Source organism: Neolamprologus multifasciatus, chromosome 5 (genome assembly GCF_963576455.1).
Source record: "Neolamprologus multifasciatus chromosome 5, fNeoMul1.2, whole genome shotgun sequence".
Taxonomy (NCBI): Eukaryota; Metazoa; Chordata; class Actinopteri; order Cichliformes; family Cichlidae; genus Neolamprologus; species Neolamprologus multifasciatus.
In genome coordinates this window covers 35,437,018-35,509,106 of record NC_140443.1, presented here as the reverse complement: position 1 = coordinate 35,509,106, position 72,089 = coordinate 35,437,018, and the positions used below count along the sequence as shown (strand labels likewise).

The 72,089-nt window shown below is 41.4% G+C and overlaps 4 protein-coding genes and 1 pseudogene across 8 annotated transcripts in view; 2 read left to right on the top strand and 3 right to left on the bottom strand.

Moving 5' to 3' along the window:
* LOC146519206 (p53 and DNA damage-regulated protein 1-like) overlaps window positions 1–339 on the top strand; it is a 3,207-nt gene extending 2,868 nt beyond the window's left edge. Inside the window, exon 5 of the mRNA XM_085159914.1 lies at window positions 1–339. This exon is cut by the window's left edge and continues 593 nt beyond it. The gene's annotated coding sequence lies outside the window, so the exon portion shown is untranslated.
* A 34,492-nt stretch (window positions 340–34,831) lies between these two features.
* LOC146519205 (endothelin-3) lies at window positions 34,832–54,138 on the bottom strand. 2 transcript variants are annotated; one of them, XM_085160315.1, is made up of 4 exons: window positions 53,353–54,138; window positions 52,473–52,710; window positions 40,099–40,257; window positions 34,832–39,202 (listed from the first exon to the last, which is right to left on the bottom strand). In XM_085160315.1, the coding sequence occupies exons 1-3, from the start codon at window positions 53,423–53,425 to the stop codon at window positions 40,101–40,103; spliced, it is 468 nt and encodes a 155-aa protein (XP_085016441.1). In that variant the 5' UTR covers window positions 53,426–54,138; the 3' UTR covers window positions 34,832–39,202; window positions 40,099–40,100. The 2 variants fall into 2 exon arrangements, with proteins under 2 accessions (XP_085016441.1, XP_085016440.1); XM_085160314.1 differs by having other exon boundaries at window positions 34,835–39,202; window positions 40,105–40,257; window positions 53,353–54,135.
* A 1,510-nt stretch (window positions 54,139–55,648) lies between these two features.
* Window positions 55,649–56,716, top strand: LOC146519204 (transcription factor Adf-1-like). The gene is made up of 2 exons (XM_085159647.1): window positions 55,649–55,848; window positions 55,977–56,716. Exons 1-2 carry the CDS (start codon window positions 55,719–55,721, stop codon window positions 56,246–56,248), a joined length of 402 nt encoding a protein of 133 aa, XP_085015773.1. The 5' UTR covers window positions 55,649–55,718; the 3' UTR covers window positions 56,249–56,716.
* Window positions 56,717–57,424: 708 nt separating this feature from the next.
* On the bottom strand, window positions 57,425–63,043 carry LOC146519203 (uncharacterized; annotated as a pseudogene).
* Window positions 63,044–70,633: 7,590 nt separating this feature from the next.
* LOC146519202 (uncharacterized) overlaps window positions 70,634–72,089 on the bottom strand; it is a 20,901-nt gene continuing 19,445 nt past the window's right edge. For all 4 annotated transcript variants that reach the window (XM_085161046.1, XM_085161047.1, XM_085161049.1 and 1 more), the window contains exon 4: window positions 70,634–72,089. This exon is cut by the window's right edge and continues 2,725 nt beyond it. The gene's annotated coding sequence lies outside the window, so the exon portion shown is untranslated.

The following is a 72,089-nucleotide window of genomic DNA, read 5'->3' as shown; positions in this document are numbered from 1 at the left end:
CATTCTGTCTAATGGCTAGCAAGAGCTAACCTCACTGATTGAAAAGAGAATTTCAGTTGTATTGAAGTTTTTATCTGTGACCTAGTGATGGGTCGTTCGCGAACGAAATGGCTCTTAGAGCCGACTCTTTGACGTGAACGACGCGAGCCGGCTCCTTATCGCGAGCCGTCACGTTTTTTGTTTTTTTTTGTTTTTTTTTTCTTTCTCTCAGCCTCTCTCTCGCACTTTTTTTCTTCTTCACTCAGCACGCGAGCCTTGTGCTTTACGCTGGGCAGAGGGGGGAGGGGCGGTAGTTACACTCAGTAGCACAGGAACAGAGCCAGAGGGAGAGAAAGAAAGCCAGGGACAACAACGTCACATTAGAAAGGTATAGTAATCATCCACAACTATTTTCAGTTGCAGATGATAAAGGATTCAGAAAGTTTATTCATGCAGGTCCATATGACAGAGAATATGCATGTTCTTTTTGTTTTCATATTTTAATTTATATTTAATTGTGTTGTGGTTTGCAGGGTTTTGTGTTGTTTCACTTTAAATTTGTAAAAGGAAAAAGCTGAAAATTTAAATAGTTAAAAGTTGAAATGTGAATAGTTGATTTTTGTATTATATGATTTATTTATTACATTTTATGTGGAGTGAATAAATAAAAGTATATTTACGGTGGCCCCTAGAGACAAAGCACATACAAACTTCAAATCACGTACGAACTCTGAAGCACGTACAAACCCTGAAACACGTACAAACTCAAAAACACGTAAAAACACGTACAAATTCCAAAACACGTAAAAACTCAAACATGTAAAAACACGTACAAACTCAGAAGCACATAAAAACTCAAAACACGTACAAAAGTCAACAGAAGTGCTCCAGAATGCTAGGCGCAGTGTTGAGCTTTTGTTACCTAGTGGCTACACAAGCCAGCAAGTACCAACGACCGGATTTGGTGTGTGGTAGTAACAGGTAAATGAACATTGTTTTTAAATTATTTGAATATATATGAGTGCCTGTGTATAAATACACAAACATGCTTTCAATTGAAAAACAAATTCTCTAGAAATTTATAAGGAAGTATTTTTTGGGTAAGAACTGTTTATTAGCCTTAGCCATCTTTGCCTTCTGAAAATGTCTAAAAGCCTTACAGAGCAACACACATAAATGGAGAAATGAGCAAATACATCCATAATGTCAATAAATCTGTAGACGGTTAACAGTAAAACAGGGAGTTTAAACTGTGATGGATGTTTACAGCTTACAGTTTGGATTGTAGTGTTTATTTGGAAAAGAAACTTTGTGCTTGCGCACTGTATCCGAGATCACTCGGGTTATAATTAAAGATCGTACAGTGTGACTCATCTGAAGAGTTTAGATGTATTGAAAAAACACACATATACACAGCAGCTGTACAAACCTGCAGACCAGCCAAAACATATCCATGCAGATATACAAATACATTTATTAAACGAATAATAATCAAGAGGAGGAGATGTTAATGCTGGTGTGAAGGCTTTGGAGGCAGTGAATATGGGCTCTGTCACTGCTTCTGATTAATTTTTTCCCAATAAGTAAAACCCGAGAGTTTGACACACTTCTATAAACAGCAGCAGCATCAATCGTAGCTGCATGTCACAGTGAGAGCTGCTGTTTACTGGAGAAGAGCATCAGTGCAGTGAGAGTAAACTAATGCATGTTTGTGTATGGAGGCCGAGGCCTGCACACAATAAAAATCATAATAACATAATAATTCTGAATATGTGTGACACACAGTGATTAAATAGTAAACTTGGGTGTGTACTTTCAAACTTGTATCCTTTTTTTCTTTAAATGGTTTAAGCATAAGCTTAATTTAGTAACAGAACAGTCACTAAACATCAAAACTTAAAAGAATTATATTTATGCTGTGGGAAGAAATCAATCGAAATAAATTCTTAATAGGAATTAAAATGATCAACATAAAAAATGCTGTACAGACGTTTAGCATTTTTCACTGGGAATGGGTCAAAGCACCTGAGCATGGTCGCAGCAAAGATGTATTTCATAAGCAAAGATGCAGCATCCACCAAAATATATCCACTTTGGTCTTCAGTTGTGTTGTGAAGAGTCAAATGTCAAATACACTTAAGTAACGCCATTCCCCCCAGAAGAAGCCAGTCCATGAACGCATCGAGGGGTTGCAGTAAGGTCAGAACAAAAGCAACTGATGTAGCGATGCCAGGACTTTTTATCCAGAGTGAGCAACAAAGGAAAGACTGAAAGAGAGATTATGAGTAGTTCAAATAACATGTCATGCCTTCCCTTCATTATAGAAGTGGGACTGTGAAGATACGTTCAAATAAAATACATGTTTGCATCAGACAGTTATCTTATGTTATGTAGACTACTAAAATAAAATCAGTTCTTGTAGTTGAGGTCAGAAGGTGGCACTGCAGAGTCAGAGCCTGCACCCACTGCCTCCATCGATCGTCTTCATACAAGTAATAACATGCCCTGTAATTACTCACAACACAATACTGTTCAGAGTTTTCGTTTGGCAAGTCTGTAACATTTATAATCGTGGGTGGAAACTACAACGAGGATATCGTGTTCAAATGTTATGTGTATGTAATGTAAGTTAAATCATCAAATCATTCACATTCAAGAGCTTTTCTTTGCTTTTTGATACACTGATTGTGTTTTCTTATTTTCCATGAGCATACCCTGACTGGCTGTTGGACTTCATCGTGAAAGCCCTTTAACTTCAACACACCTGCCACTCCAAAAGGACAGGTGACTCAGACAAAAATAAATAAATAAATGTCATCACTTCACTGATGGAATACGAATAAAAGAAGCCAAAACAGGAAAGGCTATGAAATATAGTCTCTACTGCCTGCTTTTGGAAAATGGGAGGTGCAGATTAAGCCGAAACACACCAAAGTGCTCAGTGATGTTACCTTTAGTAACATGGCTCTGCCGGCAGCCAGCTGTGCCAGAGAGGACCGAGCTTCAGGCCCAGAGGCCTGAGGGCATCCCACCCCCCGGAAGGGGCCCAGCCAGGCCACAGGCGCCAGGCCCCGCCAATCGGCCACCAGGAGTGAGCCGGTACATACATGAGCGCCCAGCCCCAGTTGACAAGGACCACCAACACACCAACGTCTGAGGGCACCAGCCACCGGCAGGGAGTGTGGTGAGGGGAGATAGGCCTCTGTACTTTGGAGGGCCTGAGATGTACCCAGAGAGGTCGAGTCTAAGACCCGACCTGACATATAGACACAGGCTGTATCCCAATTCAGGGTCTGCAGCCTTAAAGGCCGCATTTTAAGGCCGATTACGTCACCGCGACGCGACGAAGGCTGTCCCAATTCGAAGGCTGCTCGAAATGCGGCCCTCAAATGCGTCCTTCATTTCCCTGAATTTTAAGGACGTGGCGGTGTAGACTTCGTGGCCCAACATATCCCAGAATGCATAGCGCGGCGGTGGGTGTGGATAATTTTGCCGAAAAAAACGGCGGATGAGGGGCACCTGAAGAGTAAACTTTAAGTAAGTACTGAATATGATGTCACTTATTTATGTGCAAATGTTTACTAACGAAGAACATTAAAACATTACTGTTGGCCACATGTCGGCAAAGTCATGTGACATTAGTGACGTTTGTACTAACTTGGTTTTAAAGCCTTTACTTTAAAATATACGCCGTTCAATAGCTGAGCTTAATCAGAGAATGATCAAAGCTCATGTAGAAACAAACAAACAAATGAACAAAAGATTTTCTCCTTCATTTCTGTCAAACAAAGCTGTATGAAATGTTTCCAGCTGTTAGTATTATGGTTGCTAGGCAACCTGGGCAGCGCAACGGAGGCTAGACCGTCCCATTTCACAAGCCTCGCACTTCCGGCCTTAGCGGTCTTTAAGTACGCGGCCCTTGAGGATCGTTGAGGCTGCAGACCCTGAATTGGGATACAGCCACAGACGAACAGGCGCACGCGGACACAAACGTGCATTCCCACCCCCATATACACAACCAAATACTCGGCACTCACCCAACGTGTAGACAGACACTGCACAGACAGTCACACTCCCCAAACATACTCTATATCCCAGGTCCAGGTACCCCCGACCCCAGAGGGGCAAGCCACACCTAGACCCAGGAGATGTAACCCTTCTCTCTGGGGTTAATCTTAAATCTTTCTTAGTATCCCGTCTTAGAATAAATGTATGCGCACACAGGTATGAAGTTTTTCTACAGCTGCTGGGTTTTCATGTGTTTTCTATTATCTTAGTTTTCTTCAGGTGAGACATACTTTACATCCTTAGATGGAATCTGCATGATAAACACCCACCGTGCTGACCTGAGGCAGAAGGAACAAAATGAATAACAGCATTGTGGTTTAATTCCGTTGTCTGACATGCTGCTGAGTACGGGGAGGACACGAATAACTCGAGGGAAGAAGAGGGAGGGACAACAGCGGTCACGGAGTGTGTGTGAGGAGGCAGAGGTGGTGGTTTCGGTTCACTCTCTTCTCTGACTTTGGTTGCGTGCCACCGCACTCAGGCCTGAATCCAGCTCTGAGTGATGAGTTTATGAGTCAAAGGATGGGAACCTGCTGATCGTCTCAAATGTGAGACAATCATACCAAACGAGACACGCGATGGAACCGAGAAATGAAAGTGACACACTGGCATTCTGAGCCGATGATTGATTATTCAACCACGCTGTTTGCCTCCACCAGACTACAAGAAGAAAATTAATCACACCCGAGAGGAATGAAAATAAATCCATAAACTATGTGTAAATTATAGTGGCTTTGACAGTTCGGTGTGGAGCTGTATCAAAGGCCAACCCTATGGCTCTAATTGTGCCTTAGCTACACTGACATATTAATCACAGTTCGCAGGTTAGCTCCCCTCATGTGCTCCAGAAAGCGGCAATGTTGCCGCAACGTTTGGATTAACACATTCAGCAGCTGTCACTCTCTGGGAGAGGACTGTAATTTATCGGCTATTGAATTCAAAATGTGAAACTCTGAACTACCCACGTGGAAACGCTACGAGTTTTCCTCGGCATGTTAATTGTGCATGTGTGAGGCTACGGTTCCTTCCTGCTGCGAGCCTGAATTGGTTAATAGCTTTCTGGAGAAAGATCTCATTTTGCTGTCATTCCCACATCATCCTAACCTCCAGCGCTGCAGCGATGATTTACTGAAGGCTGTCCGTAAGTATAGAATATGTCCCGTCAGAGAGGTGAGCGTGCAGGCAAATCTGGAGGATATGAGTCAAATGTTATGTGTGCGGTAGAGATGCTTATTTTGACAGACTTGGCTCAGAGAGGTGTTGTTGACTTGGCAGAAGAGCCTTCGTTGCTCAGCTGTCGCTCACAGAAGCGTCTATGCTGTGTATTACAGCATAACATTTTTCACAACGGCGATGAAAGCTCATCTTACAAAAGCACCGGCGAATAGAACAAAGGAAGTCAAAGCTTCACACACCTCATGCAGCATTTAGACAAAATGCTTAAAAGTGAGGGGAAAACCCCGCAGCTTTAGCCCTGAACATAACCTCAGACTCATTCGTATGTTGCATCAGTGCTTTGAGTCCTCCGCTAAAGCAGAAAAGTGCTATTTAAGAAACCAGTCCGCGTACCATTTACCACAGCGGTCTCCAACCTTTTTTGCGCCACGGACCGGTTTATGCCCGACAATATTTTCATGGACCGGCCTTTAAGGTGTCGCAGATAAATACAACAAAATAAAACTAGTACCGGTACCGAAAAAAAGAAGATTTATTCATAACACACGTGAAAAGACCAAGGACAACCGAGTAAACGATAAAAACAATAACAAAATAACGCTGAAAACCGATAAAAACCCTGAAAACTATACATTTCACACCTGAGCCTCAACTCTCGCAGCCCGGTACCAAACGACTCACCGACCGGTACCGTTCCGAGGCCCGGGGGTTGGGGACCGCTGATTTACCACACACCACAATTCCTACCTGTCAGAGCAACAGTGAGAAATTATTATATTGTTGTGGTAGTTCAAGTTTAGTTATATGCTATATATTATTACTAGCACACAGGGTTGGGATTTAAAGCTAATAATAAGCGCCACTCTTATCAGTGTGCAGCAGTGTTGGCTTCCTTCACATTCTCTTGTAACACCTGCTGTTTATTAGCTCCCCTCTTTATTCCTTTAGCATTTTTCTCTTCCAGGCAACCTTATGACCCTCTGAGCTGTTTCCAGTAACACGTCTCATGCCAAGAGAAATTAAAGTGATGAAAGATCTGCAAAACACTTCCTGCCGAAACAAGTTGGAAAGCTGGTGATGATTGCCCTGTCTGTGGATTATTCTAACGTTATCTACATTACAGTCACAACACAGTATTTTGCAACATGTAAATTATTTGTGACATACTGACATCATTCAGATCCTGTTTCACTAATAAAAATCATTTGTATAAGTTACAAATCTATTTTCAGTCGATTCCCTTTGTTTATTTGTTGCCACATATTTGTCTCATTATTGTGCGTCATCGTTGTCTTTTGTGTGTGGCTGTTATCTCAAGGTTTATATTGTACTTAACTCCTTTGTTCCATGTTTTGCCTCACTGTTAGTTGCTTCAACAACAAAACTTTAACCTGACAAAATATTCAAACTAACCATAATAACCATGATATCATATTTTTCTTTTGCATTCCCTCCCAGCAGTGTTAACATCTGAGTCTATGACATCATTGTGGCCTGTGTGATATAACTGTGGTTAATGCTGGCAGACAGTAACATTTTAAATCTCTCCTCCTGAGACACAGTAAGACTTGTCGTATCCTGAATTGGGATAACAAAGAACCTGTTTCCTTTTCCTGTTGTCTGCCTATGGAAGCTGTTTTGAAATGTTTTCACTTTTATGGTAAACTCCGCCCACCTCTGCTCTTACACCTATGCACTCCACAAACATCTCTCCGATCAACTGACCAGTCCCTCCTTGCTGTCCCCATGTCGAGACTGAAACACCTGGGGGACTGAGCTTTCGCTGTTGTGGCCCCCAAATTATGGGATAAGTTGTCCCTCCATATTAGGCTGGCCCCAACACTTGAAATCTTCAAATCACTTTTAAAAACGCATCCTTTTCCCAAGGCGTTTTAGGAGTAGTACCCGAGTCAGCTTGTAGTCAGTTTTAGTCAGTTTTTGGTTGCTCTTAATCTTCTGTGCTTTTATTTATTGTCTATTTTATTCATGTTTTAATATTTACTGATTCATTTTTATCTTTTTTTTAATTTATTTTATTGTTATTTGACTTTGTTTAATGTATGGTTTTTAACTTTTGCCACTGATTTTTACTAGAAAGTACTTTTGGTCAACCATGTTGTTTTTAAAGTGCTCTATAAATAAAGTTGGATTGGAATAGATAACAACCTAAATTAGTGAAATTAAACTTGGACACCTCTTTGTACTTGTATTTTCTCCTGCATTGCAAGGACCGTATTTGCACTGAACATTGGTACTGGACCTCAAGATGCAGAACTGCAGTGGCACAGAAACAGGAACATACTGTATCTGTCCAAGCATTACGTCCTCAGTGCTGCAAAGCAACACAATTGATGATGAAAAGATAATGCCCTGGAGATGCAATGTAATGTAGGGTAATAAGGTCTGTGAATGGATTGAGTTAAAGCCCTTAGTGACAGTATTTTTAAACAAATGTGGTTTCAGTTTTGGGGCAGGCATCAAGCCCTAGGCAATTTGGAACTAGGTATCGCTGTTTTTTCTAGATTGCGCTGCAGTGTTGTGCCTTATGCTTATGCTAATATGATATTCATGTGGTAAGGAAAGAAAAGATGAAATAGGTAATCTCTTGTGTAATGTATAACAGGGGACAAAAGAAAACTCTCCAAGACACCTCACAAATTCCAGACATAAAGACTAGTATATCTAAAAGGCAAACACAACAGACCATTAGCATCTTAACTTTCAACAGGTCACTAGCAACCAATCTAGGGTTTGAATTGAGCTAAATAAACAAATATTCTAAAACTAGAAGATCTTCCATTTCAAAATAAGTGTGATACAGTTTTTCTATTAAAATGAAAACAAAAGCAATGACCCCCAACCAAAGCTCCAAACCTCTGCCCCATATTTAAACCTGCTCTGTAAATCTCTGCAAAGCTGTTAAATAAACTCCAGCTGCAAAAATTTCACTCAGGCTCTAATCAAAGCTGTCTCCTGTAGTAGTTTTAAAGGGTTTCATTAATAAATACAGCTGTCGTGGATACCTACAGTGATATTATTATTATTATTAAATAGAGAAACTAAAACGAGCTGGTGACCACGGCACTGGATGAATTAAGCTTTTAAATTTTGGACTGATGTTGCCAGGAAACTATACAAATGTTTTATTGTTCAGGATTATAAATGTTCATATAATTCTTCTCAGCCTCTAGTCTCTTGTGGGATACTCTGCTTAGAAAGTTTCCAGTTAATGTAGAGCCACATCAGTCATGGCTCTTCTGCTCAGCTTCAGCCAACATGACTGCATGTGGTTATTTTCAGTTGTAACACCAGTTCTGAGCAGTTGGCAGTATGCTAGTGCAGTTTCTCCATAGGATATAAGCTGAAAACATTTCCAGTTTTGTAGATAACATATGTCCAGCTGGTATTTTTCAATAATCTGATGTATATCTGACACAGAAACAACAGCCTATTTTGTGATTAACCCTTTAAGACCTACCATAGAACCAAGTCCGCCAGAGCTTACTTTATATTTTTACATGCTGTAGAGCCATTTTTGGGAGCATTTTAAGTTGCTATACATCAATACAACTGTTATAGCCCATATTTTAATAATATGTATGCATTAAGTCCATAGTACCTACATAAATTGCAAAAAAGTGCAATAAACTACAAAACAATTTAAAATAATTTTTGGGTTTTTTTTTACATATATTTCTACTTGGGGAAATTTAAATACAAAAAAGTTGCAAAAAATAGTTTACAACAACAGGAAATTTATTTTGAGTGTCTTCATAGTTTTATTTTTGAGATACACCAATTTTTATATACTGCAGAAAAATGAAAATAAATATTATAATGCAAATTTGCAAAGAAAACAGCATGTGCATCAAAATAAACTATTTCCAGCAGTGCAATTCGAGTTCTAAGCATCCCAGAAACAATACAGAAAAGCATAAAGTCAAACATGACTTATAAAAACACCAGTTATAGGCTTTTAAGGCCTACAAATAAAAAACTACATTTTTCGCGAAAATGACGTCACTTCCGGTTTTGGGCAGGAAATAGCGGACATGAGATCGTTTGCGCTGACCTCTGTTTCAATGTGAGAAGTGTTACGAACAGCTGATCGGATCGGCAAAGCGTGTTTCTGGAATATTATGTTTTTGTTGCTGCAAGTGCTTTTTATGCAATATTTGCAAAGCTATATGTGGAAGGAAACCGTGACCGAGGACAAGCTGATGGCATAAGATGTAAGTACAACTCCTCCGGTTTCATATGCAAAAAAAATTATTGCGGTATCTTAAATGGTTGCAGTGCTACCGGGATTTAAAAATAGTTATGCAAAACGGAGCTTGCCGCTCAGATCGGCTTTAGAGGGTTAATGCACCAGTTTTTATTGTTATTTGTTTGACTTTGTTGGTGGTTGGTGATGTGAATGTTTGGAGGACCACATCATGAATACATAAAAGCTCCAGAGGCCACATCAATCTGTAGCCTTCATATATCCATGACACAGGCATAGACCAGGGCTGAGGTCGGTTGGTGTGGAGTCCTGCTCTCACACCAGTGTTACTGGCTTGGCTCTACACAATGACTAGAATGCACCAACATGTGAAACCCCGTTTTAAGTTGAAACTTCTAGATATTAAGCATGTCAAATTTTGAAACAGAAAACATTTGCATAACAATGAAAATGCATTCATTTGTTCCAATAACTTCGCAGATGTGACGCATAAATAATGTAAAAAGAATTTGTCCCTATTCACATGAACAAACTGCAGCCTGCCAGATAGATTCAAACCATTACAGTGCAGTTTTATGCCAATGGTTTGCTCTAATTTCTGTAGTAAAAACACTGTGATGAACGATTCCAGTAAACCATTACTTTGAAACTGATCACTGAGCTGTTTTACAACTACTCTTTCAAGAATTTTGGAATTAAAAGGAAGGTCTTGGTTTAATTACTGCCAACCTTAAAAGCCTGTGGTACTGTAATAAAAAATAAAATATTCATTCATTGTAAGACTTCTTTAAACAATAAGAATGGGATCTAAGATGATACCAATGATTTAGAGGAAGAAATTACAACAGCTGACTTGAAAAGATTGATGGAGTGAGTAAATATGTGAAGTAAATATGATCAGTTATTAAATTTGCTGCACATAATGACACATCTTACAAGGCATCTGCTTTAAGAAGCACGTTCGTGAGTTATATCTGTCAAGCATCTGCGAATTGTTGCCTTCTTTTTCAGAGGAGCCAAAGTAACCAGGGACTGAGGATCTAATATTATTAATGAGGTAACCTCTGTGAGAGTAACAGTGGAGGGTAAGGAGCTTGAAAAGAAGAGCATCTGGACTTCTTTAAGTTTCTTGAAGAAGTTTCACCTCTCATCCGAGAAGCTTCTTCAGTTCTAAGAGCGATTGGTGGAGAGTCCCAGATTTAAAGCCCTATGGGAGTGTCCCCAAGGGGGTCATGGACCCCTATTGATCCTCTAACTAATCACACGAGCCAAGGTGTGAAAACGGGTGTGGGTCACTATAAGCCAAGGTTTCGGGTCAACCCATTGTGAAACCTAGCCCGACCCTATCGTGTGATTTATTGAGGTCAGATGGCCCAGGATGTGAGTGGGCGTTAAGGCGTCTGGGAAGGATCTCAAAACTGGATTATAGATGGCAGACAGTTGGTGTCGTAAGCCACAGCCTCTGCTCAAAGATCAAGAAGGGGTCCATGACCCTTTTGGGGACTCTCCCATAGGACTTTAAATCTGGGACTCTCCACCAATTGCTCTTGTTGTAAGAGAGATTTGAAGAAGCTTCTCAGATGAGAGGTGAAACTTCAAGGAAACTTCCAGATGCCTTTTTTCCAGCTCCTTAAACTACGATGACCTGGATGACTGAGAACCTTCACAGACATATAACAGTGGAGGAATAACCTCCTTCAGAAAGACATGGGGCTATCTCTTTAACAATATGGGGCATATCATATGGAGTAAATATACATTTTCATTCCTACATGGATAATACATGACTACAATAACCATCGATATTATGGATTTCATATGTAGCCGATGGACCCTAAACAAGATAGTATCTCCTTTCTGACTAAAAAGCCTCCTCTGAGACATATTTCGTCCAGCTGAGACAACTAAAAACAATTCCACTCATTTGTGATTCTGCAGGTCATGTATGTTTGTACCTCCCTAATGGGCTTGAGATTGTTGGCCCATCATTTTTCTTATAAACTGTTATCTAATGAAATGATCTAACATACACTGTCCTGCAGTCAGTTGTTAACAACTGTTGAGTGATCAAAACCAACGCAGAGGAAGTTACGTTCTTAAATTATTGGACTTATGTTAATATCAACCCCATGACTACACTGTTCCAAAGAAATAGTAATGTCAAATTATTTTACTGTGTATTTTACAGTTGTGTACTGTTTTTCTAGAATATCATTACATTTACATAAGTAGACTGTGATCTGACACGTCAAATGTAAAATAACATAACATCACTGTAAATGTCACATCACACAATTTACTTGTTTTTTTAATATATTTTTTTGTACACATGCATATTTAGATTGTTAAAGTACATTCACAAGTATCATGTATCATGATTTCACAAATATCTGTCCGTTATTTGAAAGATTGAACTGTTGAATTCAAATGTAATGCTATGGAAAAGCATATAACATGATCCCTATAATTTCTATATATAAATAATATATTTACGGTCGTATTTTGGCGCCCCAGCTGCCGGAATATTACTGTTTTTTAAGATGTTTTTTTTCCTATTTATAGATGATTTCATTGTTTAATGACATTAACATGTTCCTAATTTAATGTTTAGCGGCACTTGAAAAAGGCGAGATCCCATGTCAAATTAGCGCAACTAATTGTATTTTCATTACTGGAAATAACCGTATTTTTATGCGGGAGTTATTTTCTGTAATTATACGGTCGTATTTTGGCGCCCCAGCTGCCGGAATATCACCGTTTTTTTAAGATGCTTTTTCTAACAGTGTAGTCTGTACGATGGACTATAATGTGCATGTAGCTATTTAAAGGTAGGATGTTGGAGCCAGTGAGATGGTACTAATAGTTGTTCGAGGTCTTTATTGTTGTCCTCTGGACTCATATCATATGCTATGAGTTTCAAAAAGGGACGTGCAGTTGTGAATCACAACAAAGTGGATCTAAGCAGATCTTTGGTTTTGTGGAAAAATCTCATTTTGAGCTAGTTTCCAAGTTCGTTTTAAATATTAATGATAAATAAAAACATTTCTGTCACAATCAAGTTAAAACAGCTCAAATAGAGTTTCAGGCAGGTGCCAAATCATACGTACGTGTATGCACTGAAAGCACTTTCCATGGATTCAGAGTGCCCCTTCTCTCTCTGTGTGCCTTCTACAACATTTTCTTTTTCACACACATGGTGTAGGTGCTTAGTGTCACTAGTGTAGAGCAATATGTCGTGACACTGTGCTTCACCCTTAACATTAGCATTTAGCATTCCTTCAATGTGATCTGTCAGTGGGAGGATGTGTGTGTGCACATCTATTTCCCACTATGCATCGACTTTTGAGTACTGCCCTGTGGCTCACCTTTCCAAGTGGAAAGATGCTCTGCATACCTTAAATAAAAGGGCGCATAAATATTTCGGCATCTAGTTCACAGAAATCATATTCCACAAATTTTGCCCAAGAGAGTTGGGCTTTCTGCCTCATAAATGATAGCATTCGGCAGATTAACGAGTCCCTTTAGAGACCCGGTGCTGTAATTTGTCTAAACATTGAGACACAGAGGTCAGTTCTGGTCTTCAAACACTGCTTCAAACATATCTTTTAAAGCAATCACTATGCTACTGCGTCCGGTTCGTATTTTTCATTACTCAGAGATTGTAGGTCACAATGGTGTCACCGGACTCCATCAATTAAGGAACTTGTGGAATGCTTAGAAATCCTACTGAGCTTTGAGAAGTTCGATTAAGAAGTCACAAAATGACAACAACAAATGAGCAACAGGCCTGGCTGTTTACTTTTGCTTAAAATCAAAGCTTGGTCAGTTGTAATCAAACCTATTTGGATAGGTGTAACAAATATTATGGTTTGGGTTTAAAAAAAATAAAGAATATTCAAAGTCTTATCAGCTCACCAGTCACCCGTCAAGGGTTATGGTTGTACTTGTATGGTTCTACTAAATAGACAATTTCTACTGATCCTAAAAACTAGGGATGCACCAATACCGATACTGGTATCGGGTATCGGGGCCGATACTGTAAAATGTGTGTGTACTCATACTCGTAAAAGTTAACCGATACCATGAACCGATACCAACTTATTTCATTAATCAGAGGGTGGCTTGTCATTTCTGTTGTAGTTTTTTAGATTGGCCACTAGGGGGACATCCCGTGCTAAACAGGCACAGGGTTAGGCGAGTGAGACTGGTGGCTCCAGATAAAAAAGAGAAACTGGAGGCTGCTGTAGCTAGGCTAAACAAAATGTCAGCAGTGTGGACCGGAACAGCCAACTTAAACTCAGGTTTTGGAAAAGCGATGAAAAATGTCAAGAGAAAATCCACGGGCAGTTTAAATAACAGAGGCTCGACTCATTTTATTGCTCTGGATGACCAGCCAATGCCAGTCGTGGAAAACATAGGATTGCACCGTCTTCTCAGCATACTCGAGCTGCGATATGAAATTCCCAACCGCCCACACATCAGGGAGATAATGGTGCCAAAACTTTCTGAAGAGGTAAAGACAAGCAGTGTGTGTGTGATGGTTTAACGGCACAGTGGACTGATGATCCACGGGCAGATGAGGAGTTTGTTCGTCAATGCCAAATACTTTCGTTATTTTGTTTGTTTGTTTACATTATGGACACTGCAATAATTTAAAAGTTTATTTTATTCTCAAACCTAATTTGTATTTATTTTATTCCAAACAGAAGTGTTTATTTATTATTCTGAAAGCTCGAGACAGTGCCAATAGTTCAGTGATATTTTGTTAAATTACAATGTGGAGACTCTGCAATAATTTAACAGAAGTGCTTATTTTTCACTTGAAATTTTTTGTGGTCATTTTTATTAAGATTTAATTTTTTATTAGCAGGGAATATAATAAAACCTGTCTTCCAATTAATTGTATTTGTGTGTGTGTGTGTGGTAGAAGTATCGGTTTTTGTACTCTGTATCGGCAAGTACTCAGATCCAAGTATTGGTATCGTATCGGTTTGAAAAAATTGGTATCGTTGCATCCCTACTAAAAACCATTAACTTGCAACTGAAGCTTAGAATTAAGCCTTGATGGGTTGCCAATAACCTGGTGGATATTAAAATCTTCATACTAAAGTATACTGACAATTTGTCCCAGTATAACCAGAATGAAACCAGCCTCGAGGTCATCATCTTACAAGCTGCTGCACAACTGTGCAAGCAAAAAAATTAAAAACACAAGGAGGAAGAATTTGACAGACTTTGGCTTTAGTCTTTCTTACATTAGAAACTGTTTCAACTGATGCCAGCTGCACGTTTTGTGCCACTCTAATTCAGCCCAGAAACGCTGACTTTCTGACGCATTGCAGGAACTAGTTGTGAATCTCCGGGCAGAACAAGAGCTGCGTGTTAAAATAGGTCATGAAATTCAACCAGGATTTCTTTCAGACCAATTCTAATCAGCGTAGCACTGAAACATCAGTGAGGCTGACCTGCTCAGTTAGACTTTGCTTTGAAAAATGCAGTTAAACAGCCAGATAATAACCAGAACAAATTGGAGAGAAATAGACAAAGCAGTGTGAGTTCGATCAAATTCACTTTCCAAGCAGTCTTTCTCTCTCTGAGGAGCTGTCAGGGAAGAAAAGAGGAGCTGGTTATTTCCTCAAAGCAAAATGTTCCAATATTATTTGTTGTTCAAAGTTGATTGAGTCCAGCTGCGATTCACAGGATCCAGCTACACTGAAATCTGCTGACAGCTTGACAGCTAACCAAAGCAATAAACACAAATGTTATGGTGGATTATCAAGTGAAAATGATCAGACAAAAAGCAAAAATCTTGGATTGATCTCCGTTGACTCTTTCACTGTTATTATATGTGTTAATTGAATGTTATGTTATGAAGAGATTGACAGTGAAATATCTAACACTATCGATTTTAGATTTGATACATTAAACCTGCAGGCAACCCAATATTAAGTAATGCAATAAAAAGGCTGTATACCTGTGTAAGTCAAATCTTGTGTTTTTATATCAGCTTTCTTTTTGATGACAGGCTCAAGCCTTCTCTACATGTGTTGAATTATCTGCCATTCTTCAAAGACACTTACTTACAGCTGAATGCGTGTCAGTGTGCTGTGTTCGTTTACGTTGGTTTTGCCTTTGAAATAACCCAAACCACTTCTGCTGGATTTAAGTCAGGCAACAGATGTTTTAGAAACTCATATGTGAGTTTGTATTGTTATTATGGTGGAATGTTTTTATTTATTTTTATTTTTTGTCTGCCAGGTTTCTGAGAATTGAGACTTCTACACTGCAGACTTCTCCCACAACTCCAACCAGTGTTTCCTGCAGAAGTTCTCTGATGAGTGTGCAACAGAACAGAGAACTGACCCAAGGCTTTGTGGACTGCTGCCAGCTGAACTACCTCCAGATCAACACTAGAAAAACCAAGGAGCTGATGGTAGACTTCCACGGGCACAAACATCCTCCACGGCAACCACTAAACATTCAAGGTATGGACATGGAGGCTGTGGACAGCTACAGGTACTTTGGTGTTCATCTGAACAATAAACTGGACTGGACTCACTACTCAGATGCTCCCCACAGGAAAGCGTAGAGCAGGCTGTACCTGCTGCAGAGACTCAGGTCTTTTGGAGTGAAGGGCCCACTCCTGAAGACCTTCTATGACTCTGTGGTGGCCTCTGCTATCTTTTATGGTGTGGTCTGCTGGGGGGCAGCATCTCTGCTGGGGACATGAAGAGACTAAACAGACTGATCTGGAGGGCCAGCTCTGTTCCAGGATGCCCTCTGGACCCAGTGGAGGTGGTGAGTGACAGGAGAATGGCGGCGAAGCTGTTGGACAGCATCTCCCACCCTATGCAGGAGACAGCACTGAGCAGCTCCTTCAGTGACAGGCTGCAGCAGATACATAGAAATTGCTGTTTTCTATTCATCTGCTGCCTTTCTTCTTTTATGTTCTTTTAATGTAACATTTCATTGTGACGCTGATGACCTGCAGCTTTATGTTCCTCTAACCATTGGAAATTGTGCTGAAGTCTCTAAACTGCAATCTTGTCTATCTGCATTTAGGGGCTGATTATTGGATAATTTCTTGCTTCTAAATACTGATAAGACAGAGTTGATGGTCATTGGACCACAAAAATCTCAGCACTTGCCCCAAAATTTCATCTTGAAAATCGATGACAGTGTCATAAATTGCAGGGCAAAGGTAAAAAACTTGGGCGTGTGGTTCGACATGGTGCTCTCCTTTGAGTCTCATGTTAAAGAGATAACAAAGACCGCTGTTTATCATTTGAGGAACATAGTCAAAATCAGACAAATTTTATCAAGCGACACTGCAGAGTGTGTCTTCACCAAGGTTATTATCGTTAACGAAAACTAACGAAATAACGAAAACTAGAAGTGAAAAAACATTTTTGTTAACGGAAATAAAAATAAAAACAAAAAAAGGAAAACTAACTAAAACTATAATGAGTGTTCACAAAACTAACTAAAATTAACTGAATTTATAGCAAAAATGTGTTTAGTTTTCATTGATGTGTGCGTGTCATACAATAGTCAAGGGTGAAAATGAAGTTTAGTTTCCAGATTTTTTTCTTGCTGTGTCTCATTATGCCAGCAGGTGGCAGCACGTTAGTCGAGTCGTCTGTGTCGCTGCTCCGTCCACGTGCAGAATCATGTCAGGAAAAGTTGGGAGCCAGAGTCCAATTTGGGATTACTTTGAATATGACTGTGTTTTGGATAAAGCAAGTGTCTTGTAGTGGAAACAGACAAATTATGAGGGACATTTCTAAAGGGAAAAAAATCCCACAAACCTTAAAGTGCACTTGAAAAGCTCACACAAGAAGGCTAACCTAGCTTAGCTTGAGAAGGTAAGGGAGCACACTCAACCCTCATCCCCAGAAAACAGAAGCTAACCCCAGGCAAGGCAGCGTGATGCACCCCGAGACAACAGGACGGGGATATCTACACAACTGTGTGAGTCAATTACCTTCAAAAAGTTTATCAATTCACTTGAACCAAAATTACGAACACCCGGTGCTGCGAGAGTTAATCGTCTCATTGGGGCCAAGATATACATTTTATAGTTGCCTGGTATCAATGGTTGTTCATCTGCCTTTATTTATTTATTTAAAGAACCCATAGGTGGGAATGTGAGTTGTCTGTCTCTGCGTGTTAGCCCTGCGACAGACAGGCGACCTGTCCAGGGTGCAGTATGGTAGCTGGAATAGCAACATACCCAAGGATAAGCAGAAGAGAATAACTGATATGATGAAACTGGGATTTTGTTACACTTAATTATTGCAAACACAACTAAAACTATAACTGAAACTAATCAAAACTAAACTGAAACTAAGGATTTTCAAAAAAATAAAAACTAAACTAAACTAGCAAACAATTGGTAAAAACTAATTAAAACTGATATAAAATTGAAAATCTGAAGTCAAAACTAAATAAAAATAAAAACTAATGAAAATTGCAAAACTATTAAAACCCTGGTCTTCACATATTGATTATTGTAATCAGAAAATCTGCGTTGTGCACAAAAAAAATCTAACCTGAATTTAAATTAAAATTAAAACTTTAACAATTCTGTTTTGCAGTGTTAGTCAGTAAGTGACTGGCTGCTCCCGTATGGGATTAGAATGATGCCACCTTATCCCAAAGTCCAGCCAATGATGCGATTCACATTCGTATATACGCAGCTAATCAACGTCGTTGACAGGCTATGACAGCGTCCTTATGTGAGCAGGACCTACAGAACAATTGACAGAAAAAGTGTGGACTTTATAGTATACCAGTTTTTAAATTGTGTTGATAGGCCACGTAAAACCAGAGTTATAATAAAAATATCTGCAATGTTTTAGCGCAAATCTTGTGTAGTTAGTGTGTAGTGTAGTTTTGTTGTGTGTGTCAGAACAATGAGGCGACTGCTGAATGTTACAGGTGTTACAGCAGTGATACATCTGCTGCTGTCAGGCCTGCAGGTATCAGGCTGTTGTTCTCCTCCATCTCATAGTGGACAGAAATTATTTTTGGAGTGGCACAAATAATTTTTGTGGCATCAAATTTGATTCAGAACAGCTGATTGTTTTGTAAATAGTTTGAAATGTTTATTTAAAAATGCCTTGGCTGCATTTAAAAAAAGCTGCAAAAAACTTTGTTGTTTGCCAAACTGAGTTACTTTTTTGAAGAAGTAACTATATAATTAATTGCCCAGCATTGGTCATTATTTACTGTATTTTGCAGACAGAGAGTTACAGATTCTCTCCCAGACCACAGACTCATAATACAAGTCAGAGCTTTATTTAAAAAGAAGAAGAAAAAAGTAAGTTGTGTTTTCAAAGTTGGAGTTCAAGTTATTTTTTACTTCCAATAGTGTTAACATCCTACACAGGTCAATGACAAGATTTTTTTAAATTTTTTATTGTAAGTGGGCTAAAGCAGTTAATTAAAAGTAGTCTAACATAAATGTAAATGCTGTAATTTGATTATTTTAATAAACCAGGTAACTTGCATGGATTCGATGCTGGCGTGACCACAGAGCACACGTCTGCTGTCGCTCACAGTGGTCCAAGGGACCGCTCAGGGAGTTTGTGTGTTCGCTCAGACATGAAAAATTAGAGGGAACATTGATTGTAATGCTCTTCTCTCTGAGTTAACCAAAGAAAGGTTTCAGAGGCCTTTTTGAGCACATTACCCCTGTACTGAGATCTCTTCATTGGCTACCTTGTCAGGTTCGAGCAGATTTTAAGTTCCTGCTGCTCACCTACAAGGCTTTAAATGGATTGACACCTTCATATGTCTCAGACCTTTTACACCTTTATGTTCCATCCCGTGCTCTACGATCTCAGGACTCTGGCCTTGTAAAGGTTCCTAGAGCCAGAAAATAGACATTTGTTTACCCTATCCTGTCTCAATTAATAAACTTTTAAGAATTTTACTTTTACACACTTGGACAGATGCTCTGTTGCAGAGACAACCATTTACTCCCACATTCACAGCTTTTAGCATTTATGATTCGTATTTAAAAAATATACTGCAGTTACTCAATTTTTAATATGGTTACATCAATCATTGCACCATAAATGTTATGTATATCACGGGGAGGTCTATTATATCATGTGTAGCTGATGTAAACATCTGTCACTATGCCGAAAGCTTAGCTGTACTAAGCTGCCTTTGGCTAACATACAGCTGAACCTTACAGCGTGTGTGTCACGTCCGGTGTGGCAGACATGTGGAGTTTGTAGAAAGGACCCAAAAGGCGGCAGCTCTGGTGCAGGTGAGTATTTATTTACAGGAGTGGGTACAAACAGCAATGGTGGGTGAACATGAAACTGGAAAACCTAAACTGGGCAGAGCTCAGAAAACAAACCTGAACGAAGATGCAGGGAGGTACGGGGAAATACACAGAGAGCCAGACGGAGAGACGCAGGAAGACCGAGGGGAACAACACAGACGAACCAGCAACTACTAAGACAGAAGACACGACTTAAAAACACTCAGAGAACACAGGGAGATTACACACAGGTGAGAGTGATTAACGTGACGAGACAAGGGAGGCGAACTTAAAAAACACTCACATAAGACGCAGACCTTCAAAATAAAACAGGAACTTACACATGCAAGGACAAAGACTAAGAAACGCGGACTTGATACAGGAACACACGGGCAGAACAGAGTAAACACTAAACAGAGGAAGAACAGAACCAACAATCACACTAATAGAAAACACAAAACGCTGGGTCAAAAGGACCCAGGACCATGACAGTGTGAGCACAACTAAAACTCAGTGGCAAAGGTGAACATCACATTTGCAGACAGTGAACTGTTAACTGCTGCTAATCACTGAACATTGTGGCCATTCCTGGAACTAAAAATCTATTCTTCCTGCAGCGTTAAGCAGATGGCTGAACACTATTTTAAAGATCTGATGCAGAGTTGAGTCACTGACTAGAATCCTGGAGGCAGAGAAGGAATCCCAACCATAACATTTCCACCACCGTGCTTCACCAAACATTTGTAACTATGAATATTATCCTAGAAATGAACTGTTGGTTTGCTCTAAGCATGTCTGGTATCACTGGCCAAACAACTCAGTCTTTGATTCATCTGTTCAGAGCACACAGTTCCAATACTCTGCTTCTGCCTCTGTGTTCATCAGTGCACTTTTACTCTGTTCTTTTTGGACAGCAAGTACTTTTTCCTGGCACAACTTCAATGTAGCTCTGTAAATACATTACTGTATTTACAGTAATGTATTATGTATTTATCCCTAACTCAAGCAGCAGTTACCTACAGACACTAGGACGGCATATTGGGGTCTCGAGACTTCTACTACTTCCATTGGGATTATAGCAAACTACTGTGGATGAGGATGGAGAAACATTAATTTCTTGGTTCGGGGCAAAAGGTCGAGCACTGTTACTTTTAAAGAGGTCAGCTGAAATTTTATCAAACACAGGTGAGATGTAACTTGGATGTGCTGTACCTGCTCTGAACATTTGAGCTCAACGATTTGATCACCCTCCCGCTACATAAACAGCACATTTTTAACCGTACCAAGCACAACAAGAGGAAATTAAAATTGTATTATGGAAATAAAAGCTTTTTTTTTAATATTTCCCTCAGCATCTACTCTCCAAAGTTCTCTTTAGACAAGTAGGAATACTTGACTCGCTCTCGAAAAGACTTGCGATATACTCTAGCATTACCATTAAGCATTATCTTGTAATTTTCTCGGTGTAAACATAAACTCTACAACCCCTCTTTTGGGGAATTTTCAAACAAGCGTCTCTTTGATGTGAATGTAAGGTTCAGGTCAGTAAGGACAAAAGTGAGCTTCTGGAATCTAAATTGAAGTTATGGTCTCTCACGGCATCAGACAGCCAGCTCAAGTCTTTCTTCTCTGCACGGATCCTTCAGGAAGAGGGATAAAGCTTCATGAAAATTCAGATTGAAAATTAATGTTGAACTTCTGAAACTTGATAAGAGAATGAGCTTTGTGCTAAAATCACAAGAATGAGCAAAAATAAGCAATTCTCACTTGCTGTATTTGAGTTTCTCAAGCTGGAATGTGGAAGAACACAAAGGGCTTTTTCAGCACAAGAGCATTCCTGACCATATTCATATACAAAACACAAAACACATCTATAATGTGTGATATCAAAATATACTGTTCTTGTAATTCCTGACACCAGAAGGTTTACTCTAGGATTAAAGTAACCTTTGGGGCACATGAAGTTGATGAGGCTGTGTAGCATAGTGCAAAATGTGGTCACCATTTCTTCCATGCTGCATGTTGCAACAGTACATGTCATTCCTTACAGGGAGAGACAATTGTAAGTATTATGGTTATTTGAGACAATACAGTGTTGTAAAGTGCCTTGAAGGTAAAACTGTGTGTATTGATGGTCCAGGGTTAGTGACTGTTAGTGAATCTTTCAGGAGCATTGAGCTGTGTGAGTTTGGTCATTGAAGAGGGACTCTGAGTACAGCCGCTGCTTTGGTGTTTTGGGCCCCAAGCAAGGCGCAGGACTCTCTGATTATATCTTTCAGCTGGTTTGGGAATGACTCAGTCTCCCTTCAGATGAGCTGGAAGAGACGGCCATGGTCAGAGATGATCACGATGAGGGAATCTGGGCTTCTGTGCTTAGACCTCCCGAACCCAGATAAGCGCCAGAAGATGGATGGATGAGTTTGGCAATAGATTATCAAGCATAAAAAATATAGATTTTATTTATATTTATATTTATTTATAGATTCTAGCCAATCATTTTACGTTTCCGAGGATAGTAGGCGGGTCCAGGTACGTACGTTCTTTTAGAGCAGAGCTACAGATTAAAAATGCCCAAGGCGAAGCGGTCAAAAGTCTGGCTGTACTTCACAGCAAAAGATGCAAACTCAGCAGCCTGCAACAAGTGCTTTAAGCTGATACTGTGATACTGTCAAAGGAGGTAACTCCTCAAATCCGATGAAACACGTGGCGACGTATAGCGTTTTTTTTTAAAAGCCGAGAAATGCGCCGTATTTGATAGCTTGCTGCGAGACCTCACACCGAGCGCATCTACTGCGGGTGTGGTGCCTGTTATCGACCTGGAGTTAGCAACATCCCCCAAAAACCCGAAGAGGAGAGTCCTGGCCCCTAGCCCTGCCAGTGTAACAGAAATGATGAGGATGATGATGCAGCAGCAGCCGTTCTTCTCTGCGTGAGTAGCTTAATGTTGTTCGTGTGTAATTTACGTTGAGTAGGCTAACCACGTTATTACATTAATGCATGTAAAGTGAACTAGCAAACACCGTCGTAGTTACATGCAGCTGTCTTCTTGTTTGATGGCAGATACTCCCTTCACCCTGGCCAAAAAGGCTAAAATGACCGAAGAAAAAGTGGAAAACAGTTAAACATGAGAGGTTTTTGGACAAAGTTGGTGTTTTTTCCATTGTTTAAGCACTGCTTCCAGCCAAGAGTGATACCATATATGCCCTATAGCTGCAGAAAAGGCTAACATTGTTATCTTTTTACAAAAAAACAGTTAAACATGAGAGGTTTTTGAACAAAGTGTGTGTTCTCCATTATTTAAGCACCGGTTTGAGCACCGTTTAAGCACCGGCATCATTTCAAAAGTACCGGTTTGGCACCGGTATCAGATAAAACCTAAACGATACCCATCCCTAGTCATATCAGGCTTTTGTTGTTGTGACTGCACAGCATCTTTAATGACTTTTAAAAACAACAATTGGGTGCATCCGTTTGAATTTGTTTAAGGTTTTCCCTAATCCACGCAGCGTAAAAAAAAATCATTAAAAGCCTGAAGTTGCACTATACTCCAAGATCTAAGCCTACGTATCCTTCGTGAGTCTCAGCCTCTCAGCTCCCCTCTTTCATGCACACATACATTCATAAAAAGCATTCTTGCAGAACACAATGAGGTTTGTGATTTTATAGTTTGATTTGGACAGTTCTTGGAAGCAGTGATACACTGTCCTGTCACATACCTTAATAACAGCGAGTTTTATCGAGGCGGCTATATCTAAGGAAGCATTTGAGTGCTTGGGAGTGATTAGCAGTCTTGCTACATGCTCGCTGTGCCTGATTCGGACTGAATCTGTCCTGAAACAACTCAAGTGAACTCGGTATTTAAAAGTTCCTTAATAATTTAATGAAACCACAGCTGTAACAAGCCTTGCATGTATGACAAAAATGGGACTTAAATGTTATCAATGTTATCATTTTATAAGGTCAGCAAAATTACCTATTGTGCGAAAAGGATTGTTGTTAGCAGCCTATGGTTCAGGACATAGAGCGAATTATTTGTCAGTAGTTACTCCTAGCTCCTCTGGTCTGGTCTCCAAGTGTCCTCAGGAAAGATGCTGAACCTCGGATTGTGTTTTAAGACAGAAAGTATCGCACATGTTTAAATGCACTAAAAAAGTGCTGCATGAATGTGCATGTGGCTTTGTGCAAAAGCTGTTGATTCCCGAGGCAATCTCAAACTGTCACGGCTGAGGAGCAGTCGTGTGGTGTATTGAGAAAAGGATCCAAAATGCAGACACTGGCTAGGGTGCGGTAGTGTTTATTTACAGAAGTGACAAAAACAGGACGAGCAGAGCGGGGACTTAACAAACCTAAACTAGGGAAAACTAAAGAACTAACCAGAAACCAAACACTCACGGGAGGAGGGGAAAATGCACAGAGAAGGATGGCAGAGAGACGCAGAATGAACACCGGGTTACACAGAGTAGTGAAGACTGACACGGAGTAACACAGACGACGCGACAGAGAGCACAGGAAAACACAGGGCTTAAATACACGGGGAGTAATCAGGGAATGGGCCACAGGAGGGAGAAATTAGGCTAATGAGACAGGGGAGAGGTAAACTGAGCACACTCACATGAGGCACAGACCTTCACAATAAAACAGGAAACTCGGACACAGGGAACCAGACAAGACGCTGAACTGAACAGACAGATTCACAAACAGACGGGGTGACACCATAGACAGACAGAGATACAGACGCAGACTCAGACCGAAGAGAACTCAAACAATAATAATCATAATAATAATAAACTAGAAAATGATAATAATAAACTTAAAGCGCTGGGTCACCGACCCAGGACCACAACACAAACTGTACAGGTGGCGGTGTCATGACATCTGATCAGACATGTGTCTGTGTGATCTTTTATGGGACTTTAATCCCAATTGGAAACATAAATGTATGACATGTGTCACGAAAAGAGGAAAAATATGTATAGTTGTTTCAGCTGGAGCCTTTAACACACAGATATTGTACTAGAGACATAAATCAAACCCATTATGTTATAGACATAAAACTGTAAGGTGGTCTGTGTGAAAAGATATCACATACCTTCTGCCATTTTCCCCACAGATGTCTCTAGGATTTAAGTTTAATTGGAAACATGTAAAACTACTGTTCTGTTAATTTGAGTAGTCACTATTGGCTTGCAGCCATGTACGAATGAGTACGAGTATTTCCGCCCTTTGATGTTCCATATAGTCTCCTTAAATACTCCTTAAGATACACATGCAACAGAACTTAAGCCACCTGGAATGCACCTGTGGCAAAATGAATGGACTAGACATAGAGCTATTTAGTATAAAAAGCCCCATAACTTACAGTGTCAACACAAGCTATGAAGTTCAGGGATTTCAGTGCAGACTGCCGAGACTGAATTATGCTGGGAAACAAGGCACGGTTATAAAACGATCTTGAAAGTTTCCGCTGTTCTTATTCGCCTCAATAATTCAGTTTTGATTTCATTTCAGTCTCCATAAAAAGTTGGAAGGCTTAATGTCATTTGTGTTGGTACTACCTTAAAGCACTGAGATGATGGTGCAGATTTGTATTTATTTTGAGATGGCCTACCAGGCCTGACAGGTGTGACTTATTTATGTGCTTAATTTGTACCTTTTTCATTGAAGCATGTGGCCTACAGATAATAGTGGCGACACATCACAGGCATATAACATTTTCTTCTGTTTGCTTTTTGATGTTGGAAACTGATCTGACATGTTTTCTCATTCTTCGCTATCTGAGTGAGAGTGAATGGAAAAATCACATGAAATGCTTCATTGTATGCTGATTTCTTCATAATCCAGGCCAAAACTAGCTTGTCAATGAACAAAGTGCAAGTTTTCTGTGTTGAAGCTAGTTTATATGTCCAGCCCCTCTCCAGTCTCCTGGAGAGGGGCTGGACTCCGTCTCAGTCTGGAGTTGCCCCTGGTGAGAGGCGGCGGGCTGGGGTGGGTATTCTAATATCCCCTCGGCTTGCTGCCGGTACGTTGGGGTTTTTCCCGGTGGACGAGAGGGTTTGTTCCCTGCGCCTTAGGGTCGGGGAACGGGTCCTGACTGTCATCTGCGCTTATGCGCCGAGTGGCAGTTCGGAGTACCCAGCCCTCTTAGAGTCCCTGGGGGGGGGGGGGGGGGGGGTGCTGGAAGGTGCTCCACCTGGAGACTCTGTTGTCCTGCTGGGAGACTTCAATGCTCACGTGGGTAACGACAGCGAGACCTGGAGGTGCGTGATTGGGAGGAACGGCCTCCCTGATCTGAACCCGAGCGGTGCTTTGTTATTGGACTTCTGTGCTAATCACAGTTTGGCCATAACGAACACCTTGTTCGAACATAAGAGTGTCCATAAGTGCACGTGGCACCAGGACGCTCTAGGCCGTAGGTCGATGATCGATTTTGTAATCGTATCACCAGACCTGCGACCATATGTTCTGGACACTCGGGTAAAGAGAGGGGCTGAGCTGTCAACTGATCACCACCTGGTGGTGAGTTGGATCAGGTGGCGGGGGAGGACGCTGGACAGACCTGGTGCACCTAAACGCGTAGTGAGGGTGTGCTGGGAACGACTAACAGAGGCCCCAGTCCGCGAGATCTTCAACGCACACCTCCGGCAGAGCTTCAACAGCATTCCGAGGGAGGTGGGGGACATCGAGTCCGAATGGACCATGTTCAGCGCCTCCATTGCCGAAGCTGCTGCATTGAGCTGCGACCGCAAGGTGGTTGGTGCCTGCCGTGGTGGTAATCCCCGAACCAAATGGTGGACACCAGAGGTGAAGGTAGCCACCAGGCTGAAGAAGGAGTCCTATCGGGCTTGGCTAGCCTGTGGGACTCCGGAAGCAGCCGACAGGTATCGACAGGCCAAGCGGAATGCGGCTCGGGCAGTGGCTGAAGCAAAAACTCGGGTGTGGGAGGAGTTCGGAGAGGCCATGGAAAAAGACTTTCGGACTGCCTCGAAGAGGTTCTGGCAAACCGTCAGGCGTCTCAGGAGGGGAAAGCGGTGCTCTACCTGCACTGTGTATAGTGCTGGCGGAGCGCTGCGGACGTCGACTGAGAAAATTGTCAGGCGGTGGAAGGAATACTTCGAGGACCTCCTTAATCCCACTGACGCGTCTTCCGAGGAGGAAGCAGAGTCTGGGGATGAGGGGAATGACCCGCCAATTTCCGGGGGCGAGGTCACTGAGGCAGTTAAACAACTCCTTGGTGGCAGAGCCCCTGGTGTTGATGAGGTCCGCCCCGAGTTCCTGAAGGCTCTGGACGTTGTAGGGCTGTCCTGGTTGACACGCCTCTGCAATGTTGCGTGGAGATCAGGGGCAGTACCCGTGGATTGGCAGACCGGGGTGGTGGTCCCCATCTTTAAGAAGGGGGACCGGAGGGTGTGTTCCAACTACAGGGGGATCACACTCCTCAGCCTCCCCGGGAAAGTCTATGCCAGGGTGCTGGAAAGGAGAGTTCGTCCGCTAGTCGAACCTCTGATGCAGGAGGAACAATGCGGTTTTCGTCCTGGTCGCAGAACACTGGACCAGCTCTTCATCCTCTCGAGGATACTTGAGGATGCATGGGAGTTTGCCCAACCAGTCTACACGTGTTTTGTGGACTTGGAGAAGGCATTCGACCGTGTCCCTCGGGGTGTCCTGTGGGAGGTGTTGCGGGAGTATGGGGTGTCTGGCCCATTGCTACGGGCCATTCGATCCCTATACAACCGTTGCAAGAGCTTGGTTCGCATTGCCGGCAATAAGTCGGACTCCCGGTGGGTGATGGGCTCCGCCAGGGCTGCCCTTTGTCACCGGTTCTGTTCATAATTTTTATGGACAGGATTTCTAGGCGCAGCCAAGTGGCGGAGGGCTTTCGCTTTGGTGGCCTCAGGATCTCATCTCTGATCTTTGCGGATGATGTGGTTCTGTTGGCTTCATCGGGTGAGGGCCTCCAGCTCGCACTGGAGCGGTTCGCAGCCGAGTGTGAAGCAGCGGGAATGAGGATCAGCACCTCCAAATCTGAGGCCATGGTTCTCAGCCAGAAAAGGATGGAGTGCCCACTCCGGGTCGGGGATGAGGTCCTGCCCCAAGTGGGAGGAGTTCAAGTATCTCGGGGTCTTGTTCGCGAGTGATGGGAGAAGGGAGCCGGAGATCGACAGACGGATTGGGGCTGCAGCTGCAGTAATGCAGACGCTGCACCGGTCCGTCGTGGTGAAGAGGGAGCTGAGTGTAAAAGCGAAGCTCTCAATTTACCGGTCGATCTACGTCCCTACCCTCACCTATGGCCACGAGCTGTGGGTAGTGACCGAAAGGACGAGATCGCGGATACAAGCGGCGGAAATGAGCTTCCTCCGAAGGGTGGCTGGCATCTCCCTTAGAGATAGGGTGAGAAGTTCGGCCATCCGGGAGGGGCTCAGAGTAGAGCCGCTGCTGCTCCACATCGAAAGGAGCCAGCTGAGGTGGTTTGGGCATCTGACAAGGATGCCCCCTGGGCGCCTCCTGGGTTTGGTGTTCCAGGCATGTCCCACCGGGAGGAGGCCCCGGGGCAGACCCAGGACACGCTGGAGAGATTATATCTCTCGGCTGGCCTGGGAACGCCTTGGTGTTCCCCCGGATGAGCTGGAGGAGGTGGCTGGGGAGAGGGAGGTCTGGGCCTCTTTGCTTAGGCTGCTGCCCCCGCGACCCGGCCCCGGATAAAGCGGATGAAGATGGATGGATGGATGGATTTCATTTCAGTATGGCTCCAAACCACAACATTCATCTCGAGACACTTCATGTTATAAGGTAAAGATCTTATAGTAATAGGTTGAAAAAAACAACAATCAGACAAGCAAACACTTTCAAACACTTGGTGACAGTCGGAAGGAAAAACTCTTAACAGGAAGAAACCTCCAGGGGAACCAGTCTCAGCCGTCTGTCATGACCAGTTGGGGGTGAGGGAAGTGAGATGGGACAATAACAATAACTAATGATTAAATGCAGCGTGGTGTCATGGTACCTGGTTCATTTATCCAGAGTTTTAAGTTTTGGGATGTTTTGGGGGTTTTCAATTAATCCTGTTCTACAGATTTTTGGGTACACTCTTGGTTAACATAGGTTTTTGTGTTTGAACTCCATAGTTTCCTGTTTGTTTTTAATTCCTAGTGCCTTTACGTTTTATTATCGGTATTTCTGGTTCATGGTTTCTTGTGTGATTATGTTTAGTCATCATTTTTTGTAGTTTCTTTATTTCTTCCCAGTCATTTCTCTCCCTGTCAAGTTCACATGTTTCAGTCTTGGTCTCTGTGTCTCTGTGTTTAGTAACAGCAATAAACCTGCCTCTTTCAGTTAATCATTTCTGTCTCTAGGTCCTGCATTTAAGTCCTGCCTTGAAAGGTGATTGAAGAAGACATGCTCACTGCATCATGGGAAGGCTTCTCTTCATCTCAGTGTGGAGTCCATGCAACTCTGGCCCACAATAAATAAAAAACATCAAAACATCAAAACAATGGTGTGGTTTCCCTCAACAGTCATTTCAAAATCAGATGTAATAGCGGAGTAAAAGAGACAAATATGAAGCAAAGTATACTAAAAAATAAACTACTGATAATCACTTATAATCAGTGATGGGAATAACGGCGTTACTAATGGCGTTACAAGTAACGGCGTTACTTTTTTCAGTAACGAGTAATCTAACTAACTATTGTTACAACGCCGTTACAGTTACTAATAAGAAAATGCGGTCCGTTACTATTTTTCAACAAACAGACGGTTGAAGCTGTGTTCATCTTACTGCATCTTATATCAGTTGCAGGGAAGTAGCTGTAAGTAATCCGGACGCTACAGCTTTAAGCAGCTGCGCGCTCCCACGGACGGTAATCACGATCACTTTTTGGCACAACACCTGGAGCTCAGGGGGCAAAGCAATCGCATGAGTGCTGCTGTTTGACCGATCACATGACCACTTAAAGACAAAGCAACAAGGTGATATATACCAGCTTTTAAATTGTGTTGATAGGCCACGTAAAACCAGAGTCATGATAAACAATATATACGCAGCGTTTTGTCCTAGTTTCGTAACGTTTACTGTCTAAGGACAGCGCAGCGAGCACTCGTTGGTTATGAGCAAAAAAACCCCCCAAAAAAACAAAAACAAAAACAGGGGAAGTTTTATGAGTGAGGAGAGAGAGAGCAGAAAAAGAGAGAGAGCGAGTTTTGAGATGTGAGAGTTTGTGACGTTTAGCGTGTTTGGAGTGTGTAGTTAATGTGTTGTCTTGTGTAGTTAGTGTGTTGTGGACAATTTTGTGTTGTGTGTCAGAACAATGAGGCGACTGCTGTCTCCAGGTAGAAAAAGCAGCGACACACCTGCTGCTGTCAGACCTGCAGGTATCAGGCTGTGATGTTTCCTTTATAGTGGACAGAAATAATTTTTTTGGAGTGGCACTAAGTTGACATTAAATTTTATATTTGGAAAATGAATTCATTTGCTTTGAAACTGTATTTTATCCCTTAAAAATTTAGCTCTCGAATAATTTCAGTTTCACAATTCAGTTTTTTGGGACTTATATCCGGTTCCGGTTCCAGAGTAATCAAGCGCAGATTAATTGAACTCCGTTTTACCAGCGGATTGAAAGTGTACGGACAGGAATCTACAGCATGTTGAGCTGGTGCTGGATTAAGACCTAAGAAGTCATGTCAAATGACCAGCGGATAAACTCTCAGGTTGGTAATACATGTATGGTAAATGGACTGATTCTTATATAGCGCTTTTCTAGTCTCCCGGAGTACTCAAAGCACTGTATACAACATGCACATACACCCATTCATACAAGCACTTCTAAACACAAGTACAAACTAATCTACATTCACACTCCGATGAACGCATCGAAGGGCAACTTGGGGTTAGTATCTTGCCCAATATGCAAGAGTGGGGAAGCCAAGCATCGAACCACCAACCTTCCAATCAGTAGCTGATCAGCTCTACCACCTGAGCCACTGCCACCCCAGTGAGAACAAGCGTCATGTACAGTAACTTTTAAGATTATTGTAGCTGTTAGCTAAAAATGCTAATTTAGCGTAGTTTGCCCTGGGTTCAGCTTTGACAAACAAATATGATCTACTGTTTCTAGTAGAATCCCAAAGTTGTTATTTTGTACCCTCTCAGAGCCCTGTGTGCTTGCAGAGACCGCTACAGTAGGTGAAATGTGCAAAATAATGTCCAAATAATGGTATTTTAGGTTTATTTATGTCTTACACAGCATCCCAGCTCTTTAGCTAACTTAATAACTTGAGCTAAAGTGAATAGTTAGTCTAAAAAAATAAAGAAGAAGACATAAAGATTCAATCTGAGCAACTCAAATTCGAATTTAACTTATTCAAATTCTAGCACAAAGTTCTGCCCATACAGATTCCAAACTCTTCACCATGGCCAAGAACAAAGAGCTTTCCAGTGATGTCAGGGACAAGATTGTGGACCTACATGGTTGGAATGGGCTACAAGACCATCGCCAAGCAGCTGGGTGAGAAGGTGACAACAGTTGGTGTGATTTGCTAATCGAAGAACCATAAAATGACTCCCAGTCTCCCTCAGTCTGGAGCTCCACACAAGATCTCACCTTTCAATGACAATGTTCTAATCATTCTAATCCGGTCATCGTTCTAATCCCATACAATCCCAACGATTCACCATGTTTGGAGGAGGAAGAATGCTGCCTGTGACTCTAAGAACACCATCCCCACCGTCAAACATGGAGGTGGAAACATTATGCTTTGGGAATGTCAAGGGGACAGGACAACTGTACTGAATCAAAGGGAAGATGGATGGGGGCGTGTACTGTCAAATCTTGGGTGACTACCTCCTTCCCTCAGCCAGGGCATTGAAAATGGGTCGTGGGTGGGTATTCCAGCATGACAATGATCCAAAACACATAGCCAAGGGAACAAAGGATTGGCTCAAGAAGAAGCACATTAAGATCTCGGAGTGGCCTAGTCAGTCTCCACATTAATGACTTGGAGAGGATATGCAAGGAGGAGTTGGACAAAATTGGAGGATTTGCCACCAAGTACTAAAGCATGTTTTGCAAATACTTATTTCATCCATGAAAATGAGAATTAATTTATCATTTTTATGAAATGCCTTTCTCTGGATTTTTTGGTTATTGCTCTGACTCATCCTTTGATCCCTGGAGCCCCCGTTTCCCCATCATCTGTTGTATATATCACTTTGGTATTATCACTGTAAATAAACTCACTACACCTGACCTCCTTGAATCCACCCATTGAATCCTCTCAGCCCAGTATTCGTGACATGCTGTCGGTGCAGATGCTTGCAAAGAGCAGCCATTACCCTGAGGATCGTGGCTCAAAGAGTTGTGAGTTCGCCTTGTAATCAGAAGGTTGTTGGTTCGAGCCCCGGCTTGGACAGTCTCGGTTATTGTGTCCTTGGGCAAGACACTTCACCCGTTGCCTACTGATGGTGGTCAGAGGGCCCAGTGGCGCCAGTGTTCGGCAGCCTCACCTCTGTCAGTGCGCCCCAGGGTGGCTGTGGCTACAATGTAGCTGCCATCACCAGTGTGTGAATGGGTGGATGACTGGATATGTAAAGCGCTATACAAATACAGGCCATTTACCATGTCTCCTTTTCAGCTTTTGCAGAGTCCCATCGTCAGAAAACTTGACTCTATCTCAACCTGACCTCTACCATCAATTTATTATGGAGATGTCTCCGACTCAGGCCTGGGGGCTGTTCTTTCTCAACAACAGGACGCATTCCTGTGCTTTCTATTCTTGTCACTTCTCCCCAGCTGAACACAACTATGATGTGGAGGATCATGAGTTACTGGCCATAGAGGAATGGAGGCATTGGTTGTAAGGAGCTGAGCATCCCTTTATTGTATGGACTGACCATAAAATCCTGGCTTACCTCCAGTCGGACAAGTGGCTCAACGCTCGTCAAGCCAGGAAATTAAATTCTTCACACAATTTAATTTCACAATAACTTACAGGACTGTGTCCTGGGATGTCAAACCGGATGCTCTCTCCCAGCAATTCACCACCTCTGATAATCTCTCAGATGAGTCAACAGTCCAGCTTCAGTCGACTGTCCACTAAGTTCAACAAGCCGAACCCAATCCTGGAAATGGTCCATCTAGTTGGCTATCTATGTTCCGTCCTCCACTCGTTCCAAGGTAATTCATCATGCACACATCGACGAATTCTCTTGTCACTCTGGAATCAACCAAACCATAACATTCATCCAGCACCTGTTCTGGTGGCCTATACTAATCAAGGATGTCTGTTAAAATGTGTTAGCATGCTCTCTATTCGATTTTGTCACTGGACTTATTGGTTCACCTAGGCTGCACATTTTGTTGTTCTGCCTAAACTCCCTTCATGCCTAGAGACTGCCAAACTCCTTACCAATCATTTATTCCAGCTTCATGGCAAACTGTTGGACATCGTTGTTGACCGGGACCCCAGTTCACCTCACACGTGTAGGCTGTGTCCTGCTCGGCCGTGGGTGCTACGGCTAGCTTCCAGGTTTCATTCCCAGACCGATGGCCAGGCAGAGCAGCCCAACCAAGAACTGATGACTGCCCTTCACTGCATCGTCGCTACTAATCAAACACTTGGAGCTCCCAGGTGTCCTGAATTGAATATGCTCACAACATTATGACCTCTTCTACTACCTGGCTATCTCCATTTGAATCATCTCTTGGCTATCAACCTCATCTCTTCCTATTCCTCGAAGGTGAGCTCTCTGTTCCATCTGTTAAACATCATCTCCGCAGGTGCCACCGTGTCTGAAGGGCCATCCAGGCTGCTCTGCTCTGTACAAAGCAAGAGAATAAATGGTGGACTGCAACTAAGTCCCTGATCCTGTCTACAGTCCTGATCAGCAAGTTTGGCTTTCTACTCATTTTATTGCCCAAAGATTTTCTCCTTTATTGGCCCTTTTGTTATTGACTCCATTATTAGGTCACGCTCTTAAATTACCCCAAAGCATTACAAATCCATAATGTCTTCCATGTGTCTCAGCTGTCATCTCCAGTCCTTTTTATGTGTGTACAGACCTTCCTTGGATTTCCCTCCCTGAGCTGAGTGAATGTGGAGTGTTCAAAGTGTCTTGGATATTTGGCGCTCCCTCCTCCCTGGATCCCTGGAGGCCCCATTTCCCATCACCATTTGTAAATGTCACATTGGAGGGAGCGCCAAATATTCACAATACAAGACACTCCACATTCATTTCAGCTCAGGCAGGTTCACCAAACACTCCAGGGAGGGAAATCCAAGGAAGGTGTGCACACACAGAAAAAGGACCGGAGATGACAGGTTTCAGCTGAGACACATGGAAGACATTATGGACTTTGATGTTTTGGGGTAATTTGAGATGGGCAGAGCCTGTCAGAGACACAGCCCTGTGTCCTCACATACTGTGGGGGCCCAGTGAGGTAGTCCAGTATCCACTGGGACAGGTGGTGGTCCACTCCTGACAGCTTCAGCTTGTCCCTCAGAAGTCCAGGCTGGATGGTCTTAAAAGCACTGGGAAAATCAGAGTATGTCCAGGCTTCCCCAGGTGGGTCAGAGCTTGGTGCAGGAGGCACCTAGCTCACAAAGCCAGGCTGGTTGGTGAACTGCAGTGGCTCCAACAAAGACCGCTGCAGTTCGGAGATGTTTGAGGACCAGCCTCACGAGGGTCTTTATCAGATGCAAGGTCAGTGCTGACCTAAGCTATCAGTGTCATCCCCGTGAGGAACAGGGATCTTCCAACACCATCAAATGCTTACCCTTGTCCAGCAGCCGGAAAGTGAACTTCAACAGGTAACCAAAGAAGTGATGAGCAGTCAGGCTTGTAACCTCCATTCCTACCTGTTCATGTTTCTAAAGTAGAATCACTGCAGTCATCACTTTAAAGATTCATTCTGCTGGTTTTCATCTTTGCTTTGTGTTCATATATAAACACTGAAAGAAAGACTGTATGTTTGTTCTCAATACATTAGGGCTTAGATGTTGTGCAGAGCTGCAGCCTAAGATTTATATTGTTAACTGAAAGCCATGAGACAATGTGTTTTACGGAACGGTAAATGGCCTGTATTTGTATAGCACTTTACTCAGTCCCTAAGGACCCCAAAGCACTTCACACATTCAGTCATTCACCCATTCACACACACATTCACACACTGGTGATAGCACGCTACATTGTAGCCACATGTACTGTAATGTAATTGTAGTAACTCCATGGCAGACCGGTCCACAATTCAATGCTTTTCAGCATACTTTTGTTGACTCGCTTCTATACACGGTTGTCGTTCCTGCACAGCTGCAGCTTTTCAGCCACCAGCCGAACTTACAAACACCAACAACAACCACATTTAACAGTCACAGACTTTTACGCCGGTGAGGCGTGATTGCGGATGCTGCTCAGGTGCATCCGCTTTCCCTGCAGCGAAGGCCACCTGAGTGGCGAGCAGCGGCGACGCAGCACTCGTGACCTCCATCTTCGGCTGCGCCGGTCTCTCGCACGCCTAGTCCTCCACCTCTGGCTGGGCAGGTGTGTGGGCTGGTGGTGGGCCTGGCTGTTGCTCAACGGCCCTCCTCTGGGGAGCAGGAACAGATGGCGACCCCTACCGGGCACCAGCCACTCCCACCCGAAGAGTGAGGATGGGCGCGCCACAATAATGTATTTCTGGGTTAAAAGGAAAACATGAATACACCATCTAATCAAAAAAGTAAACATTTCCAAATGTGAGAGGGTTTCTGTTAAGTGTGTGCCATCAGTATTGTGCAAACACAATTTAGTTTGCACTAAAAACGTCTCATAGTCTTATTCTCATAGTTTTATTTGAGAACACAACATCTGTCCGTACCAATAGAATACATTCCTCAGAGCTATGTTCATTAAATCTTCAAAGCAATGCTCATACCATGTATTCTTAAAAGATCAAAAGATAATGAAAAACGCTGAAGAATAACCAACATAAATGAATTTACTCCATGACTGACTCCAGCATATTCCCAGGTGTCTTAACTTGTTATTTGGCTGTCCTCTGCCAATATCAGGAACAACCACAAACCACAAGCTTTTTTTTATTTAGTCACATAATTGTTCTATTTATCATTCGTACTCGAATGGTTCTGTCATTACAAGCACGTGTGGGCAAAGTGGGTAATTTATGTGGAACATTCTTGAATATGTTGTGTTGGCAACAATCGTGCAGTCACAAGTTACAGACAATACGAAAGAACTGGCTCTTACATGTTTAAGGTACCTTCCTCTGCCATAATGAGGAAAAGTGTCCAGATATAATTAATGTGGGGCCTGCCATCTGAATCCCATGTCGTTCAGATGGCAGGCAAGTACCTTGAATTACCACCGTATACCAGTGCAGACCATTACTGGAACCGTGTAATGCAATCCCTGGATTTTAATTGCCAGTTAATCTCCAGTTAAAACACAAACTGCCTTATTTTGTTACTAAATGTTGCTAAGAGTGGCATATTGACAGAGATATAAAATTTGGTGGGAGTGAATTAAAGAATTCGCTGTTTCATTTGCATCAGTGTCATTGCCTCTAATTAATTGTTTTGATAGGCACGAGAGAAAAAAATGTGATTTTTAAAAACGTTTATTTCAAAAACCAGGCTGTAGGTGGTTAGTAATCTGTCATTCCACGGTACGTCTAAGACTGTGTTTATGCCACATAAACCATAATTAAGGCTGGGCAAAAAAACAACAAAGATTAGGAGATCTTTGTGGTCATGGTTAAAAACCAAGTCTGAAGTGTTTTTGACAAAACTCTTGTGTGCGAAAAAGTCACTGCACACCCATTTAATAGCACTTACTGATCCAAGCCATCATCCAACAGGACAACAAGTACACATTGTCTGCTGGAGTGTGACACGATGCAAATCCTTCTTTACTCTTTTGCAGGAAAATTGCAATACGGATCCATCTTTCACAAACATGTGCAGTGTTGACTGCTTCTTACACTGGCACGGAGCAATGCCCCTTACCCAACTTCATGTTCTTCAGAATGAGTGAAATTCTTTACGAAGTACTGACCTTACTTTGAGTTTGATTCCATAAAAAGTGACAAAAACATTAGTGTCCGTTGTGCGTGGGAAGAAAACTTCTTTTTACAGCGAAAAAAAACTCTAAACTTCCGAGCAAGCACCGAGTAGCTACGACGTAATGGGAAACTCACAGAGAAACTCACGTATCCTTCCACTGACCGCTGCGGCACACCTGCACCAGGGTAAACCTCCGCCTACCCCACTCCTGCTTTACAGGTGAAAATAGAGCAACAGGACCGCTAGTCTTTGATTTTATTTATTTTCTGCTGTGTTTTACTTGCATCTATTTGAAAGACTGAGTGTAAACACAAAAAAATATATATTTTATTTTATGTGCTGGAATGTGCAGAAAATAGGTTTAAATGTTAAACTAACTTCTTCCAGTCAGAGAATGTTGCATATAATAAAATGTTTGCTTGATGCATAAAGTTAAAAGATTAAAACTAATAAAACAAGTTTTAAAAAGAGACTTTTCCATTTGATTACATTTTGTATGATGGATTATGCAGAAAAAGTAGAATTGGGCTGAAAGATCTATCGCTTTATCACCTATTCAGGTTGTAAATCGTGTTTTTAAACAGTAACTAAGTGACTAATTACTTTTGAAAACAAGTAATCAGTAAAGTAACAGGATTACTTTTTGGGGGAAGTAATCAGTAATTAGTTACTGATTACTTTTTTCAAGTAACTTGACCAACACTGCTCTTGACTGATGCCTAAATACATATACGGCAAATACTGGCACTTCTTTGGGATTATTTTATATGCATACTATATAACATTAATGTTACCCTGTCCAGGAATCATCGGCATGTACAAACCATGCACAGTTTTAATATTTTATCTTTATTTATTACAGAAACATAAATACAGCAGATTTAATATGAAGGCTAAAGCTCTCTGAAGTTATGCTGCATAGCTCTGTATGTCAGTTACTCAAATGCAGGATAATATTTATAATAGTACTGACCTCGCTGTGCAATACAATAAACATGGTGTGCCGACTTTATCAGAACATATACAACAGCTAGTTGCAACAGTTTATTATCCCTGTGTAACGGAGCCTCTGATCAGACATGTTAATTAGGTATCAAGTTTATTTTAAATATCTTTAAATAAAGCCTGATGTTCATCAGAATGTTTCAAACATGAAGCAAAGAAGTCTTCAATTTGTCCGAGTTTATCTGCGTTTTAGTTATTTTAACATCCCTCCTGCACAGGTGGTCAGCTGTTTACTCCGTGGTGCAGTCATTTACCTTTTAACATCCACCAGGGTGCCAGTTAACCACGTAGTGGTAGAGTTAGTTAGTCGACATTTAGCCACATGGCAAAAAAACATAGTTTTAGGAAGTGAAACATTTTAACTTTGAAATCAACTCTCTTACATGCACTTTGGCTTTAGAGATTTCCGGTTAGATTTCCATGTGCTATGCCAGAGAGGTAAATATAACAGAGTAGATATCAATCTAACCTTGCCAATACTCCCCAAAAGATTACTGCCAGTATGATGGATGTTAAGAGGTTAAGAAAAACAGACGAAAAAGAAGTGGCACCTTAAATTTACTTTGTGGTACAAACTTTTGTACTTTTCTAAATTTTTCAATACAGAGACTTGCTGGCTAGAATAATCAGATATATCTATATACAACATCTTATCACACACCTTTACTATCGTATTTGGTTTGTATGAAAAAATAACTTATAGCCTTTATATATTGGATCACATTTCACATACACACGACCGTGGAATGGATTCAGCTTATAAAACAGACTGCTAACTTTTGTTTTCAGTTCTGTTACCTCCAAAAATCTCAGACGTGCTTTACAATAAAGAACATCCTTAATGTGATGATACAAAGAAAAAAAGAAGATATCCTGACTCTTTCAGTAACTGTGACAAACTGAATTTGTAAAAAAAAGAAAGTAATGCTGACTTCCTGGCTTTGATGTTGTGCCAATGTTGCCATGGAGTTTCAGTGATGTCCCTGGAGCAGAGGCATCCACATTGTGTGTGAGCAACCAAATGTCCGCACAAATCAGCCATGTAAACTAGCTTCAGTTGTGTCAGAGTAATGGAAACCATCATGCACACCTGCTGAACAGACACAGCAAGTTCTGAGAGATGAGCAGAGGTTGGCGGGAGAGAAGAGGGGCGGAGATTCTGTTAGCGTCCAACGTGGAATTGCTGGCTTTTAGATTTGTGCAAGCACCTTTGGTGTTACACATCCTTCAGTCTGATGACGAGACACTACAAGATATCCACCTACAGAAACGCAGATATACACGCTATGTCTTAAAATGTGTAACCACTTGTCAGTTCAGAGGCACGCCGCTTTTAATGCACTTATTTCACAGCAGGGCCGCTCCGCTGAGTTGCTGTCCTCTTGTCTGTTTTTGGCAATGCTGTGTGTGGTCTCGTCTGACTGTGGAAAAACAACACACATCTTAAAGTCAAATTCAAAGAGGATCATTTCTGAAATACTGCTAACATAATTATCATTATTATTGTTGATATATCACCCTATTAGAGCACTTTGCTCTCGCACTGCAGGCTTACTTGTTGTTTCTAGAGTATTTAAAACCTTCAGTTTTCAGGCCCCTCTCTTGAATTATATACCTGTTAGATGAATAAGTTTAATTATGTAACAGTAAGGTTGAACTCCTTTGCACTGGAAAAGAACGGTGTCATGATCTCTGACCCTGTGTTTCAGTTTGAGTCTTTGTTTGGTTGCAGTTTAATTTTTCACTTTTGTGTATTTACTTTACATTTATACCCAGTAAGAGGTTTTGGCTGTTTTGTACTTCCAGTCTAGAGTTTAGGTTTTTCAGCTCTCCACTTCCGTCATGTCCCCTAAGCTCCTTGTGCTGTAAAGTTAGAGGCATAAATTTGATGCATCCCCAGGATGCTCACTAAATACAGGAGGCGAAATCATTCATCCTCTGATAGACTGGCCACCTACAACAACTGCAGTAGGCTTCAGACCGCTTGTGATGGTAAGTTGGACAAGAACAGAAAAGGATGGATGGAAATATCTGTCACCGAATGTGAACAAAGCTGATGATTCACTGCTGTCTTCCAAGTATATCATGTGTTACTTCCTCTTTACGCTGTCTCTGTTCATGCTAGAACCATCTGGATGCTGTGGTGAGGTTATTTATGGCGCAGCAGAAGAGGATGGAAATTGTGCTGTTAGGTAGGTTATTTATACTACAGCAACATTTTGGGAAATGTAAGACATTTTAAGACCTTTTAATTTTTTTAAAGAAATAGAATAATACTGGCATACACCACATTCATTTGTTTTATTTCGTATCGCACCTCTACCTGATCTTGCAGAAGCTGATGCAGTCCACGTCGCTGTATTGTGAGCACACGCAGCGCTGAGCCTCCACCCCTATCCTCACCCGCTCGGTCCTAGCGGAGCGTCTTAAACGCAGGGAACCCTGGTAACTGGACATACCAAATGGTACTGTGTGCCTAAAAGAAGAAAAGCAGACACAATACACTTACTGACCACAGAACTATGAGTTTTACAGCTGGAAGCATACATCAGTGTTTCAGTTTCCACATTTGCTCTGAAGTACACTTTACTGGGTGATGTAAATTTTGTCATCAGCTGCCCCCTGTTGTGACTGCAGAGACACTACACTACAAAGCACCAACATGCATCCTCGAGGAAGGAACAAAAGAGAACAGCTACTCTGTGGCTTCCCCAGCTGCCTGTGTGCATGTCCACAAGCAAGCACAATCCTGGCCTTGGGATGTTTATTCTCTGACTCTGCATCAAAGGGGTGCAGCTTACACTCTGTTGTGGTTTTATGAGGGTAAAGGTACTCTGTGGTGGTTCTAATTTTTGTCTTGTGATATAAAATGGGGGCAGAATATATAAAACACCTTTCGGAACAATTCAACCCAGCACATCACGACCACAACACGACACTGCTGCCTAAAAATATCCCTGTTATTCACTTCTTAACATCAAGCAGGTGAGCCATCTAAGTTTAGGATTCAGTTAATATCTGTTCCTTTTCATGGAATTTTCACCTGATTAGTTTAGACCAGGGGTCTGCAACCTTTAACACCCAAAGAGCCATTTGGACCCGGTTTCCACGCAAAGGAAAACACTGAGCCGCAAATACTTTTTACATCTAAAATGAAGATAACACTATATAGTTTTTTACCTTTATGGTTTGTTTGAACAACTAAAGTGTGTTGCTTATGAAATCCATGAAGTGCTACAGAGAAAATTACATTTTATTTATGTAATTAACACATTTTGAACTCTTAAAGAAATATAACAAAAGGAAAGCTGAACTAAAATGATCCAGCAAACAAAAACTGTTATATCGCCTTTGGGCTTTTGGAGCCTTGACCTGACTTTAAAAAAATAATTGGAAAAAAGCACTATGCTGCTAAAAAATGAAAAATAGACATTTGCAAAATTCTGCCTAAATATGTATTTTACCTGGTTAATGTGTGTGGCGGGGCGTGGTCTGCAGCGCCGCTGCAGGGGGGGCGACGCACCTGAGCGGCACCCGCAATCACGCCTCGCCGCCTTAAAGTCTGTGCTCTCTATGGCTGTATCCCAATTCAGGGTCTGCAGCCTTAAAGGCCGCATTTTAAGGCCGATTACGTCACCGTGACGAAGGCTGTCCCAATTCGAAGGCTGCTCGAAATGCGGCCCTCAAATGTGTCCTTCATTTCCCTGAATTTTAAGGATGGGTCGGTGTAGACTTCGTGGCCCAACATATCCCAGAATGCATAGCGCCGCGGTGGGTGTGGATAATTTTGCCGAAAAAAACGGCGGATGAGGGGCGCCCGAAGAGTAAACTTTAAGTAAGTACTGAATATTATGTCACTTATTTATGTGCAAATGTTTAATAACGAAGAACATTAAAACATTCCTGTTGGCCACATGTCAGCAAAGTTATGTGACATTAGTGACATTTGTACTAACTTGGTTTTAAAGCCTTTACTTTAAAATATACGCCGTCCAATAGCTGAGCTTAATCAGAGAATGATCAAAGCTCATGTAGAAACAAACAAACAAATGAACAAAAGATTTTCTCCTTCATTTCTGTCAAACAAAGCTGTATGAAACGTTTCCAGCTGTTAGTATTATGGTTGCTAGGCAACCTGGGCAGCGCAACAGAGGCTAGACCGTCCCATTTCACAAGCCTCGCACTTCCGGCCTTAGCGGTCTTTAAGTACCTGGCTCTTGAGGATCGTTGAGGCTGCGTACTTTAAGGCTGCAGACCCTGAATTGGGATACAGCCATAGGCTGTTGTGTTGGTGTGTGTCGGGCTGTGAGCTGAAAAGCTACAGCCGGCTGTTGCACCCATGCGTGCAGCCGCGTGTGAAAAGTGGTCAATAAAGAGATGCTGAAAAGCGTGTTCATGAAAACATCGTCGGGTCTGCCGTGATATGTTTACAATAAGACTTCTGCTCCTGAATCTCTGCGCACAGCGTCTGCAGATCGGGGCTGCACAAAGTCACTTTCATCTTTACGCAGGACTGTAAGCTGTCATCTGTGAGGCGTGAGCGCTGTTTGTTTTTAACATAGTTCACGGTGGAGAACAGCTGCTCACATAATGTGGATCCATAATTGGCCTACCTGGGGTTGAAAGTCTCAATAAATGCACAGCGTTTCTGCGGGTACACCGGCTTCCGCGAGTGTGACGCTTATTTTGAGCGATGAAAAAATAATAGAATATAATTTTATTTTTATATTTCAAGATCACAATAAGCTTCCAATTTAGAAGGTAAAAAAGAACTAACATGAATAAATACACTTCAGCTAAATACTTCTAATTTATTTTCCCAAACCACGCGGAGCCGCACGCTGCCGATCCCTGGTTTAGACCAAACAGACAGTAATGTGAAAACTTCATTTGAATTGTAACATTTTCTAGTTTCTGGGAATGCTTTTTGAGCATGTGTATAAAACAAAACGCAACACCACGCTAGCTTTTTTTTAATCATCCATGGCTATGACTCCAACCTCAGTCCCAAACGTAGCTCCAAACTCTAATTGTCTGTTTTTGGAGAAAAGCAAAAAGGGGAGAAATATAACGAGTTTTTCCTGGACTTGAAATGAAACAATAAAGATGCACTAACGTCTCAGTTTCTACAAAAATGATATATCAGCAAGTACAGAAACTTTTGCACAGTTTCTCTATTTTCATGGACAAATTAATGTAAATGGAAACAGAAATCTTCATGCAAGTTTTGGCTTCAGTGTGGAACAAATGGACACTGCCAGATGCATAGTTTCTGTTTTCATGATGTTTTGTCAGGCTTTAACTGCAAATGCCCTCAACTGCTGTTTTTTCAGGCGTTTTTCTGCGAAAAGTGAAAACCATGCACAGTGGGGTTTAGGTCAGGTGATTCCACTGATCCTAAACGCTGTGGCTTAGTGAGCTGAAGGTAATCTTTTATATATATATATATATATATATATATATATATATATATATATTATATATTATATATATATATTTTATATCAACAATCTAATAGATGGCAGCAAAAGTAAAAGCTATAACTTTTAATGCAATTTTTTAAATGATTTGAACCCAAAGTCCATGTTAGTCTTCTCTTTTGTGGGCATTTTTTATACATTTAGGATGACAGCCCGAGATACTTCATTTTTAATTCCTTAAAACTTGTTTTATGTTCAAAAACATAACTCATTTTATGTTTTTGAACATAAAACTTGTTTTATGTTCAAAAACATCAAACGAGTTATGTTTTATGTTTTTAAACTTTCACATTAAAAAACATTCAAAATTCAAATAGTACGATGTCCTACGAGTCCAAAATGAAAAATTCATATTTTTCCTGATCCCTAATAAAAACTGATAAACAGATCATAGCAACCTTTGAAAAATGAGCGCACTAATGATTAGCCATCAGTGCCAAAGAATGGAGGCAGTGCTAATCCAAAGATGGAAGGAGATTAATTCTTTCTGATATCAGGCAAATTTATTACAGTTTTTTGTTAATATATGTTCTGTTTTTCTTTGTTAACCGTAGCCACACAAAAATGGACTGGTCAAACGAACAGGTCCATATAAAATGCTGATATAAAAGATGTGAGGCAGCTACGCTGTTATGCTGGTTTGGGTCCATGTAACACCTCAGAGGGAAGGCTCAAGTTTTTGTGACTGATCACCGTTATCCTACAACGACTCCATCTAGATGTCGTGAAGGCTCACTGAATCAAAAACAAGCTCAACTTTGTACACTTTCTAATCAGAGTCAGTTAATCTTAAGTTTAATCACTTTCAGCTGCTTTGGTATTAATAAAAATTAACAGGTGCACTAGAGGGGGAACGATGAGACGATTACAAACAGACTTCATGAGGGCAGCTTGAGGACCCGGCGTCCTCTAGTGGGGCTTGTGCTCAGTGCCCGGCTCCATGGAGCCCGATCGGCATTTGCCTTAGAAGACCAGAGTTTGATGGTCCACTACTGGTGCCCTGTGCTTTTTATAGTAAAGTTCCAGAGATATAAAGTCATTGAGGAATAAGGGTATCTTGGCAGCACCCTAATAACATGTTTTTTTTTTCATGTTTTAAATTTCTCATCTATCGATCAATAGTTCACTTTCTTTTCTTTTCCAAATAAGTTGACTAACGTAACAAATTTTTTCACTGAGATTTTAACTTTGCAACACCCGGGTTTCCAGGTTTCCAGGTTTCCAGGTGTGGAGTCAGAGTTAGAATGCATTTTAGCCACATGATAAAAAAAGCATTTCACAAACTAGAAGCTGCCTTTCAATTATTCGCCCATCGCTTCCAGTGTTACAACCCTAAACTGATGTCTTCCATCTGGTGGATGGCCAAACTAGTCACCAAATCCCCTCTCTTTCTTCCCCTGATATGTCAAACACAGATCTCCATAATTAAGTTTGTCTATCAGTACTACAACAAAAAATGACAAAAACCAGACCAGTTAGAACCGAGCTGTACATGTAAACTCATCATGTTGACCTTGCTGTCCAGTCTTGTTGGAGTCTCCCTCAATGGCTCCCTAACAGATCACTTCACAGTGAACATGTTGTTTCCTTTGAACTTCAGAAGCGGGTCTCTTGAACAATATAAGCTGTGGTGCTGCAGGAGGGCCGTCACACTGACCATGAACCTCCTCTTCTCTACTCTTACAAACAGAAACAGCATGTGGGTGATCCTTTCTCTTACAAAATGTTTCATCTACTGACGTCTGAAAGGAGAGACGGTCTGTCCACACAGACACACACACTTTACATGCATCTGCATCAGGGTTTTAAATCAGAGTCAGTGTAGAAGACATTATCCATACCTCTGTATGAGTTTAATGATGTGGCTTTGTCACATGTCTGGGTACAGATCTTTGTCATTGTAAGCTTTCTTTTATTAAACATATACAGTATTATCTATTGCGATGGCTGTGACTCGGGTGTTGCAGAAGGTCGATGAACCGATCCTCTGCTCCTCCAGTCGACCTGTCGAGGCGGAGAATGCTGAACCCAGAGCTGCCCTTGATGTAACCATCAGAGTGCGAGAGTCATATGACTGTGTGTGTAACTGGGTGAATGATATTTTTAATTGAAAATGCTTTGAGTGTTCAACTTGAGCAGGAATGCTACCTGTCAGTGAAATTTCTGAAATTCTCTGAGCTGAGCACCAACTACACTGAAAGTTATTTAAATGACCATTTTTCCCCAGTGTGATGATTAGTTTCATAGGTCATCTTCACATGCAAGCGTGCATCTCCATAGTTATCTAGAGGTCCAAAAATGAGCCCTGAGGGTAAAATCAGGTAAACTCTACCTGGAGAGAGAAGTGCAGTCTGACTGATTGTTACTCTAGTTCTGAGTATTTAACCTTTTTGCATCCACCAGATTACTGGTGACCCATCGTGAGTATAAGGTTGTGGTAAGGTAAAGCCAGGCCTGTCCTGCAGGTTTTATATGTGTCCTTGATCCAACACAGCAGATTTAAATGGCTAAATTAGCTCCTCAATATGTCTTGAAGTTCTCCACAGGCCCAGTTGTTACAGATTCGGTGGTATTGCAAAAAACAGCTTTTTCGGGTGACTGAGTTTTCATAAAGTCAGCCACATACATAAACAAGCTTGTATGTATGATTATGTAGGGTAATGAAATCCGCCTGAAAGTGCCCCCACATGATGAGACCTCATACATTTAGGAAAATAGCTGTTCCACATGGCTGATTTCTATCATTAACCCTCTGAGGTCAAAGTCACCTTCACCGATGACCCTAACCCCGTGCAATCACAACATTTCTTGTTTGTTTTTTGTTTGTTTAAATTGTTCCAAGTTCTGGAAATCGTGGGATGAAAGAAATAGCCGGCTAATTAATCTACTGACCTTCCAGTTGGTAGATGACCCACTCTATCTCCTGAGCCACAGCTGCCTTAAGGGAAAAAACACTATCCAAACCTGCCTGGCCCTTTGTGATAAGGGAGGAAGTATGTCAGTACTGTATATTGATTCCATTTGTTTGTCTTTCTAGCATGTTAGCAGTGTAGCATCCACAGTTTTATGATGTGATGTTCAAATTTTGTGTGATGGTAGATAACAATAACATTTCGAGTGGATTTAATTTTGGTGAAAATCGGGTCAAGGTTAAAACCAAGTGTGAAAATCTGTCAAAACTTTACCCGCAATTTTTTATGGACCGTCTTCAAAATTTACAACAATATACTAGACCTTTGAAGCTATGCGTACCAAGGTTGGCTACGCATTTGACCTTGATCTTTATTGTTAGCGCCCGAGGTCACATTTCAAATGAAAGTGCCTGGAGATACCTGTACAACAAACTTTTTATTTTCTCAATATGATGGCGTCACAGTGACACCATAACAGGCTGAAATCATCATATTTTGAGATACAAACAGGCTGACATCAGGATGTTGTAATAAAAACATCATAAGTATATCTCTCACCCTGCTGAATTGTGCTCTCTTGTTAGATCACGAGTTAACCTTCCAAAAAATGTAATTAATTAAAGTTTAGTTTCACTAGTCACACCCAGGGTGGATTACTGACAGACCTGTTGAATCAAGAAATAACTTCAATAAAACCTGTCTGACAAAGTGAAGTAGGCTTAAAGATCGGAAACAACATGAAACAACCTCAAGAACCAAAAACAAACTGTCATCACTGACATCTATCAGTCGGGAAAGGGTGAAACACACTGAGAAACACTATCCACTAATGGAGAAAACCTGGAACAGTGGTAAACCTTCCCAGGAGTGGTCCGCAGACCAAAATGACTCCAAGAGTGTACTGATGACTCATTCAGGAGGTCACAAAAGAACTGAGAAGTAATCTAAAGAACTGCAGGCCTCACTTGCCTCAGTTAAAGTCACAGTTAATGCTTCAACAATGAGAAAGAAACTGGGCAAAAATGGCATCCAAGAGTTCCAAAGCAAAACCCACTGCTGTCCAAAAAGAAACAAAGGCTCATCTCACGTTTGCCAACAAACATACTGATAATCCCCAAAACTTAATATTTTGTGGACTGACGAGAGAAAAGTTGAACTTTTTGGAAGGTGCTTCCAGTCACGCATTTCATAAAAACAACATCATACCAACAGTCAAACATCGCAGCGATAGTGTGATGATAGGACAAAGACTACCTGCCACAAATGAAAACATCCTGAAAGAGAATGTCGAGCCATCAGTTTACGCCCTGCAGCACAAGTCGCACTTGGGTTGTGTAGCAGGACAATGACCCTAAACACAACAGCAGGTCCACCTCTGGATGACTCAATAAAAACAAAATGAATGTTTTGGAGTGGTTAAAGTTAAAGCCTGGACTTAAATCAAATTGACATATTGTGACATGACCTTAAAACATGGCATTCGGGCTGAGGTGGGTGGGTTAAAATTCCTCTGTAGAAATGTAAAAGACCCCACAGTCAGTTATTGCAGTTCTTTCAGTTCTACTTTAGGTAAACCCTCTACAAAGTGTATATCTTTGTAAACGAGTTTTCTGATACAGTACAGGAAAAAATGTTGAAACAATTACATGAAAAAGGAGGAGCATCCACGCTTAAAACTCTGATGTTAGTTTATATTCTGAACATCCATAAATCTGGAGTGCAATGTTAAAACCATAACTGTGATTTATTTAAGCGAGCCCCAACAACTTCACCCCCTATAAACACATCAATTTGACCTAAACCTTTAAAGTCACCAGATAATCTTACACTTCTGACAGCATGCATACCTCACACTTGTTTGATCTTTGCCTTTCAACTTGGGGTGGAGGTCAGTCTTACCATGCATCATACACATTTTCACATTAGTAGTAACAAAAATGATGCATGACTGAGACAGACAGAGGAACGCACCAAAATCTAACTCTGTTATCACAGCTAGATGATGGCATAAAACCTTAGTAATAATAATGGATTGGATTTATATAGTGCTTTTCAAGGCACCCAAAGCGCTTTACAATGCCACTATTCATTCACACTCGCTTTCACACACTGGTGTGTGATAGCGAGGCTTCCATATCGCGCCATCGGCCCCTCTGGCCAACACCAGTAGGGTAAAGCGTCTTGCCCAAGGACACAACGACCAGGACAGAGAGCCCAGGGACCGAACCGGCGACCTTCCGGTTACAGATGCACTTCCCAACCCCCTGAGCCACGGTCGCCCGAGGAAACTAATTTTAGTCCAATCACTTATGTTCACCTTTTCAACATGCGAAATTTCACCCAAAACATAAAATACTGTTTGCAGACTACTGCCAAGTGATATGTTAAAAGTAAACCCCAATGCCTGATGTCTAAGGATGACCCATGACCTCCTCAATGATAACCCCATTTACGGCTGAGTTAGTTTTTATGTGTAGCGAGCAAGTTAAACGTTGACATTTTGCAAATTAAGTGTCTCACATGCATGCATTTTGGCCTTAAAGTTCTTCTGTCATAAACATATTAATTTGGGTAGATCAGACAGTTGAAATTTCCTAACATGAGTGAATGTTATCGTAACCCTACCCTTAATCTATGCATGTAGTCTAGCCTACTTTCCCTCTGACCCAAGACAGGTTGCTTGTGACTGGAAGGAGACAATGTAGATGTTGATTTGAGACGATGTTGATTTTGTCAGGGGTTGCTGAGTGGAGGCGAGGAAGAAGGAACCCAAACGCAGGACTCACAGGTAGGTGAAGACTGGTGTTTATTGTGATGGCGTGAGCAAACAGAACAGAGGTAGGAAATGGCTGGCTGGCTGGATGACTGACTGAATGAAGGAAGGAAGGAAGGACGGACGGACTGAGTGGCTGGCTGGCGGAAACGACAACATAACATCAATGACACGACAAAGAACTGGTGAAAACGAGGAACTTAAATACACAGGTTGAATGATGACACTGATTGGAAACAGGTGAGTACAGGGCTGAACATAATCTGACTAATGACACGAGAGACAAGCTGACATGGGGAAAAAACAGGAAGTGGAAACATTGATGTGGGAAAACTGAAAACACTGGGTCACCGACCCAGGAACCCTGACAGATTTCTACTTAAATAGAAAACAAATTGAACGGTAACAGATGCTGTACATGTATGTAGAACCAAACCTGTCCAATAATACAAAATGCAACAGTTTTGTAATCGAGAACCTTGGATACTTGGAGGATTATATTTTATCAAATGCCTTCAGAACAAATTTTTGAAACCACAGTTTCAACACTTTGGCCTGTTTGTCCACACCCGGTCACATTTCTGGCTGCACCACTGCTTAAAAATTGGGAGCTCTGAATCTGATGTGCCAGTATTGATTAATATCTGCAATACATTTGAAGAGGAAAGACATCTTGATTCACTCCACATGGCACAATGCCCAGGTACCAAAGGAAGAAAGCCGACACACAGAGGCTTCATCTGTAAGGTGTTACTGCAGAGAAAAGGAACTTCTTTGATCTCATCGCAGATGTTCACTATTGATCACATGTACTTCTGCATGTGGTTACAGGACACAGTTGCTGCTCTGCACTGAAACCAGGCAGCTTTTACTCTGCTGCTGATGGCCACACTTCAAGCAAAAATCGGAGAACTGATAGTAGATGGATGACCAGATACCATTCCCCTCCTGGCTCTAACCATCACCCCACTACACACATTCTCATGACACACTACGTCTGGGTACTGCTAAACTTGCCCTGAGGCCTGTTGTTTTTAAATCAGTAAAGGCAGCTAAATCTAATCTACATACTACTCTGCAGATAGGCATTAGTTAATGTCTTCTGTTGCAGGTGAATTAGCTTTTGCTTTGTCTCTCACTTATCAGTGATGAAAAGGTTCAAAGCGAGTTCAGCTGTGGAAAGAAAAGCGCAATATTTAGAGATTTCAAATTGAAGACTGTTAAGCTAATATAAAGGAACAAGAATGCTGAATGAGTGAAAAACAGACGAAGGAAAACAATCGTCTCGGCAAGTCAAACCTATCTGATTGGTGTTGGACAACCCGTTTCTTCTGTTTTAAGATTCTTTAGAGTAAATTTCCAAAGGGTTCTTTCTATCTCACATTCCAAGGCTACCTATAAACAATCCAAACATCCAAGATGGCCAAAAGGTGGACACAGCCCCTCCTCCTGCTGCCTGTAAGAAATCCTCAGTGGAATTAAAATACCAGAGGGCTCAGGGTCTAGACCTTTACGGATTATATGGAATCGCTACACTTCACAAAGACACAGGAAATACTGACATATGAGAAAAAGCCCAGTTTATTTTTAGTTGCCCCCAAAATCCATTCCTGCTTTTAAAAAAATGCAAAGGACTCCCGAGTTGGAAATGGATGGACAAAAGAGCCCAGTTGCAGAAAACACAATACAATGATTTGCAAATTATATATATATATATATATATATATATATATATATATATATATATATATATATATATATATATATATATATATATATATATATATATATGTATATATATATATATATATACATATATATATATGTATATATATATATATATATACATATATGTTAAAAGAAATATATGGTCATTTTGAATTTTATGCTAGCAACAAATAGGTGGGGCAATAAATTACTGGAAAAACTGTCACCATTGGGGGGGAAAAGTACTCTATAGAACATCTCATACAGCAGAGGCATAATAAAATCCCAGAGAGATTCTTTGTTTTCTAAGTAAATATGGGGAGGGGTCCATCGTACTGTTAACGTCTGTTCTAAACATAATTTAGGAATTTTACGATCTATGGCTACTCAAGAAAAATGTTTACAAAGAGCAAAATGGAAAAGTTAATGGGAATGAGACAGCAACCAGCCAGTCTGATTGGTCAGTGAATTGTCAGAGTTATACAAATGGAAGTTAAAACTCTTCCATCCAAAGAGAAAATATACTGTAACCAAGATCTGAGGACCATGCTGTTGTCTCTGGTATTAAGCTCCTTTAAATGCACTGTGGTGAAGTGCAAACTTTGGCTGGCAGCTGACCAATCAAAATTTTCAATTTCATCAAATTGAAAGAGGAGAAGACCCATCAATCTTGTTAGCAGTGCACATTTCTTCGCCAGCATCCATGATATTATGACGCCAAATCACAACAACAGTTGCATCAAGGCACTTTATATTGTTAGCTAGACCCTACAATAATGCATATAGAGAGAAAACAAACAATCACATGACCCCAATTGGCAACAATGTGTCAGTTTTTCACAAATACACAAACTATTCACCCAGCAGAACGTATCTATTGGACCTTCCTTGCATTCACTAAAGTCATTGCCAACGCTGCTCAGATCCAAAGTATTTACACTATCTTCATCCTGCTCTCTTCCTTCTACTTTTTTACTTTGCTTGATAAACACAATTTAAAACTGTTCTATAAGATACTTTCCAAAAAACTAATTCCTGCATAGTTGACATCAAAAGGTTTGTGGGCATTTTGCACAAAGGGAGGAAGGTCATGAAGTACAAGCGTTTCCCAGCATGCCTCTCTGCCTGCAAAGTTTTTCAGAAAATGTGCTTAATTTAATCAGTAAAATGTAAAATGGCTGAGTAAATATTTGCAGTTGAAATTTAATTCATAAGGAAAATGTATTCAAGCAATGTTTGGCTTTGGTTCACAAGATAAAATCGAAATTGTGTGAAGCATCCAGTATAATGTAGACGGGGAGGGGCCCTCTTTGAAAGACATTTCCACGGGGTGCCTGCTACCTTCTGGGCCCGGCTATCTCACCACATGTTACACCTTTGCACACAACCCTCTGTAAGTTTTCCAACAGCATTGCTAATGTGAAAAAAAAATAAGGCCAGCTAACCTGGCCTGCGAAAACATTCAGCCAATTAAGAAGCAAAACACGAGACAAAGGAGGCCTTGAACTGTTGAGCTGAAACCCTATATCAAGAAGAAATGTTTGACTTTTAAAACTACAGCACCCGGCCTCCCCAGATCAGAAAGACTTTGAAAATGTAGCTAAAGTAAGAAGTGATGCAGATCAAATGATCAAAGAAATCTAATTTCTACGTTTCAACATCTGATTTCTTGTCTCTGTATTATTTGTGTACAGTGCACACTAAGAAACATGACGCCCAACACATTAGTAACCTATAGTAACCTAATAAGACATTAGCTACACACATCACTTGCTTAAAAACTGGTGCAAACTGAGAATGCCTGGAGAAGGACACTTACTCCGGTGTGTTGATCCAGATGATATCCAAGTGGCAGTAATACACACACTCCTTGTCTTTGTAAGTGTAACATGTGCACCTCTTGGATCGCCTCCTGGCTAATGGTGGCTCGCAGTCAGAACACGGCTCAACGTGGGAAGCAACAGTGGCGAGATCCTCCACCCCGCCAGGCAGACGTGCGCTCTGCTCGAATGCTGTCACCTCCTTCCTCTGGCTCACATCTTTCTTAAATGAAGAACCTGCAAGATTACAGCATATGAGAGCTTTCAATCGTAGTCTTAACCTGAAACAGCGTTTGTTAAAGCATGGAAAAGCTCTTTATAGATGCATGTATATTACATTTCTGTTTGAAAAGGTTACAAAAGATCCAGATTCTAGAGTGTTTAGCAGTTAAAACAAAATATCAGGCATAAATAGTTACAGATTTTAGTTTCATAACAGTAATTGGTCAATTCTGCTGAGAGTAGAGTTTGTCTCAGAGAGAAAATATATGTATATATATTTAAAGTCCCAGTCGGAGTCTTTGATGGAACTTTAAATAGTGAATTTCTTGTTTTAGTGATTCAAAACAATAAAAATACCGAACGAAACACCGATGAGTTTTCAAAAGATCTAAGACATAACATGTGCTCACTTTTAGTGGGATTTTTTTGTTTGTTTTAAAAAGGTTAAAACTGTATAGATATCATGGCGTCAATTGCAATGTTATAATAATAATAAGTATAAGTATAATCTTATACCGATGATTTCAGTCTAATTGCATGTTTTGATCTATCTGTTCTGACCTGTCTGTCACTGCTGCACAATAACGCACACCAGCTGGTCTGTGTGACCATTACTTCACTAAAACACAAACACAACAAGGACCGAGCACTACTCACCGTTGGTCAAAGATGCTGTCACCACGATTAGAAACAAAACTCCCACATCAAGCGATGATGATGCGTTAGCCATCACACGTGAAACATTAGAAATGAATAATCAACTTAAAAAAAAAAACAAACGAAAAAAGTCGAAATGTGAGAACAGGTGAATGAAAACGTCCGAAATTCTCGAGTAGCCGCTGTTATCTTATCTCAGTGAAGCGAGTCAAAGATGTCCTCATAGAGCATCATGTGTCTGATACAACTCTGCACCGCTGCGCTTCCACACTCCGTTTGCCTTTTACAGCCACTGGGGTTCGTTATGAGCTGACACCGCTGTGACAAGTGAGCATGAATATCCCGCCAGCTTCCTGAGACACCTTTCAAAATAAAAGACCCTGTTGAACGCTGCTGAAATCAAAGACGCGTTACACCCACGTTTGTGCGCCAACAGCACAAACATGACACAGAGACCCAGTTTAGTGACTACAAATAGTGGCCTAGCACACAGATATCAAGCATAGTGACAACTTAGGTTGAGCAGTTTAAGTGGCAAAGTTAGAGAGACAAGGTGGAGAATAGTGGGTGGACAAGGGATGTTGAAGTTGGAGCTGTCAGGAAGGAGGACAAGAAGAAAACCTCAGAGGAGGTTCATGGATGCAGTGAAGGAGGATATGCAGAGGGTTGGTGTGACAGAGGAGGACGCTGGGGATAGGGCTTATCCTCTTAATGCAAGAGGTGGGATACACTCTGGACAGTGATGCAGTGATGCTAATCTGATGCAGGGCTTATATATCTGTGTAAATTTCTTAATTATAATTAAGAAATCATATGTGTATTTTGTATTATTGTTTGTGTTGCTTTTATGCTTTTATGTTGAAAGTAACCTGTAGTTCTGGTTTGCCAATTTGACAGGGCTGTGCCTGCAGAACACCAGCAGCTGGGTGTTTTATGTGATGCATGAGGGCAGAGGTCAGGATCTCTTCAAGGATGCACTCCCTCACAGGGTTCTCCCGGCCATAAGCTTCGGGCAGCTGCAGTGCATCAGTATATCATACCTTTGTGGAGCTCTTATTCTACAAGTGAAGCAACTAAGAAAATATAAACAAACTAAGATGGTAAAAAAACGAACTATGATACACTACAGATCGTGCAGAGGGTTGGTATGATAGAAATGGATGCTAGGGTGAGATGGAGGCAAATGATCTGCTGTTTCAACCCCTAAAGGGAGCAACGAAAAGAAGATATGGTTAGAAGGTTTGAATTGTTACAAGCATGATTACTGGCTTTTTTTCATTACAACCTCACTCTCACGTCTCACCCATTAAGTAAAATCCTTATCCTTCCTTGTACTACCCTACTACACATCAGTCAGCGGTATCCTCTGCTCACATTGGTAATCTCAGGTGCTGAATGTGATTGACCTTTTATGGTCTCTGGTTACCACATCACCTTGAATCACTTCCTCTGTGGATGTTTTGTAAGTGATGTCAGCAAAACTTCATTTTCAGTATGTGCCATTAAATACTGTCAGTGAGTCTTCCTACTCAGTCAGATCCTGCCTATAAGCACAGGATGATGAATAATATGGTTAATGAATAATTTGACAGTTATTCCCATTTGTTAAGGGTGTGAAGGAGTAGTCAGGACTTAGTCACTGTGAGGAATGATAGAATTGCAGTGAAGTCTGTTATTGTTGTGACATCTGCTACAATTCAGGAGGTCAATGTGGGTCTTACATGACTTTAATGTTTCTGGTGCTTTCATGAGACACGTTACCATCAATCTGTCAAGTTTTAATCTTTGATTTCTGTTGATCATGTCTTGATGCATCCTCAATCATCCATGTAAGTAAATCTCCAAAGGTTGATTCTGTTCATGTGGACATAGCGTTACGCTATGTCCACATGAACAGAATCAACCTTTGGAGGTTTTGTTGATAATCTTTTTGTTTCTCATGAAATGTTGTTATAGCTTAATTATTAGTAATGGTGTGTTCACACCGAACGCGATAGAGGCGGTCAGAGCGTCAGGTTTACATGTAAAGTCAATGGAAAAGCGCGATGACACACGATTGCAGTCCGCGAAAATTCGGAAGCAGATTTGCGTCGCCAAAACGCCAAAACGCGTGAAACGCGTGAAACACGTGAAACGCGTGTCAGTGTGGCGCGTCTGGCGCGTTTGACTCGCGAAAAAAAAAAACACGCGTCAGTTTTTGTGTTGCATTTTGTGCATACACACATATCGCGTCAACCGCAGTTGGAAAAATCTGAACTCCAGCGTCAAATCAGGACGCTGCAACAACCAATCAGTAGCCTGGTGACGTGGCTCTGACCTAGGTCAAAGGGGCAGATCCAGCCAAAGCCCTTCATTCTTCATTCAATATGGAGGAAAAGCTCATCAGTGCCGTGGCTAATCATCCAGAGCTATATGATGCTAGCTACTACTTCTACCGAGACAGGAATAAAAAGGACCTAGCTTGGAGGCACATAAGTGAGGAGATCAGGCAACCTGGTAAGTTCATTCATTCTTCTTTTTAATTTTCAGACTGACCCGATGAAGCCGCGCAAGCCCGCATACTGTCCCGCTATTTTCCCACTGATGTACAAATACCTTTCTAGCAAGATAATGTGTTTATTCAGAGGACATCTGCAGGAGAAAGTGGAATAGCCTCAGGGACACGTATAATAAGGAGAAGAGGACAGAGAAGGAGAAGAGGAGTGGGTCTGCAGCAGGATCGGGGAGGAGATGGAAGTTCTTCGCGGTCATGGGGTTTCTGGACCCCTTCCTCACCCCGCGGGAGACTAGCGGCAATATGGTGCAGACCGTGGAGAACTTCTCCCCCGAGGACCAGGGACAGCCCGGAGAGGCAGCAGGGGAGTGTCAGTCAGAAGGTATGTTTACAATGAATTAATGTAGGCAGTTAATTTATGCGTGTTGTCATATAGGAATATATTTAGTTCATTAATAAACAGTATACAGCTGTTCATTCGTCACTGCCTGGCCTTTTCGCGGATTGTTTTTATTGCGCTGTACAGCATTGCATTCTGCAGCCTGATTGACAAATCTCCTCCGTGTCGTGTCTCCTGCGCTTGCCAAACTTATCATGTTTGGTTTTGATAACCATCACGTCCAATAGAAAAAACAGCACAAAAACACTCATAACTATGACCCTCATTCGGAAATACACACCTGCACTGCGAGGGAAAAAGGCGCACAAAAGTGGCGCCACAGACGGAGAACAAGCGAGGCATAATAATACTTTTACGTTTTAAAATCGACAAAGGTTTGCACTTTGAGAATCAACTTGTGAGAACTGCGACTACTGTTCATTGTTTTCAACCTGTTAACATTTAATATTGTCTTGATAGAGTCAACTGATTATGCAGCAGAGCATCCCCTGTTGCTTCTCCTGGCTCCCCAGGCCCTCCACTCCTGCTGCTGCACCCACAGGTATGAACATCAAGCACTGATAGCTTTTTACTCGCTTGGATTCCCTTGTGATCACCTTTACTAAATATCTACAACCAATCTCTTTATATCCTGTTTTTTTTTTAATTTTGAAAATGAAAATCTAGTAGCAGCCTTCTCATTACTTTGTGTTGTTTTGTGCTGTGTTTTACAGGCCCACAGAGGAGGACAGCTCGAAGGCGGTCGAGGGACAGGTCCCAGGACGGTCCATCGGCGGTGGAGCTGGCCATCCTGGAGTCCCTGAAGAGGCCACGCCCGTCTCCAACGGAGCATTTCCTCCTCGGCCTTGTTCCTGCTCTGGAGAGCATGCCGCCTCAGACACGAGAATTCGTGAAATTTCAAATGTATAAATTAGCTTTTGAAAACAGCACAGCTGTGTTAAATTTGGAAACATTGGACCCTAATGATCAGTAGTTTTCTGATGATGCTCTCCAGGGCAGAAACAATGCTGTTATTTTTCTCCTCCTTCTCCCCGAGGCTCTTCCACTCCAAGCTGGGTCCTTTTATTCCTTTCTCTCTGTAAATAGTTAAATTTTATATATTTATGTTTAATGTTTTTTTTTTTTAGTTAATTTTATATATTTTTTCCAATAAACATTTGTAATGACTAATGTCTGTTCTACTACACAGCAAATATTGACACACGACTTGACACAAGTAGAATTTATTTCATATTATACTAATGACAAAACATACTAATACAGTGGGATGCAAAGGTTTGGGCAACCTTGTTAAAAGTCATTATTTTCCTGTACAAATCATTGGTTGTTACAATAAAAAATATCAGTTAAATATATCATATAGGAGACACACACAGTGATATTTGAGAAGTGAGATAAAGTTCACTGGATTTACAGAAAGTGTGCAATAACTGTTTAAACAAAATCACGCAGGAGCATACATTGGCAACACAAAAAAAGAGAAATGAAATAAATATTTAGTGTATATCAATGTGTGTGTCTCCTATATGATATATGTAAGTGACACTTTTCATTGTAACAGCGATTCATACAGGAAAATAATGACTATTAATAAGGTTGCCCAAACCTTTGCATCACATTGTATATAGGAACATAGTAAAGACAAGTTACTTAAGAGAGTAAAGAGAGGTTAGTTTATTTTGGAGTAGAGCTCCATTTATTAAGAAAAATTTAAAAGGACAGGAACACTCTTTAGAGGTTTGTGGGTGGCTCTTAAAAGAGCCGTTGTGGGGAAGTCACTCGGACTTCAAACAGGCTACTCCTTTGGTTGCCAAGACACAGCTCCCTCCGCCGAGAAGTGGGCCATGAACTTCTCCCTCACCGGGACAGCCTCTCTGGAGGAGTTGTTTGCTGCTACACGACCCAGGCCTTGCAACGGCTCCACCACAGCAGGTGCCCCTCTCTCGTCCAAACAGCGCAGAAAATTGTGGAGAACACACGTCGCCTTCACACACTTCTCCGCAATTTCACGATGGAGCTCCATGGAGCGCCGATACAACCTCCACTGTGAGGAGAGGACACCGAAGGCACCCTCCACTACCATCCTGGCCCTGGAAAGGCGATAGTTAAAGATCCTCTTCTCTAATGGGAGGAGGCATCCAGGGAAAGGCCTCATGAGCTCACGCCGCAGCGGGAACGCCTCATCAGCCACAAAGACATGGGGCTGGGCTCCACGGTGTTCTCCACCAGGTAGAGGCTGGTCAGGAGGCAGATGGAGAGTCCCAGCCCGAAGAGCCTGACCAAAGGTGGAGTTGGCCAGAATACGCTGGTCCTCCCGTACCCCCCGACATCAATAACGCGGAAGCGATACCTTGCATCCACAACCGCAAGGAGAACAATGGAAAAAGTTCCCTTGTAGTTGTGGAACATGGATCCTGAGTTGGGGGTGCCTTCATCTGGACGTGCTTCCCATCCAGAGCTCCACAGCAGAGAGGGAAGTTCCAGCGCTCCTGGAATCCCTCTGCAAAGGACCGCCAGTCTCCAGGTGAAGGCATAGCTATGAAATCATCCACTAGACAGTCCCAGATGGCCGTCGCTACCTGGGGGATGATCAGGTATCAATAAAGGACTACCGTATTAAACACTTTTACTAACCTCAGGCAGACAGACAGGGCGCCTGTAGTTGGTGTCTAGGCGGGCGATTCTGGGACCGACGCGGGACAGCAGGTCCTCAAACTGGCCAAGTGAAAGACGGCGATATCGCTGGAATTGGCCGTCATACAGGCGCAGCTCCAGGAGCAAATGGTGAAACTCACCAAACTGCTCACGCCTCTGGAGGACCTGATGGACCCAGGTACGGCGAGGACGTCCTCAACGCCGCTGCTCTGCTCTCCACAGTACATAGAGAAGGGAGACTCTCTCTTCAAGCTCTAGCTCGACAGCTGCCATCTTGCAAAGATACCGTCTGGCACAACTTCCTCCCACATTCCTCCCACGATTTTTCTTGGACACGCGTTGAGGTGCGAATGTGCACGCGTCAAATTAGGGGCGTTTGGGGCGTTTTCGCTGTCTCAAGACACAAAGACCTGGATGGCCTCTAATTTTCTGCTTCTAAATTCAGATAAAACTGAGGTTATTGTTATTTTGACCAGGATATGTCCTTCAACGCACATATTAAACAAATATGTAAGACTGCTTTCTTCCATTTCTGCAACATCTCTAAAGTTAGAAATATCCTGTCTCAGAGTGACGCTGAAAAACTAGTTCATGCATTTATTACTTCCAGGCTGGACGACTGTAATTCATTATTATCAGGATGTCCAAAAAACTCCCTGAAAAGTCTTCAGCTAATCCAAAATGCTGCAGCAAGAGTCCTGACAGGGACTAGAAAGAGAGAGCAGATTTCTCCTGTTTTGGCTTCCCTTCATTGGCTTCCTGTTAAATCCAGAACTGAATTCAAAATCCTGCTCCTCACATACAAGGTCTTAAATAATCAGGCCCCATCTTATCTTAATGACCTTGTAGTACCATATCACCCTATTAGAGCACTTCGCTCCCGCTCTGCAGGCCTACTTGTTGTTCCTAGAGTATTTAAAAGTAGAATGGGAGGCAGAGCCTTCAGTTTTCAGTTTTCCCCTCTTCTGTGGAACCAGCTTCCAGTTTGGATTCAGGAGACAGACACTATCTCTACTTTCAAGATTAGGCTTCAAACTTTCCTTTTTGCTAAAGCATATAGTTAGGGCTGGACCAGGTGACCCTGAATCCTCCCTTAGTTATGCTGCAATAGACGTAGGCTGCCGGGGGATTCCCATGATGCATTGAGTATTTCTTCTTCAGTCACCTTTCTCACTCACTATGTATTAACAGACCTCTCTGCATTGAATCATATCTGTTATTAACCTCTGTCTCTCTTCCACAGCATGTCTTTATCCTGTCTTCCTTCTCTCACCCCAACCAATCACAGCAGATGGCCCCGCCCCTCCCTGAGCCTGATTCTGCTGGAGGTTTCTTCCTGTTTAAAGGGAGTTTTTCCTTCCCACTGTTGCCAAAGTGCTGCTCATAGGGGGTCATATGATTGTTGGGTTTTTCTCTGAATGTATTATTGTAGGGTCTACTTTACAATATAAAGCACCTTGAGGCGACTGTTGTCGTGATTTGTTACTGGAAGTCACAAGAGAAAACAAATTTTAAGTGAATACTGTATATCCAGAATATCACTCTGAAACATGTATTTCTCTAGACATTGCTGTGAATCTGCAAGGAGAACACATTTTAATCAAAAGTGTTTCATAATAAGAAAAATGTCTTTTTTCTAAATAAAGCACAAACACTTGATTATAGAGTGTTTGTGCTTCTCTCCCTTCCCCTTCTTCCACTAACAGCCCACATGCCCCTACACCCACAAAGCGAAAACAAACGCAAAAACCCCAGGAATGAAGGTAAAACAGTTTAGGAGGTTGGCCCAGCAGAAGGACAGTTTGGGTGGCCAATTACGAAGTGGTGCAAAGCCAAGTAATAGCTGAGGGGGCCGGCCCGAGGCCAGAGCAAAACTGAGGGACAGTTCAGGGCTACACTGGAGACTTCGGTAACACAGGCTTCACAGACCGCACTGGACCGTGGATTGGACACGCTCTCGTAATTCTAGCAAGACACAGGAACCAAATGTGTGCCTCACAGATGGGCTTGAAGTTAAACGCAACAAACTAAACATTAACTAAGAAGTACGCGAAGAGCATGAAACAATAAAAACAGAAACACACAAATCAGGTAAACAGGCTCACCAAAAAAAAGCAAAGGAGAGACAAAACTTTAAATACACTGAGGGCTAATAAGGGGGTTGAGACACCGCTGGGAAAAACAAGGTACAGACTAATCAATGGAAATAAGATGAAGGAAGTAAAACTGAAAACAGATACAAGAGACAAAGGCCTCCTAAAACAAAACAGTAAGTCACATCACATGGAAAAAACTTACATAGAGTAAGAATTACAAGAAAGAAAAGGTTGTCAGAATAAAATAAACACAAGGAATCAACATAACTACAGCACAAACAAAAAAAACATTTCTAAAATATCAACAAGTAGAATCCTTATGGAAATAAACAACATCGTAGATAGTGGCTTTGCCTCTTGGTGTCGTTCAGGCACATAACAAAGCTGGTTAGGTTTAGAAAGATCAGAGTCTGGGATCAGTTGGAAGCAGGGCCGTGCAGAGAGGTTTAAAGGGGCGGGTGCTCAAAGTTAAAAAGGGGCACATTGAACCAGGCTGAATAACAACAACACACATTCATCAAGAATCTAATATGGGAAGGGCAGGGCTGTGTTGATCTGAGACTGTAGACATTAAAAAGTCCATAGGAGAGATGGTAGCTGATTAAACAAGTATCATGAGATAATAACAAAATGCAAAGATTGGTGACAGCACTCGGAACCATAAGGACACAAAAAACTGTGAGAAATAAATTAGGCTCTGCCTGTGAATCACTCTTTGCTTCTCTTCTTCCTTCCATCCCATCATTTCATATATCACTCTCCACTTGCTGTCTATCTGAGAACAAGGCACAACTTGCTATTGCAATAAACTATAATCTAATTATCCACACCTAACAACTCTTGCACTTAATCTATAATAAAATGATGACAGAAAAATGTTATAGCACTGCCTCACACAGCGCCTTCTGTTCCCTCCTCATGTCCTTACCAGGCATGTCTGCACAATGTTATATCATGAGTAATATATATTTTTTTAATCCATATACATAAAACACACACATGCACGCACACACAGTGACATTTTAGACCTTCTTCAGAATACTGTATATACTATGGGTATCTCGGTGCTGATCCAGAATCCTTACATTATTATTTATTACTAGAGCTACAATAATAAAGCAACGAGGAGGGGGAAGTAATAAATATGAAATAATGTATTTATGATGATTCCATTTGTTTCACTATCCACTCTGTGCAGGGGCAAAGCTTATTACATTTTTAAACTGTAGAGATACAATAATTTTACTGCTGTAAAAACCAAATTTTGTCTTATTTAAAATATAAATCTAATATAATCTGCTTCTTAATGTATTTTCTTTAAAATACAGCGTGTGTTTTTTAATATATTATAATAATGCATAATTATGTGGACATGCATATTAGATCGTTTTTTAGTGAAATATAATCCCTCCAGAAAGGCAGGAAAAGCCCGGAAACTTACTTTAAAACTAAATATGTTCCCTAAAACGGTGACAGACCTACAGACCCATGACAGCCTTACACAGGAAGCCAGCAGCTATGACCAGCACTACTTGTGCAGTTAATAAAAGGACAGGTAATGTTTGTCGCGCTGTTGTACACACAGCACGCTCGTTTGTTTCAGTTCGTCAGTTGCAACAAGACAACTTACCAACGTGTACATAATAAGCTAATACTCCTGTGTGCTATACACTACAGTGTACGCTGTACACCTGCTTACTGGTTTTGTCGCATCAGTCTGTGTCTCTGAGTTAATTTGTGTTTCTTCTACAGCTCTGGACCGCAAAAAATGCGCGTGCTCTTTGTGAGCTCGTTCCCGGCTCGTAACCAGCGCGTTATGCCGTCAAGGGCGATCATTGGTTAAATGTGATCATGTGACAGATGCAAGCCAGATCCTTTTATTTAGCAAAGCTGTGATTAATAGTTAAATATTATTGTTGAGGGGCACAGACAGGACTCCACACGCACACACACATTAAAGAAAATAAATAATTTTTTTTTAAAAAGTTGCCTCAACAAAAGGGCACTTTGGGCACCCATCAGGAAAGGGGCGGGTGCTCAAGCCCCTCTACCCCCCCCACCCCCCCCAGCACGTGCCTGGTTGGTACGGTGGCCCCTAGAGACAAAGCACGTACAAACTCCAAAACACTTGCAAACTCCAAAACACTTGCAAACTCCAAAACACATGCAAACTCCAAAACACTTGCAAACTCCAAAACACATGCAAACTCCAAAACACTTGCAAACTCCAAAACACATGCAAACTCCAAAACACTTGCAAACTCCAAAACACATGCAAACTCCAAAACACTTGCAAACTCCAAAACACATGCAAACTCCAAAACACATGCAAACTCCAAAACACTTGTAAACCCCAAAGCACATGCAAATTCCAAAACACAACGGAAGTGCTCCAGGACGCTAGGGGCAGTGTTGAGCTTTTGTTACCTAGTAACTACACAAGCCAGGATGTACCAATGACCGGATTTGGGGTCTGCAGCCTTAAAGTCCGCATTTTAAGGCCGATTACGTCACAGCGACATGACGAAGGCTGTCCCAATTCAAAGGCTGCTCGAAATGCGGCCCTCAAATGCGTCCTTAATTTCCCTGAATTTTAAGAATGGGTCGCTGTAGCCTTCATGGCCCAACATATCCCAGATTTCATAGCTCGCCTGTGGTGTGGATAATTTTGCCGAAAAAAACGGCTGAAGCGGAGCCGCCAAGAGTAAACTTTCAGAAGTAAGTACTGAATATTATGTCACTTATTTATGCGCAAATGTTTTTTATAATGAAGAACATTAAAACATTACTGTTGGCCACATGTCGGGAAAGTTATGTGACATTAGCGATGTTTGTACTAACTTGGTTTTAAAGCCTTTACTCCAAAATATACGCCGTTCAATAGTTGACTTTAATCTTACAGAGAATGTGATGATTTTATGGATAATTAAAGTCAGTCATATATCCACAAACACAACAGGCTGAAAGTCAGTGATGCTGCTCGGTTTGCAGTCCTGAATATCACGGCACAAGCAGGATTCACTGCACTGTTAATGTTAGCTATGTTATATTGCTGCCACTGTTCAGTGGTGTAGAGCCAAACGGACTTTAACGTGTGTTTGAACGAGCTGACGGTTCACTCGTTAAGCTGAAAGAAAGATGCTTTAATCACAGGAGTCACACATGTGTCCACTGTACCATCTGGGAACTCTTCTTGTTTCGTAATAACACAGCCCTCCTTCTTTTGTGCTGTTTTGTAGCAGTGTATACACCTGAGGCTGTCACCTGTCTGTCTGTCCTGCACTCTCTCTCTTTTTCTTTCTCTCTGATTGTGTAATAAAAGTATGAACATGTATTTATAAGTTACATTTGTGTTTGAATCCTGCAGCTTATCACGCATTTGATTTCCATGTGTGACAACTGCAAGTGTCCAGAGTGAGGACAGACTGAGGGACTCACTGCTGCACATCATCTGTGAGGCTTTGCACCCCTGATGATCCACCAGGACTCAGCAGTGTGTGAGGAAGAGGAGGAGGAAGAGCCAGCAGCAGCTGACAGATGGAGAGAATAGACAGACTGTTCCCTGTTTGTGAAGGACTGCTAGGAAAGTTTAACATAACTAATTGTCTGTCCTGAATCAGTCTTATTAGGTAATGTTCAAATAATTTTATCATTCCAGTGTTTGCAGTGTGGGAGAAAGTACTCAGGGCCTTCAAGTTACACACTATGAAAGGCAGCAACAAGTTTAATATTCAGAAACCTAAAGTATGTATCAGCAGCTGAATGGACCTAAAAATAAATGTTTGTTTCAGTTCTATGAAGCTTTGAGTATTTTGGATTAGTAGCAGTGCTGTGTTTGTTGCATCATATTGCTGTAATTGTTTATATGCTTTATATATTCTGAGGTAAGTTGATCTATAGTGTTACATCATATTCTATAATGATGCTATGTGTTTGTATACTTTCTGCCCAGTTTGACCCATTTAGCAGAAGTCAGCCTGTTTAAGGCTCTGATATCTATTCTGTATGACTTAAAGCAGTTATGACATGGTCTGATTTTCTCACCCAATAAAGGAATATTCAATATATCAGTCTACTCTTCATTTTATCAGAAACAGTTATCACAGCTCATATAATTTCTTTTTACACACGTATGTAAGCAATGAGCCAAATTTAGTAATGCCAACATACTGAAGGAACAACATTTCCCTCTTATATATGATACACCTATATATGCACTGTCAAAGATACTTGTCTTTGAGTGAAGATTTAAGGTGATAGGACATATAAATAACTGCAACTTGAATCTGTACTGTGGCTCAGTATTTGACACAGAGTTCATGTTCACTGCTGTAATAGCTAATAATGATTAATATAATAACTATAATATTGGCCATATTATATTTACATTACCAAAGTGATATGACTTTAGTCTCATGAACAACATTAGCTAATTGTTATTTACTAACTAATCTTAAATGACTGTTCAGTACAGAAATGAAGCCCAAAAATCATGTTTTACTGTCCTGTGGTCTCAACCTCAGATACTTATCAAATCACACAAAGCTCTTGTAGAAACAAACAAACAAATGAACAAAATATGTTTTCCTTCATTTCTGTCAAACAAAATTGTATGACACGTTACCAGCGGTTAGTATCATGGTTGCTAGGCAACCTGGGAAGCGCGACAGAGACTAGACCGTCCCATACAGACAAACTTGCCGTTTATTTTGCAAATCGAGCTCAACACTGCCCCTAGCGTCCTGGAGCACTTCCGTTGTGTTTTGGAATTTGCATGTGCTTTGGGGTTTGCATGTGTTTTGGAGTTTGCAAGTGTTTTGGAGTTTGCATGTGTTTTGGAGTTTGCATGTGTTTTGGAGTTTGCAAGTGTTTTGGAGTTTGTACGTGCTTTGTCTCTAGGGGCCACCGTAGGTTGGAAGACCTTTGATGAGATAGGAAAAAGAAAACAACACTGATTTATTTGGGCCTTTCATCACCCTAAACTTCTCCCTCTGTTGACTCTCTCCTGACTGTATAGACATAAAACTTATCTTATACTTTCTCCTTTACACAAAGCTGGAACATGGTACTGTCACAAATAAATCATTTTATGGATCATAATATGCTGGGTGCCTGTGCAAACTTAGGGGTTGTTTGTCTGGAACAACAGACAGTGTGTTGGATACTACAGTGGTGTGAGAAAGTGTTCGCCCCCTTCCTGATTTCCTATTTCTTTGTGTGATTGTCATTGATTGAGATGCGGTGGCGTGACCTTGAAAAGGCAGTTCATGTTCGAACCCCTCCAATGTGGCTGAATTGTAACAATTTTGAAAAGATGAGCGGCCAAAATTCCTCCACAGTGCTGTAAAAGACTGTGGAGGCGCAACTGCAGGTTATTGCAAACACTTGAGTAGAGTTGTTGCTGCAAAGGCTCGCCAAACAGTTATTAGGTTTTAGGAGCCAATCGCTTTTTCACACAGGGCCATGTGGGTTTGGATATTTTGCCTCTTAATAAGAAACATTGCATGTCACAGCATGTACACTGGCATTATTTTCACCTTGCACAACCCTCTGTGTTGGTATCTGTACAGGCTCTCTAATGTTTGTCCTAAAATAGTTTCAGCTATCGTTTGCTATCTGTCATGCTCCCTGTGCCTCCCCGGCCAGCCCAGTGTGGCCACAAGTGTTTGTTGTTTTACTCTCTGTCTGCTCCCCTCGCCTTGCTCTCTCTCTCCTACCTGTCTGCCTGGGCGGAGCTCCCGCCCTTGGCCCACGCACCTGCAGCTGATCTCCGGTGATTTGCAGCTCTTCTTAAGGCAGGGGCTCTGAGCTACTCGTTGCTGGAATATTGAGAAACTCTCGTTAGTATTGCCTGGCTTCATTGCGATTCAGTTGTTCCCGAGCTTGCGTTTGACTCACCCTCGTCTGTGTTAATAGGTTTACCTGGATCAGCCCTTTTGTGACCCCTGGACCCCGTGAGTGTGAGTGGGCTGCTTGTGTGGAGATTGTTTGGACAAGGAGCGGAGCGAGTGCGAAGAAGTGTGTTTCCCCAGCCTATTGATCCCCGGGCCCTGGTGTCCCCCCCCCCTTCACGTGTACATAGCACACCAGTGTGATTAATAAAGTATTGTTGAACCGTGCTTTCTCAGTCTGCGCCTGAGTCCACCACCGTGACACTATCTGGGTTTATTTTTTATCAGCACAACAATGTAAACACGGTGTCAGCACAACGATGCCAAATTCAAAGATGAGTTACAGATCAGTGTGGTGGTGACAATGAGTTCTTAGTCCACACCCTTGGAGTGTGACCCAAATACTTTTATGGAAGAAAGCTTCAAGTAAAAATTATGTTATCACAATGTTTATTTACATTTTTAACAAGTACCTGCAGGTGGTGAGACTAACATGTTATTTTAACTGTATAAAAGCGCACAAAAAGGACAATTACACAGTTATTTACGGTGTTGTTTTGTTTACAAGTTCATTTTTAAGCATTACAGCTGTCATCAGTTTGCAGTTATTATGAAACCCCTAAATCAATCCAAAATTTAATGTTAATATCAGTAATCAACCTACGCAGGTGATGATTTAGTTTAATTAGACTCAACCCTTCTGTTGTTCTGTTTTTTATTTATTACCGTTTTTCACATCCATCACCTGCACATTTATATTAATCTACATCTAGTAAATGCAGTAAGCTGTATTGTTGCAGACAGGGACAGACCTGCTGACAGAAGCTGTCATAACCTTAATCTGCCAAACATCACATGGTTGATTAGCGTCCAAGTCTGGAAGCATCTGTGTGTCAGTATAAGGTCACACTCACAGCGCCACGTAGTGACTTGGCGATACACATTTGATGTACATGACATTTCATTTGACATATAGGTACTGTGTCTTCTTTGACGCAGCCTAGAGGAAGTAATAAGGAACTATTTTGTCCAACAGTCTGATTAGAAAACAGTCTCAATGCCAACAGGATATTCCCTCAGCTGCAGCATGCCCCACATCTCAACGGATTGAAAGGTGCAAGGCCCCTATAATTACTGCTCGTATTTTTAATTGCTATTATTATTATTGCTGCATGTAGTTTTATGCAGTATGAAATGTCACATTTCAAAAGCAGCAATGTTAATGCATGATTAGCACACCTTCCAGATGTGTAGCCAGTCTATTATTCTAGTTAAAGACACTCTGATGAACAAGCTAAACAATTTTTTAAAATTATTAATTGAAATGTATCATATTTATTTATTGTTTATTTGTACAGTTTAACTGTCAACAGCCATCTCAACAGTTAGCTAAATTGTTTTTCAATCTTCCACTGCAGAAGTTCCCATTTCTTATTGTACTCAAAGAAATTCAAAGTAGAGATCTGAGAATGCATTACAGACCACAGAACAGTGTATGCCCTTCTGGTTAAGGTGTTGGATGATGTCGTAGACAGTGTTGGGGAGTAACGGAATACATGTATCACCGTTACGTATTTAAAATACAAAATATGAGTAACTGTATTCCGTTACAGTTACCGTTTAAAAAGGTGGTATTTAGAATACAGTTACTTTGTTGAAATAAATGGATTACACGGCGGTACTTCCCTGTTTCATATTGTAGCGGGTCAGGACTGTTTGGGTTTTGTTTGACAGCTACGTTCTGTTGTTCAGGGCGGCAGCGTTACGGTTGCCATGGTTACAGGGTGACGCTCTCTCTCTGCGTGTTTCCTGGGTGAGAGAGGCCTTTTTGTTGTTGTTGTGCTAAGCTAATAGGCAGAATGCTACAGGCATAGCCCTAAAGAATGTAGCCTCATGGGCAGTGTAGTCCGTGCTGCAGGGAGAATGGACTGCGTTATGTGTCTGTGAGCGCGAGGAGGGGAAAAAAGGAGAGTGGAAAAGTACCAGTTGTCATTCAGCAGAAACGGGAGCTGGAAGCATGTAAATATAATAATAACCACTGCAGCCAAGAAGAGAGCCTGATGAGCCCAGTTGTAAGTAAGCTATTAAGACTCGACTGTACGCTGTGTTTGTGTTTTCTTCCGAAACAATAAGTTCTGTTGGAGCAGCCTTTCAACGCCTCTCTCTGTCTCTGGCTAGCAAAGTTGACCCAGACAACAAAGTAAAGCTAGTTTTCGGCTACAAGCCCGATACAGAACCCACCGTATTAGTCAGAGGTCCCTTTACTACGGTTCGGAGCCGCGAACCTTTAGTAACAGTAATAAATCACATTCATGTAGTTGTAAACAGCATGATAATATATTAAGTAATCCAAAGTATTCAGAATACGTTACGCTCATTGAGTAACGTAACGGAATACATTACAAAATACATTTTGGGGCATGTATTCTGTATTCTGTAGTGGAATACATTTTAAAAGTAACCTTCCCAACACTGTTCGTAGATAAGCAGGAACATCCATGGTAGACTTCAGGACTCAACTGACAAGCAGCAGCTCTAACAAATGATTTATGGTGAGATTGTGATGGTGTGTGACAACTCACATTAGTGGGGAGCTGAAAACGACCGATTGTGGTTCAGTGTAATATTCACTGTCTTTGTTGACTGTAACTAAACAATAACTAAAAATTAAGAAATAATTCATGAGGTTACCTTTCTCACCTTATGCACCCTGAGATCATACTGCTTTAAGCAAGCTTCAGCTTCTGTTAATGTTTTGTTAGAATATGTTTCATGCTCGTTGCCCTGCTTCTTACACAGGTTTACTTGTGCAGCTCCAAGTGTCCTATGTGCTATCTGTGCCGTTACTGGCTCAGCATTAGTGTTGAAATGGCTGGTGCCGATTGTGCATTAAAAAAGAAGCCTGCCCAATCTTTCATAAGGGGGACCATTTACATCAGGGGTGTCAAACTCAAATACACCGTGGGCCAAAATTCAAATCTGAAACAAAGTCGCGGGCTAACATTAATATTTATTGAAAAAAAATCTTCCTCCAGATTTAAGAATGAATCTTTTCTTATGGACTCAAACAAGTTTTGCTGAAAAACCGAATATGGAACAAGCAAAGCTTAATACTAAACAATATATATATATTAGCTGTATAATACCAGTAGGCCAGCTCTAATTGTAATTTGGTATGGCTTTGCGGGCCAAATGTAATTAGGCTGCGGGCCAAATTTGGCCCGCGGGCCAGAGTTTGACACCTATGATTTACATGAACAAAATAGCTGCATGACCGAGGGAGGGGAAGATGCAAAAAGCACAACACAGCATCTTTAAATCAGTTTGTCTTTGGATGGTGGATCAGTTTTGAATCACAGTTTTTGTTTAATTTGCTACCATGCTGTTTCACATTTTTCTGACTGCGATAGTTGCCAAGAACCGAAGTGTTTACAGCTGTCTGCAACACTTGAATTATAGGACAATCATGATTTATTGGGGGAAAAAAAGTGAGTGGCATTACATTATTACCTCTGGAACTAGAGGTTTCCAAGAAAGAAGACTGCTGATATGCTGGATGTATAAACAACTGTATAGCAACTGTTAACATGAATTAACAAGCTAATACATGAAGATTTAATTAAGATAATAATGTGCTAACACGTGTGTCTGTGTATGTCAGTTATATGCTCGATATAATTACAAAGAAAAAAATGACTGGCCTGATGCAGCTCAGGCTACAGAGAGCACGCAGTGAAAACAGAAGTATTTGGGGTCAAGTTTCCTTTACTTTTTTCAAATAATTGAAATCATCAAACAATATGCAAACAATTGGAGATGAAACAAGAATATAAAATTAGAAAATGAAAACAGATTGAGAAATCTGCTTGAAACACAAACAAGGATTGCTTTCCTTTGTGTCAAACCAAACAGGAAACACAACTGAACACAATGTTCCCTCCGTCAGGTGCAAAAGGGGTTTTTTATTATTAACGGGCTGACGAGTGACAAGCGAGTCAGCGTACAGCCGAGTGCAGATTTATCTACAAAAATGTTACACACATGCACACTTCCTGTCCCAGGTGCCTTATTGTAGATGCTGACTCATTACAAAACCCAGACTAGGAAAAGGGTCACGGCCCTGCAGCCAGTGTCTGTTTTACCTGGGTGAGCTGATTGACAGCAGAGATCAACTTAATAGATACTTGGCAGCATGTGTACATGATTCACACAAGCAGGTGTTGTCTGGGAAAGTTACAAAGTGCAATTTATCAGAGAGAGTCATTATGGGAAGGTAGACACTAATTATGGCAAAGTTTGTTTGTGTGTCTGTGTACATGTGCATGTGTGAGAGAGCAGAACAACATTTCTCAGAGGCAGAAGAAAACTCAGTGGCTGGGTTAAGCAAACTGAGTGATAATTGATAACTTTCAACTAGGGATGCACCGATACCACTTTTTTGGAAACGAGTACGAGTACTTGCATTTCAGTACTCGCCGATACCGAGTACTTAATAAAAACATGATTTAAATTTGTACAGTGGGGCAAAAAAGTATTTAGTCAGCCACCGATTGTGCAAGTTCCCCCACTTAAAATGATGACAGAGGTCAGTAATTTGCACCAGAGGTACACTTCAACTGTGAGAGACAGAATGTGAAAAAAAAATCCATGAATTCACATGGTAGGATTTGTAAAGAATTTATTCGTAAATCAGGGTGGAAAATAAGTATTTGGTCACCTCAAACAAGGAAAATCCCTGGCTCTCACAGACCTGTAACGTCTTCTGTAAGAAGCTTTTCTGTCCCCCACTCGTTACCTGTATGAATGGCACCTGTTTGACCTCATCATCTGTATAAAGTGTACCTCTGGTGCAAATTACTGACCTCTGTCATCATTTTAAGTGGGGGAACTTGCACAATCGGTGGCTGACTAAATACTTTTTTGCCCCACTGTAGGTAACAGCTTTAGTCCTATAATTTAACAAACAACAAACAAACAAACAAGGGACTAGTTTGGAATTAAGAACATTTATTTAAAATGAAAAGCATGTTGTATGCAACATATTACAGAATAAATAATTATAAAAAAACAAAATTTAATTTTAAATTTGTTCGTCTGTTTCTCTGTTTAGAGGTCTCACTAGCACAGTCACAGCTGGGATGACATCAGAGGCTAGTGCGTCATAGCTGCTCACTTTTTTAGTTAGTTCCTCAAAGGGGGCG

What these genes read in the sequence shown, in the direction of transcription:
- LOC146519204 (XM_085159647.1), top strand. Translation starts at nt 55,719, where the DNA reads ATGGAGGAAAAGCTCATCAGTGCCGTGGCTAATCATCCAGAGCTATAT. An exon ending in TGAGGAGATCAGGCAACCTG is followed by an intron (nt 55,849 to 55,976) that starts GTAAGTTCATTC and finishes GTGTTTATTCAG; the next exon opens with AGGACATCTGCAGGAGAAAG.
- LOC146519205 (XM_085160314.1), bottom strand. Translation starts at nt 53,425, where the DNA reads ATGGCTAACGCATCATCATCGCTTGATGTGGGAGTTTTGTTTCTAATC. An exon ending in ATCTGGATCAACACACCGGA is followed by an intron (nt 40,258 to 52,472) that starts GTAAGTGTCCTT and finishes TTCTTCTTTTAG; the next exon opens with GCACACAGTACCATTTGGTA. An exon ending in ATCAGCTTCTGCAAGATCAG is followed by an intron (nt 39,203 to 40,104) that starts GTAGAGGTGCGA and finishes GTTTTTCCACAG; the next exon opens with TCAGACGAGACCACACACAG.